We start from the raw sequence: 60,948 nt of genomic DNA, 5'->3' as shown, positions 1-60,948 counted from the left end.
AGGAGACCAAGAGGCACTGGAAGGATGTGGCCCACCCATCCCTGTGTTGGGGAACCATCGGAGAGGCCACCGGCGCAGGGCCCAGCTCTGAAGGCTCATGGGGCAGCTCGTGCACCCACAGCCAAGGACAATGGACAGAGGTACTTTCATGCAAAATGTTTATTTGGAATACGTGTTCTACTGAGCGGGCCACCCATCCGGAACTAGCAAGTCTTTACATTGTGCAGAGAAACGAGAGCTGCCCGGAGACATTCATCTGGGCTCTGCCGGCATCATGACTTCTCCTCACCCACCTCCACCTCCCGTCACCTTAAGGCCTCTGGTGCTGCCTGATCCGGGGGCGGGGAGCCACAGCTGGTGACTGGACGTGACCCTTCGTTGTGTCTTTTCCTGGGATCCTCTCTACCTGCCTCCTTCTGTCTTCGTGGTGCCCAGAGAAACGATGGGCACGTACAGAGCTTCTGTGAGGTTCCAGGCCTTCGTGTTCACCACACTTGGGAAGGGATTTTTGGTTCTGTTTTGTTTTTTTTTTAGTTCGAGATGCCTCTGTTTAGCTTTCCTGACAGGGCTGAGCGTGAGGGCTCAAATTTCAGCTGACCCAAGTGGAGAGTAACTCGTTGATTTTTATAATCTGTAGGTTCCCATTTTTCTCCCTGGCTAGGACATATGGTTTTCATTTCTAATTTCTGCCATATGCTTCTCAACTTGAACTTGCTTTTGTCTCTCTCTTGCTCCGTGACAGTGAGTGTCACACGTGTGGGCCCTGCCACAGGGTGGGGTGAAGGAGAGACGTCTCGCCCCGCTGGCGGAGCTGCAGCCCCCGCAGGCCGGGCTTCTGTATGGAGAAGGGGACGGATCACCTTATGGGGTGTTCTTCCTCCTCACCCCACCCCACCCCCATCAAGGCAATGGGATGAACGGTTGGACAGTCTGGACTGGCCTTTGGGTTCAAGTTTCAGTCACTGAGCTGAGGCCACGGAACAAGGACCTCCCTGTCTTCTGTAATAAACACAACTGCGACAGGGGCTCTCGAAAGTCAAAGCCAGGAATCTGCAGGCACTCTGCCCGCCTCTCCGCACTGCTCATGAACCCAAGGACTGTTTCAATGGGCAGCTGGCTAGACCATATTGACCTTTTGAAGAGGCCTCAATCTGGACTGTAGCCTTCCTTGATTTTTTTTTTTTTTTTAATAAAGTGTGAAGGCTGGAGACCTATTCTCTCTTTAACCTTCTTTTACCATCCCCCTCCTTTTTCACTTGGTGGGTCCCAGAGTGGGCCACCCCACGCTCCTGGAACAGGACCTCCCACCATGCAGACTCTTAAAGGTCACTTGGAATCTGTCTCTTAAATCCTGTCCTGAGTAGCAACTCTCCTCCCACAGACAGATGTACAGAATCTGCAGTTACAAACAAAAGAAAAAACCAATGCGAAAATCCCCTAGGCGTGCAAGGCCGCAGCCGGAGACTCATCCCGTCCCTCGAGCACAGACGGATCTGGCAGAAAGTGGCCCAGACACGGCGGTAACTGGTCGTGAGAACTCAGGAAACCAGGAGGGTTGCTCTGAGCCCAGCTCTTTAGAGAGTGGGAGCTTGGCTGTACTGGTCACTTTCCAAGAGCTGCTAACCTGACACTTAATTGTGTCCTACTTCATCAAACAAAACAAACAAAGCAAAACAGCCAAGACACACAAACACAGTCTTTGCAGCGAGGGCCACAGATGAAATGGGGGCTTCATCCTATTCTCCATCAGTCCTTTCTGCTGAGAGCTGGGAAGTAGCCGTGTCAGCAGCGAGTCGTCTGTACCCTTCCTCCTCCGAAGCCCGAAGCCAAGCCGCCACCAGGGTCTGTCATCCTGCTGCTGCAAAACGCAGTCAGGGTCGGGTTCCAGAGTCATCGGAGTTCACACACTAGAACTTCCATTAACCACCACACTTCAACCAACAGTCAAATAGAAAAGGTTCGACTTAGAAATTGCACTCAGATCAAGACCTTCACCTATGATTCTAGTAAGGAAACCAGGATCTCAGAGAGCAGATAGGTTTTCAGGGACTTTTAAAGAATTCCAATGCACAAGAGAGCTTGTGCTCTCTCACTCAAATAAATAATAGCATTAAAAAAAAAAAAAGAATTCCATGTGACAAGCGACATGGTCAAGTGTTCTGCAGATGTACGCAGGAGCGGTGCCCCTTGCGCGGGCAGTTTTCTGCGGCCCGCAGAGACCTAAGGTTGCAAATGGTATAATGAAGATACTTGGTTTTTGGTAATTTCAAAATTTCCTTCAAAGCAAGCCAGTTAGAGCTCTATTACCAACCTGTTTTCCCTTCTCTTGTAAATCAAAAATTACAAATACATTTCATGTGCAATTCCTCATGTAATGTTGAGTCCAAATGGCCAAAGGTAGAATTTTAATTATAGTGAGCCCCAAATTAGGAAACACCAACAGTTAGCATACGTAGGAGAAAAACAATGACAAACACAAAATACGAGAACATTTTTTTTTTTTCCGGCCACAAATAATAATGGAGAGTTATATAAGCATGAGAAGTAGTAATAATAAAAGAATAATTAGCATTAAGTTCAAAACTTCTTGGGAAAGCTATTTTGGATTAGAGAATGTATTATTTACCTCAGAGTGTGCAGGCTTAAAAGTCAAATTGTCAAAGTTATCCCCCACCACACACACACCACAAGATGTATATACAGGCTGGAATCCAGAAATTAAGGTTCAAAGTATAAATATTGATAATTTCAACTGAATTCAGAATGGTTTCAGAAAGATGGTACAATTTAGGATAGAAACGGAAAGGGTACCCTATTTTGCTTTGTGATATACCTAGGTCACCCTATTTTTTCTCTTCAGGATCCTTTTCTTTCTCCTGAGGAATAAGCTAAAATTTAGTTATTTTCATTAAAAGAACTTCCTAGCTGCGATCAACAAACTATAGAGGAAGTCAGGACAGAGTTCACAGATATGTATATGTGCATGTGTCTCCGTGTGTAGGCCCGTCTACAAATACCTTCTCCCATTTGCAGCTGAAGGAGGGAGGCACGCCCCACGAAGACCTCCAGGTCGCCACCCTCATTTGATTCTACAGATGACTTGAGTGATTCACCAACTATAACAGACTGACCTCTTCCCCGTTAAATGTTTCTCGGGAAAAAGTTCCCGCCATTCCAAATGCTGAAACTTGGCCCACCTTATTTGCTGGGAAAGCAAGAGCCTGCTACAGCTTTTCACAAGAGCCAAAATCTGGAAAGAACTAAGAGTAAGAACCAAGAGTGCAGATAAGTGTATTTGAAACGATTGTTCAGTATGACTTCGATTCTGTGTGGTTTATTACAGTCCAAAGACATGAAGTTCTTATGAAATAAAGTCATATGGTACAAATAAACACAGGCCAGTCAGAGTTGTTTTGCGGGCCAAACTGCAGACCACCCAACAGTTCACATTTTAGGAATTTGAAACGTCTAAAAATAGATAAGGTGGTTTCTCAAAGAAAAAGAGAGAGAAAGAAACAGGGAGAGAGAATATGAGGGAAGGAAAGAAAAGCGAGGGAAGGAGGAAGGAAAGCGACAAGAAACCGTTCAGGAAGCGTTAGCTAACAAGACACCTTACTTGGAAAGAAGGGGCAAACGCATAAAAATGCGTCCTTTGTGCAGGTTACGGCAACAGTAAACACAGTTGAATACATAGGCCTCGTAGTAATTTTGTATTGGCATATATATAATGTCTCTGGCGCTTTTAAAAAATAGGCAGAGACTAATAATTAAGGATCATTCTAGACAAAAATACAATATATGGTAACGGGGCAGGGGGTGGGGGGAGGAGGAAAGTCTGGTCTCAGGGGAGAGCCCCACAGACATTCCGAGATGAAGCTATGTTTTTTGGTAATTCTAGTGGATATGGCAGCAAAAATAGTTGTAAGGGTGTTGGCTGGTTTTGAGCAAGTTATTTTCAAATATCACCTTACATCTACATTTGCAAAAGCATCTTTGTGAAAAGTTCATTTTGTTAACCCTGTAAAATGTCTACATGGACATCTCTTTCTAAGACAAAAGCAAAGGAGCAGGGCAGTGAAGGGGTAAGGGATGTGTGCTTTAAAACAGACATGAACCCCTTCTGGGCTCCTCTCACACAAAGGGATACAGACTCTTAAATAAAATAATACTTCCTTAAAAATCTGCCACCTCACAATTGTTTACATCATAGAAAAATAGCATTTTTTTGTAAAAAGAAATATAGTTACTTTGTTAAAATGGTCTATTTTAAACCAGCAATTATTTTTCATATAAAGATTTCCAAACATCCATACAGAACATAAAAATAGATAATACTGAGGGCAAAGCAGACGATGGCATGTTTGCGAATGATCAAAGTATTTCATCGCCAGATAAATAATACTCTGAGTACATTATGGTACAAGTTTTAATCTTTTAGGAACTTAAAAAGATATTGCTTTTATTCTCTGATGGCAAGTTACTTATAAATAGAGTTACTTGCAGCAGGAGAAGGCCAGACTGATTAGAAACGGGTCGTATATATTCATCCATTTCCCCTCAACTCAAAGTGCTGGAACGCCAGGCAGCTGGCCCAAGTCCCAAACTCCTTAGCGCGAGCAGGGATGACAGGCCGTGGAGATGCAGAGGGGAATTTATGACATTCACAGTCCTTTCAAAAGCATTCACGTCTGAATTTTCACATAGAACCAGATTAACACCAAACTATTTACCAGCTTGGCTAAGTCCATCATTACGGAGAGTTTGTGTGGCTCCTTTCTAAATATAGGTATTTAACTCTTCATATTATGAAAACAGATGGTTTCAACGGACTACTGCTTTATTTCCACAAAGTGACTCTGGAGGGATGAGGAGTTTCTTGGTGGCAGTGGGAGAGGCTGTGACCGCATACTATAGGCCAGCAGGCTCCAGCCGACACGAGGGCGAGCCGGGCCGGCAGGCCAGACGACAACCCGTGAGGAGACTCTAGCAATCTCGGGCTTCACTGGCAGTTCCTCACACCCTCTCCACTCTGCTAGGGTCATAGGAATCTGAAAAAGCAAAAGCAAGAAAAAAAAAAAAAGGCAAAAAAAAATTAGTGGTATATTCAATTAATGTGTTTTCTGTTTAATCCTCAGACCACAAATAAGTATGTTGAGGGAACAAAAAATCCAGAAGTGTAAAGAGAATGCTTAGATATTTCAACAACATTGATTTCGCTGAGAAGTAAGAAACTATCATTAAAAGACTATTTTAAAAGGACATGTGTGATCATTACCTAATTACAGATGGAAACATGGGAGTTGCTTAATTTTTGAAAGTCCTTTCCTGTTGTCCACAGTGGAACAGGAGGACATCGGGAACTTGAAACACAACACTGGTAAACCTGCAGGGCTACGTCTGGCTGACACTCAGGAGTTTTTTCTTTTTCTTTCTTTCTTTTCTTTCTCTCTCTTTGTAAATTACAACTCTAATGAAATCTTGCTTTAAAAAAATGCATCCTTGTGGGGCGCCAGGGTGGCTCAGTTGGTAAAGCGTCTGCCTTCAGCTCAGGTCATGATCCCAGGGTTGCTGGATGGAGACCCACATCGGGTTCCCTGCTCTGCCAGGAGTCTGCTTCTTCCTTTCCATCTACCCCTCCCCCCACTGCTTGTGCACGCGCTCTCTCTCTCTCTCACTCTCTCTCAAATAAAAATCTAAAAAATAAAATAAAATATTTTATTTATATTTATAAAATATATTTTATATATATTTATATTTATATTATAATAATATATTTATAAAATAAAATCTAAAAAAAAAAAGCATCTTTCTAATCAAATGCAAGCTTGGGGACCCTGAAATCCTGACTGCCTGGCCGACAGCAAGAAGCCTCCTATCCGGGACCACCACCAGCCAGCAGACAGGCCTGGGATGGACTCCTGATTGGTAACACCCTCTTCTAGGCCTTCCTACATACCCAGGTGTACGAGCCTGGGCCACCACACTGACCCATGCCACAGCCCACACTGGAAAATCCCAACCTGGGCCCAAGTGAGCGGGGTTTCCAAAACGGGACCCATACACAAGGTCATGCGGTGGGAGGGCTACAGCCTCCTCAATCTGACCCCTTCCGGACTCACAGATCTCAGGGACCCGGGTCAGCCTTGAGCTCACCTGTGGGCCTCCTATAGACAGAATTTCCCGCCACAGCAGATCAAAGGTGTCCTGACTGTTTAAGAGAAGACAAGTAACGAAATCTAGAGGGATGGGCAGAACTTGGCAGTTACAAACACTACTACAAAACGGTCTCTGCTCTGATCTGTCTGGGCCACTGTCCCTGATGAAAGCCATCGAGATCCTTCCCAATTTTTCCAGCAGCCAGACACTACGCCGCGTCTCCTCACACCGTCTCAACTCCGCCACAACCGGGCTACGATCCCTCTGTGACCTGACAACGAAGACCGTGCGGATTGCCCGGAGTCGGGCGGGAGAACCCAGACGGACGCGGTGCGGGAAGCCGCCCGCTCCGCCTCCAACATCCCATGCTGCGCCCGGAGCTCGCGCAGCCACAAGCAGGTGGGGTTCGGGCCGGTCTGCTCCTTCACGTCTGACTCTTGGCCACGTGGCATGTGACGACACAGGCTGCGGACAGCTGGGCCCCCATCTCTGTGCTCAGTCAGCCTCCTGGGTGCGGATTCCGAGGGTGACCCACTTGGAGCAAAAACCTCTTTTTCTCCCGGAAAATGGGGTTGGCGGTCCCAACGGATGACGCGGTGGGTGGGGCGCATTTTCGGAGGCCAGAGGCAGAGAAGGGGTTGAGCATCTGGCAAACGTCTGGGTCTGTACATAGGGCACGGGGCGCCCCACTTCCACCGGGCAGACGGAGACACCGCCCCACAACAGGCCTGCACCCCAGAGCCCCGCTGCCGAAGCTCGCCGCCGGAAAGGACCACCTTTAAATTGCAATAAAGGTACTTTATGATACAATGGGTACGACGACACCACACAGATCACGAAGTTCTACATGGGCGCATGTGTGTACGCTGGGCAGGGGAATATCACAGACATCCGTGACATAAACTTTTTTAAAATTCCAGAACAGGGGCGCCTGGGTGGCTCAATGGGTTAAGTCTCTGCCTTCAGCTCAGGTCATGATCTCAGAGTCCTGGGATTGAGCCCCGCATCGGGCTCTCTCCTCAGCAGGGAGTCTGCTTCCTCCTCTCTCTCTGCCTGCCTCTCTGCCTACTTGTGATCTCTGTCTGCCAAATACATAAATTAAAAAAATCTTTAAAGTTCCAGAACAAACTCTGAATCTAAGTGGGCTGTGAATTCGGGCGCAGTGAAGGGGCTCCTGCCCACTGGGATGGTGGGAACAGGGGTGGGAGGGGCACTGAGATGATGATTCCTGTGTGTAGAACGATAAAATATACCAAGAGGAAAACAAAACCCGAGTTTATCAGCAAAAAAAAAAAAAAAGCAATGAGACTTTATATAAACTTGTGAAGCAACAATGAGGGGGAAAGTTAACATATCTCCAAGTTTGACCATCTTGATTATATGATCACCTTCCTCTCAGAATGAGTTTGAACAGGCCTGGTGACTGTCACGTGAGGGGCCGTGGAGGTTCACCTGAGCCCCGGCACATGGACGAAACCTCATGGGGTCCTGCTATGTAATTATTTAATCATGCCAGAGCGAGCTGTGTGGCATCCCGGGAGCTCTCTGCCTTTAGATCTGGGGTCCTTTTATTTCGTACTAAGAAATGCATCAGATGGAGAGGGAAAAAAATTCTGGTGATTGTCAGTAACTATTGTTTAAAAAAAAAAAAAAAAGGTCTCACAGAGCTGTTTCTAAGGGCTGGCCAACATAAAAACTGGCATTATCTACATGTTTTCAGATACCTGTCCCACCCGCATTCACATTCGCATGCCAAATGATCAAGCTGAAACGGGAGGGAGTGCCTCACTGAACTAGCTGTTTTGTGTTGTAAAATCCTCCCTGAAATATGTGGGCCACGTAGGAGACACAGAAACCTGGACAAACTGGTGTTTATTATTGTAACACGATTTGTCTTGTTTTAAAATCGTTACAGTTCTTGGGATGAGGCAGGACTAAGGGAGAAACTCATTTTAAATCACACTTAAAAGCACGTGGGCATATTTCGGGTGGGGAAGGAGGGAGCAGGAGAGGAATTAGGCTGAAGCCTGATAAATCCCAACAACTCAAAAAATGGGCCACGTAACACCTTCTCCCATCACTGGGGCAAGAGTTGCTCATCCTTACTGTTGTCTTTCTTGGCAAAGACCAAACTGGTCCAGTTGGATGACCCAAGAGGGCCCCGACAAACGGGTTACTTCCAACATGTATTCTGTAGAAGCAACCGACCAACACTCAATAACGGTCCTAACAATCACACTGCATTTGTGGGAAAATGTAAAAAGTGCCACGGGCAGGTTTTGTGGAAGAAAAATTCTGGACATTTCTAGCTGAAACAAGGAATCCTGTTTAAATCCTCGGATTTCAAAGTAGGAAAGAGAGAGGGGAGGGGGTAGGGGCCCAGGCCCACAGTGAGAGACCAGAGGGCCTGGCTCAGGACAGGGGCCCGGGGCCCTGGGTCAGTGAGGTCACACACACAAGGGCACAGTCTCCCCTTACTGTAAAAAGGTCTGCATGAATGAGTCAAGGTCCCTTCCTGTCTACAGGTTACAATCAGGTCTTTTGACATGTCCCTCCACTCTTCTTTCTCATGATTTCTAGAATACATCGTTGCTGATTCCCCGGCCTCTGAAGAAAATGCTAGAAACAGAGATGCCTGTTTGTGGCAGCACGGAGAGGGTGAGACTATGTTTGGGGGAAATCCCGGTTGCTTCCACCAGGAACCGTCTTGTGCTTTGACCTGGAGCAGCTCTGAAGGCGTTAAGGTGACAGAAGGGAGAGGCCCAAACGCCAAAACCCTCAATCCTGGGCTTTAGCACTCCGACCTTAGGGGGCCTCCTGGGACAGAGCTGGTGGGTGAACCTTTTAGGGGTTGAGTGTTGAGAAAGTGTAAACTGCTCCTTTTACCTACTAAACCTTTTTCAAGTTCAAAAAAGGTGCGGTAGCAAAAACAGATAAAACCGTGAGACAAAGGATTTTGGAAGGTGCTCGGGTCAGACCCGGCATCACAGGCTGCGTAGTTCCCGGCGTTATCTCGGTTATCAGGTGAATAAAGAGTGTGCGGGTGGTCTCGGTGACGGCTCATTTGGGGCGAGAGCACAGACTACCCACATGACGGCCTCCTAAAAGGTTCATCAAGGTCCGACCAAAGTGGGAACGCTTTACTGATTTCCCTCTCCACAGTAAGGGGCCCAAAATTTGTTTTTGTAGGTAACTGTCTATACTTGTTTGCATAGGTCATTTCCACAAAGATATAATCCTTCACAATATACCACAGGATCTTGACTTTTAAGCAAAGCTTCTGGATAATTCTTTGTAAAATAAAAGGAAGACTCTTTTGGTACAGTAATAACTGACAATCTTGGGATTTTCATCACCCACCAACCCGGGGTTTTCTGCACACCCGCCGGCTCGCCTGACCCCTCACCTGGGCACCAGAAGTCCTGCAGGACGTCCTTCTCCTCCCTCCGTGCCGACGGATGCCCATCTTCTTCCAGCGGGGAGCCGCCACTGGACACAGGGCGGGTGTTCCCGGCCTTCAGAGACACCGGGCCTCCGGGCGGCACCCTGGGGCCCCTCTCCGCCTTCAGGTCCTCGGCCTCGTCCACGGAGTCCGCGCTCCGCGAGCTCAGGAGTCTCATCCGAGACACGGAGTTCACCTCTTTCATCCTCATCAAGCGGTCAGGGTCTGCTCTCCTCGGCGGGGAGGCCAGTTTCTCTTGTAAACTTTCGATCACTTTGGAAGTGCTTCTGAGCCGCTTCTCAGAGCCCGGCACACTTGGGGTCCTTTCTATAAAATGGAACAGCGTGGACCTGAAGGGTGGTTTTGTCCCCACGTCCTTGTGATTGAAGGACTGGGACTCCTGGGGGCTGGGCTGAGGCTCGGGGCTGGGGGCCTCGCTGGGGACGGTCCCGTCCACACTAGAGTGCTCAGCAGCCAGGGGAGCCCAACGGGCACTGTCCCTCTCCCCGACAAAGAGAGGGCTTTTGGTCCAGCCGCACTTTCTCCTGCCATAAAAGGCGTCAGTGGACAGCGGCGGGTCATCTGGTGGGACTGAGCTGGGGTCATCCGGCGGGACTGAACTGGACACAGACTCCTCCCTGGGGGCCTCCGGCCCGAGGGCACTCCCGTCAGGCTCGGGATGCTGGTTCTGTCCCGTTCTCCTGCTGCCTGGTAGCAGGGACTCCACGGCCACCTCAATGCCCAGGATCCTTGCAGCCCTCGCTTGAAGGGACTCATTCGGGGGGATTTCTATTGCACTCGCTTCCCCTAAAAACCCATCTAATTTCTGGGAACTCCGCTCTCGTGTGGGCGGCAGCCCCACAGACCTCAAGTCCGGCGCCGAGAGTCCTCGGGGTTTGCTGGCAAGAGAGAGCTGCGGCGGCGGGCTCCTCTCCCCTCCGGCCCCCGCCTTCCGAGGGGGTGCTGCGCTCAGCCCTGCCGAGATGGAAACGGCCGGCAGCTCCTCACCTCCCTGGGGCGGCCGCAGTTCAGCGGGATCCGCGGGTGCTGGTTTTGTGTCACTTGACCTAGAAGATGTCCCTCTGTGCAGCGGGCCCGGGCTGTCCGCTAGCTTGTTCGCTCTGTGCTCAACCTCCTGGTGTCCCTCCTCCGCGCCCAGGCTTCTGTGCGCCCACAGCGAGGCTGCACCCCTGCCGCCGCCCACTGTCGTGGGGCCCGGGGACAGAGGCGGGGCCGGGGACCAGCTGGGCTTCTGCTCATCACTCCAGCTCTCAGATTTACTCTTCACTCTCCCCGGCTGGGCCCCGGGCTCATCCAGCACCGGCCTCCTTCGGGGCTCCTCAGCTCTCCAGGCCCGGCTGTCTTCACCGAAGCCCCAGTTCTTGCCCGGGACATCAGCGTGGACTTCACATGGCCACTCTGTGTCACTGTCCTCACTGCGACTGTCGCTGCTGCTCTGACCGCTGTCCTCCTCCTCCTGAAGCTCCTTGTTAAAACTTTCTAGCTGGCTGATCAAGTCCCAGGGGCGCCGGCTAACCGGCTTCAGGAGAAACTGCCCGAACGGCTGCTTGCTGTTGCAGGGGCCGGTGGTCTCCCCCTTCACCACCTCGCCCTGGGGCCTGGGGCTGGTGCTGCGGCCGCGGCCGTCCACACAGACCTGACCGGGCCCTGCTTTCAGAGCAGGTACCTGGTGTGTGCAGGACATAGTCCTCGAGAAAGCGCTGTTGCTGGAGGGGCTCAGGGACATCTGACCTTTGAGGGGAGGGGCCTTTGGCCCCTGGTTCTGGTCCCTGGAAGCTAACGCCACGGGCACGTGAGCGTCAGAGGCCATGGGGTCTGAAAATCTGGGAGTCAGCACGGCTTTGGGGGACCCTCCCGGCTTCTTGGCAGGGGGGTGCCAGGGGCTTTTGGAGTCCTCGGTGAAAGTGGTTTGTGTTTGCTGATCTCGGTACTGGTGTCCTGGCCACGAGCCAGAATACTTGAGCTCTCTGTGTTTTGCAGGGGGAATGAATCTGAGGTCATCTGTTTGTTTGCCTTCTTCTGGTTCCCCCAGATCTTGTTTCTGGAACTCTGTTCTCCCAGCCATGCTTCCTGTGAGAGCCTGCAGCTCCAGGTCGGTGGAAGACAGGCTCAGCAGACTCTGTTCTTGCAAAGCCGCGCTCTTATCAAGCCCATTCTTTTTATCGGTGCTCTGTTTTAAGTCATTGTTGTTCGTATCTATATCTGGCAGATGTGATTCGGATTTAACTGGGATGGAAACCAAACAAAATATCGTCTCGTTCATTTTTTTCTTTGAACTTTTCTTGGTCTGAATCCCAGTTTCAAACTTCTTGAGCTTGGTTCGAGCTTCCCAGGTACTCTCGCCCTGTGGGCTTGGGGAGGAGGCTGGGCCTTCTGTGTGTCCATGCTGGCCACGGCGCACAGCAGGCCACTGTCCTCTTGTGGTGCCGTGGTCTCTGTGGTCAGGAAAGCCGCCGTTCTCCACATCCCTGGGGAGCTGGCCCCACGGCCACTGGGGACTGGGCTCGGCGGTGACGGAGCTGCTCACGCTGCCTGGCAGGGTCGTCACCATCTGTGAGCTCAGGATGGCACCATCGTGCTGACTGCGTCCGGGCGCAGGTGTGGGGACCGTGCTGGGACTGGAGTTGTAGGACTTCTCCTCAACCTTTGTTTCCTGACAGAAACCCTGGGGGTGGGCGAGTTTAAAATGTCGGATCCGCGGGTCATCAAAGGGAATATACAGAACAGAGCTGTCGTAAGCGGTGGTGGGCCGGGGCTGCCGAGGGGAGCTGCGAGGCAAGCGCGGGCTCACCCCATACGTGCTCCCGGCTCGTGGGGGGCTGGGAGGAACCTGACAACCAGAGCCGACCAGCTCCATCGGGGCCAGCTGCTGACGGGGACCACCACACACGGGCCGGGGGGCTGCATCGTCCCCGTAAGGGTTGGAGATGTGCTGGGGTGGTGACGGGTACGACGGCGGAGGCACGTACACGGGCGGCTCCAAGCCGGAGTCGGATGCACACGGCTCCAGTCGGGGCTCGTGAGTCCTGCTCAAGTAGGAGATGCACAGTCCTGCCTGCTGACTGTCCGGAGAGTCGCTCTTCTCCACTGCCACCCGGGTGTGCTGGTGAGTGTCGTAAGATGGGGGCTTGAGGGGTCGCCCGAACTTAGGCCGGGGTAAAGGGGCCGAGGAGGCGGTCTTCTCGGGGTTCCTTGTGGATTCCAAATTTGGTGCACAATTTGGGGGATAAAATGGCATTTTAGGAACACCTGGAAAATGTCCATCGTTTAACGGAATGGGAATGTCCATGCAACTCAGGCTCTCGGGCGAAAGAACCCTGGGCAAGGACTGGGATTTCCCTTTGCTTTGGGAATTCAGTGCTCGCTCTCCTTGCATGAATGGGTACAGATCTTGAAACAATTTCTCCCCGTCACCATCAGACATCTGCCGCCCTAATTTCCTTGGCTGATTCCAGCTCTCAAGGCTGATATTCTGCCACTTGGCAGGTCCCGCCATTCTCAGCTCTTCTTCCCAAACTGCCTTCTTCATCACATTCTCTGTCCTTCCTCCAACTTCCCATGGACTCTCCCTCATGTGGACGGGCAGACTGTGCGCCTGGGCCATTCCTCTGTCCTCCAGATCTTCTTGGTCCCTTGGCCCCAGCACGCCACTGACCTCCTCTCCTCTTCTTCTCCGGTAGGTGTGCTTAGGAGCAGGCTGGGGCTGAGAGGACCACCTCAGCACAGGCTGATGATAAAACCTACAAAACAAAGAGGCACGGAAGTTATACCCCGGGAGGAACCACACAGAAGGAACATGTCCTTCTCTGCTTCTGTGACTGGTGTTCCAAGTCAAACTCAGGTCAGTACTTCTGCAAAATATCTTCCCAACCAGAGTTCTTACGGACTTTAAGGAGAACACGGCCCACTAATTATGGCCGGAAGGCAGCCAAGAGTTTTGCCACCAAGGGCCTAGGAGTGGCAGCAACAGGCTGCCCACAAGAACGTCAGGACATTGGTGGTGCTTGAGAGGTCAAGGCTCTTAGAACTCGGAGGTGCCTAAGGGAACAAGGGTCAGCTGGAGAGCAGTATTCCTCCAAGTGTGCTCATGGGCCACTGGGAGTGCCCTCCCCACTGCATCCTGACCACTGAGCTCTCCTGGGAGTCCGTCTGGGAACCTACTTCTCAGAACCCTACCCTAGGGCAGTGGTTCTTAACTACAGCGTGGGCAGGAATCATGAGAAAGGGTTGCTCAGGCACAGACTGCCGGGTCCCATTCCCAGTTTCTGATTCAGCAGTTCCGGGCGGGACTCTGCAGAACTGTAATTCTAACGCGTTGCCAAGCGATGGGGTCCCAGGCACCCCACTCTGACAACCATCACAGCCAGTCGCTGTGAACCATGACTGCACATTAGAATCCAGAGGGACTTCCCAAGCTCCGTTCCATCATGTCAGAGTCCAAGAGGCGGGAGGCAGACCCGGCAGTGGGGTCTCTCCAGGCACCCCACACTCCCAGTGTGCAGCAGAGAGAGAACCATGGCTTCGACAGAGTTCCCGTCACTTCCTTGATGGCAGGAAGCCCTGAGTGGTCTCGGTAAACACACGTTACCAAGTCTCTCATGTAAAAGTTCACATTTGGGAGGTCTGTGTCAGGGTCAGGTGCTCAGAGGTGATGTGGGAAACACTGCTCAGGCAACTTGGAGATGCACCAGGAGAAGGGGGGCTCTGTCCGTGGGGCAGGAGCCCCGGGCAGGTAGGAGATGGTAGCAGCCGGTGCTAGCCTGCTACCAGCTCGCGCCCCATCACCTGGCTGCACGGCAGAGTTTCCTTGGGAGCCTCCCGTCTGGCCAGCAGGACGATATTGCAGCATTTCCTCACGTGGTTCAGCACACACTGGAGTTCGGAATCACTGCTCTAATGCAGCTGAAGAAGAGATCTGCACAGCACCGTGGCCTGGCACAGAGACGGTCGCCGGCTGCTACGAGTGACCAGGGGCTGCGAGGCTCGCTTCTCCGAAACATGGAGAAACCATCAACCTGAAGGCAGCATGGCCCGCGCAACTGCTCTGATTAACAGACAATGGTCTGACTCCAAAACTACTGTTCGTTTTTGAAATTATAAAAGCAACATGCATTTGTTGTCAAAATTTTGGAAAAACAGAGGAAAGTACAAAAGACAAAAATTGCGTGTCATCCTTCCACCCGGCGAGAGTTATTTTGATATATACCACCGAGTCTTGGTATGGATGAGGATGTGGATTTTCGAAGAGCCCTGGTCCCTGCTAGGGATCTGGTTTATGCGGACACTTCCCTGCACGCACAGTGCAGACAGCCGCGGACACCTGCGTGGCTGTCACCGTGTGCTCAGTCCACGCCACTGCCTTCTGTCCATTAACGCACCAGCACCCCGAGACAGGAACCGCTGCCCTTCCCACTGGACAGAGGAGGAAACGGAGGCACAGAAGGTAAGTAACTGAACAGTAACATGCACTCAGGCACTTGTGCTGTGTCAGGCACTGTGCAAAAGATGCCGAACGAACTATATTTCCACTGTTCTCTCTCCCTTTTACAGGTAAGGAAACTGAGGCACAGAGAGGTTTGACATCTCTCCCAAGTTGCACAGCTTGTAAGGAGTAGGGACAGCTTCGAAGACAGTTAAGTGTGACCCAAACAAAGCCCATTCAGGTAGCCACTCCGTTTCACTTCTTCCAACGTAATGCAAAATTCCTCAAGTGCATAATTTTAGCAGATGAACAGTATTGTATCAGATCCCTTTAACCACTGTTGGGCCTCTCTAGAGGACATTCTGAAATGCTCTGAGGAACGCAGTTGTTCGCAAAAACTCATCAGGTCTCAGCTTAGAATAAATCCTGAGAAAAGGAATCAGCAGACTGGGGGCATTATGTTATCTATATCGTCAAATCTGCCCTTACAGCCACGGTTCCAGCTGACTCTCCCCTCCGTGGTGCCAGGAGAGCCTATCCTGCTGAACCTTTCCCATCTCTGGTCGTTAAAATTAAATTGTTTCCTTATTTGATATGTGGAAATAACTTCTGATTGACTTTAATTTGCATTTCATTGGTTACTAGTGAGGTTAGCTGTCCCCCCACCCCCACACCCACATGCTCAGGTGTCATTTGTGGTTTTGAAGGCTTCCTACAACACAGCCTACTTTTCGGCTGACAGTGGCGTGAGGATAGTGGGAATGGGGGGGGGGGAGCTCTGGGGCCGCTGGTTCTGGGCAAGAGCAGGTGAAGGCCTGGGGGTGTGTGGGGGAGCAGCTGCCAGGGACGGGCTGAAGGGGGACCATTCCCAAAGCACGGGCAGAGGCTGCTGTTCGGCGGGGGCCCGGACGGTGAATGGCTAATACACACCTACGAGCATCATCATCGTTAACACAGACATACCTCGCTTTACTGTGCTTTGCAGACTTGCTTACACACTGAGCGTTCAAGATTTCAGGGGAAGCAGTCGTGCAGATAGAGCGGCAACAGCAAGAGAACAAGAATTAGGAGCGGAGCCTGGAGATAGGACTGTATCACTGCCATCTTGTGAGAACACATGAACAGGTGAGGCGTCGCTTTTTATGGATGAACAAAGAAAGCGGTTTCTTGAGGTGGAGCCCACTCCTGGTGAAGACGCCGTGGAGACTGGTGCAAGGACAACAGAGGACTTGGAACACTACAGACGCTGAGCTGAGAGGCACAGGCCTTGAGAGGGTTCAGTCCAAGAGTGGAAGAAGTCCTGCAGGGGGTCCCATGCTGTCGGAGAGCATCAGCTCTCACAGAGAAAGCGTTCGCGAAAGGGAGAGGCGACCGGTGTGGCCAACGTCACTGCTGTCTCTTATTTTAAGAAATGGCCACAGCCATCCCACTTCAGCAGGTACCAACCTTCAGGCAAGATCCTTCTCCAGCAAAAGGATCATTTTGCTGAAACCTCAGATGGTGGTTAGCATTTTTAGGAATATTTTAATTTTTTAATTTTCTATTTTGTTAGGTAATCTCTACACCCCACATGGGGCTCAAACTCATGACCCTGAGAGCAAAAGTCGCATGTCCCACCAAAGGAGCCAGCCAGGTGCCCCCATTTAGCAATATTTTCAATTAAGTTACATGCTCTGCTTGTTTAGACGGAACACTATTGCGCACGTAAGAGACCATGGTGTGGGGTGCGCGTGACTTTAATACGTGTTGGGAAACCCTAGGACCCCTGAGGGAACCCACACTGTCCCCGGGCACGCGTCAGCAGTGCGGGAGCAGGAACGGTACTTCGGAATTACTTCTTTTAACTCAAGTCCTACTCCCACCCCCATTCCAGATAACTTCTCAAGCAGCCGCTTAAAGCAAAACTGAGCTACGGGTTGAAGAAGTAGAAAATACGCAAAATCAATTCGAGGTAAAGCATTTGCCACCGAGCAGCCCGAGTGCTTCTGCATTGACTCTTCACATGGAGTGGCGGCTGTCCTGACACTGCGCCTGGCAGAAGGCCGGCTTCTTTGTCTGCTTTTGTTGCTACTGAAATCTTGTTCTGAGCCCTTAGGATTTGAACGCTTAGCAGAACCCTTCTTGGGGGAGGCTCCACAGGGACCTGGCAGGGTGGAAGCCATAGCCTCCGCCCTCCTTTCGTAGCCCTGCCGTGGGCGGGTGGGGGGCAAGTCGCCACCGTGAGCTCTGGAGGCCGCAGGCCCCTCCCTCAGGAAGTCCTCTGTGACTGCCCGTGCATCACAGCTGTCCTGAGAAACAGCAGAAGACGAACGGGCTCTGGGGTCTCAGATTCTATGCACAGCCCAAGGGCAAGACTTAAACTCAGTAAGAAGTGACAATTGTCACAGGCCCAATTAAGAGAGAGTGAAGAATTTCTCTTGCCCCCGTTCTTCAGCAGCTGGTGAGTGGGCTTTGTAACCACACGGCTTTAATAAGCACCGCGCTTACTCCTTCCAGTCCTGTGACCATTTTCCTGGGGCACCTGACTTTATGAAAAAGCCACATTGTGTGGCTTTCGCTCATTTTCTCAATGGATAATCTGGCTTCTCAGTAAAAGTGTGGGGTGCTTAAGTGCCAAGAGGTAGCCGGGACCCCAAGGTGCTATCTGCCTATGGACGTACCATGCGCACGACCAGAAGACAAATAAAGGATGACATAAATAGGGCAAGAACACAGATCATAATTACCTCCATGAGTTATGTAGTCCCTTTTCTACCCCACCTAAAAAGGTGATGTTGTATCACCCTAACTTTGTCAAAACTGCCCTATCTAACCAATCAAAATGGCTAAGCATTCCGGATCAGCTTTTTTCTATTTGTACAAGACACCCAAATCCCAACTGAAGGTAAATACAGGTCATCTGGGAAATATTAATAATATATATAATAGAAAATGCTAAAGAGCCTATTTAACAAACATCTGCCCTATACCCAAGATAAGCCTGACTCTGACAGGTTCAAGTGAACCCCACCCAGGGGCAGTTCTGGTCAGTTTCTCCCTCAGACAACTTATCAAGCACAGGTATCTACGGGCTTTGATATCTGATGTCCATTCTCTGCATGGCTTCAGGGCCAAGAACAGATTTTCTCATAACTTTGAGGAAATGAGATGAGATCAAATTTTTCTTTTTAAAAAAATGAGAGCTAATAATTTACATCTTAAAAAAGCTAACAATGGGACGTTTTACAAAAACAAGCTGAACACATTAATACAGGGTGGGAAAAAAGATAAGAAAAACAAAGTGGAATGTGAGAACTCAAATAAGTTGTGTGGCCAAGTTCAAAGAGACAAGCAGGGTCTTTCTACGGAGCCCCTGGGAAAGCAGGACAGAGGTGAGACAGACGTTACACCTGCTAACAGCCCCACACCTTATCACAGGGAAGAGACCTGACGTCAGCCAAACAACGGATAAAAACTGTTCGGAAAGTATCTGAAAGGTGAACACGTGAGAAACAGCATGTCCAAAGGGAAAGAGGCGAGCGCGTTCACTTCATATATAAAAGCTAATGATAAAAAAAGTTAGGAGGCATTTCTGTTAGTACCCTCATGACTCATTTTCAACCACAACAGAAAATACCGTCCTCCTTTAAAAAAAAGAGCGAGCCTACTCGGAACGGCAGTATGGGACGCAACTTCGAACCACGGTTTCACACGCTCCGGGACCGTCTTCTCCGTGGACTCAGGTCCTCAGGAGCCGTACCCACTCATCATCCAGGCCCACGAGAGCCCAGCTCTGTGTCAATACTGTCGGTACTCCTCCACTCACAAGATCCTGAACCTGGTTCCCCAGGGGGCAGCCCCCCGGGTCTGGCCAACTGTGCTTCCTGCTGGAGGTCCAGGTGGAGGGTGGCAGGTTCCACCGACGCAGACTCCGGGTCCCGTGAGTTCTTGCAGTTGGCAAGCCTGCCAGTCTAGCAGATGCAGGTGCTGCCGATCGCCTTCCCACCCTACCGGTCACATCCCACAGGACGTGGGGGACAGTCGTGGCGCTCGGCCAATGCTATCCCTTCGGAAGCCACTCCCTATTCCACCTGGGCCCGTCTGACCCAGACGCACAGTCTGAGCATAAAGGTCACTTAAAGAGCCTCCCACTCCTCGAAGGGAAAGCTCTCTCCATCCAGATTGGCAGAGGCGTCGGGCCATCCCTTCAGAATGACTCAGACTCACCAGTCCCCGTGCGAGATGTCTGACATGTCTCTGTGATCAGTCAGCCATCTACTGCTATGGAATTTGCTCTCGATGCCCTCCGGGCCTGGAAGCCTGCAGTTTTATTTCTCAGTGTGCCTCCGTATACTCAATGCGCTATACTGTGGAAACAACCCACCGACCCAGGGTAATAAAGAGGGGATTTTGGAAACGGGGAAACATGAGGTCAAGAGAAGATTAAGACTCACATATGGACGGCAGCATACAGATCGGAGAAGATAAGGCGACTCTGGAAACATTAGGGATCAGTATCACTGTTGAGCAAAAATTCAATCTGAACAAGAATTTTACTTGTACTTACTACCGGTTACTTGTCGCCATCTGATCAATTTCCGAGCTTCGGGAAGACGACAGAGCAGAGGGCAAAGAGGAGCTGGTGGCTTCGGTCAGGCCAGAAGGAGCCCAGCGAACCTGGATGCGCCCCCCGCCTACAGGGAGCATGGCTGGCTTTGGGCTTCTCCGTGCACCAGCAGGGAGGGTGTGCCAATGCCCTGAGGGGAGCCCGAGCACCTGGTCAGGATGCTGGGCTTCCCCGCCTGTGCCTTCCGTGATGTCACTTCCCTTCGCTTGGTCTCTGATTCTTCATTTCTACTCAAGGGATGGGAACAGTTCCTTCCTCTCTACGTTTCCTGGGAGGGCTTAATGAGAAAATACACCTAAACTGTTTGGTGAAGCGTCTAACACAATAAACCCTCGGTTTTTTTTAAACAAGTATTACTATTATTAACCCAATTAAAATAAATTCTCCGCAGCGACGATCATTTTGAAAATTCTTTTCCTCACGTCGTCCGAGGAAGGTGGTAAGTGGCACAAAGGAAAGAGAGAACTGACTGCTTGTCTTATGTGATGATTATTTTAGATCGGTATTGTCTTTTTTGAAGTCCTAATCAATGGGCCTTCACAATAACAGGAAATGATGATAAAGCTGACTGTCATAACAAGACTCCGCCCCTCCGGGATGGCTGGTCTCTAAGGAAGAAGCTACACCCGTTTCCACAATGATCAGGGAGAACAACCAATATTTAGTTCATTAAAACAAAGCAGGAAGAGCAAGCTCTGATCCATTTTTTTGCATGTAACACCAACAGGTGAGGCAGATACTGAATTTTCATGTTTTCTCTTTAATAAAGACATAGCTCTACCGTGAAAACGTCTTCACTGGTGCAGTCTACACAATGTCACCATCAACAATGAGGAAAACCACCCCTAGTCTCTGGCTTCTCCCCCAAGATCCTGTCACCACGCACATGGACGTGCAAGGAGCACTCTCGATGCCTCAGAGGCTAAGCTTAGAGCAGTGCCAAGTGGGGGAGGCAGCCCCCGAGGAAAGTCAACCTGAGCCAGAAGGGGCTCGAAGGAACGAGTCTGCTCTCTGCGTAGACAGACGAGGACACTGCCCTCCGTCAAGTACAACAAGTACACGTCAGTGCATCCACTTCACTCTGGTCTCAGGCTCTTTGACCCTCCTCAAGAACTCAGAGGTATCATCATCTCGGAAACAAAGGGAGCCAGAACTGAAGACGTGCTCAAGGCTCTGTTTTGGACCCGTGTTTCATCTGCTCACCACCCAGTGCCTCTCACCTGGGTATCTGCTGGCTTTCCTCACCGACCCAGTTCTGTGGTGGAAGAGGGAACTCAACTCAATTCTCCTCCTGACAAGGGCCCAGATACCCAGGTCGGCGAAGCTCTAGGCTGTGCTGTTGGAATCTCCCCATTAGCTCTAGGGGCACCTCCTCATCCTCATGGCTGATCTTCCAGAAGTCTCACATTCAAAGGATCTAACCTGCATCTTGTCGGATAGCCCTGGTAACAGGAAAGCCACGTGAGAGGGTGTGCAGTGGGGGACCGGCTGCAGGCGTGTCTGATGGTGGCTGTGCTTAACAGCCAGACCAAGGCACCTCGCGAGAAGGGTTTACCGGGAAGACAATGGGAAACACAGGGGGTCAGAATCTTCCGTGTGTGCCCACGAGCTCCTCGGCTCAAACAATTCGGACTTTCCTCTGTGAAGAGGTCAGCATACCACCACCCAATAATTAGGACATAAAGCAAGCAACTCAAAGACAAATAATGTCTGTGGAAATACAATTTTATGAAGAAAAAGAGATACATGGAAACAGATGTTAAACTTGAAGCCTTCCTTTTTGGAAAACCATTATGAGCAGGCGATGTCTTGAGAGAAGCCTGAAAGGCCTCTGAGAAGTGACTGTTTACCACACCCATTAGCCCTATCGAGAACGGATGCCGGCTGATCAAATGGAAACCTCCTCAGATGAGGCCCGACCACATCAGAGCCCCGTCTAGATGGTGCGCCTCTCCTGAGCGAGCCTGCCGCTGATGACAAGATGTAATTGCTAGTTATTCTCGTGGTTAGCTAACAAACAGCTTTACCAGAATTCCTGGGGCCACGCAGAGAAGAACCTACTATGGTATGACTTTCAGATCCAAACTCCTGCTATGTTAAGTTATTTTACAGCTTCCTCTGATTATGGTCTTTCAGCGTAAACACAGTAAGGAAACCGGGAATGCCTGATAACGGCCTTTTACATATTTTAAAGGTAGCTAAGTAGTATTCAGTAACTGCGACTTACATCTTAAGCATGCAGTTTCCTCCACGTATAGATAACAGCTCGCTCTTGCCCTGTGCCCGCTTCCTCTGTTCTCTCCTTAATCTCGCTGCGTGCACGTGCTGACAAGCCAGCCTCGGAACAACACAGGACGTGCACCAGGAGCTCAACTTCGTGCACACTGATGAACTAAACAGTACTTCTCATTATAATCTTTGAACACAGATGCAACCGTGAACTTTCAGAAGCATCCCTTCCATACTGCCGGGGGGAGGACACAGGCCCCTCACACGATGCACTTGAGAAGTATCTGTTGTTGGTTATATGGCAAAAATGAGGACATGTGAAAAATCTAGCACCAACTCATTTAGTATACAGAATGCTATCTGGAGTTTTACGACACCCACGGTCCTCCAGCTATGAACGTGTCAATCCTGCAGCGACATCTGACGGGGCCCACGAGGTTTTCCCTGTGCCGTGTGAGCGGCTTTGGTGCAAAGCCTGCAGCTGGCTCCATCTCACCATCTGCTAAGCCTGCTGAGCGAGACCACTCAGGAGTGGTTAGCCTCGAGGTAAGCGCTGGGAGTATCTGACTTAAGGGGGAAATGCCAAGTATGCAGAGTTACTTAACGGACAACCTGTGAAGAGAGCACGTTTTGGGATGCATGCTCGGCACCCCTCTCCCTCATCCACAGCGCCTTTATGGAGGGTGGGTAAAGATCACATAGCCACACCCGGTCACCCCTCCTCCCTGTCCACCTTCCCTTCCCTACCCAGCCCCTGCGCCCTGTCACCGCTGATGGGATAGGGCTGAGACGTGCTAACCAAAGCCCAAGCCCAACCACTGAGTCCTTCTCTCAAAAATTGAAGAGGCACGGGCACGAGTCATGAGTGGCGTCTGCAGCTAAAGCACCACGTAGAAGCAACAGCAGAAGTCAGTCACCGTGAGTCAAAGTTCCTGGCGAGTAGGGGCTGCCGGTGACAGGAATCAGCTCCCCTGCAGAGGAGGGAGCAGAAGCACGGGGAGATGCAAGCCTCGCGACAACGGGGGACAGAGAGCGAAGAGTCCCCCAGGGGAACAACTCACAACCCCGAGGGAGGTCGACTGACTACCAATCGTGGGTCCCAGGTGTCTCATGCCCACATCAGTGAGGCCCCGCTCATCTTTGTTCCTCCCCGGGGGCGCTCCCGAGACTCCCCACGATAGCCGTACAGCAGCCCGACCCTCACCACCGAAGTGGGCTGGGGTCTTGCACCTGCAGAATCTACAAAGGAAGGAAACATTCCCCGCCAAGGCTATTCAGCCTCGTCGGAGTTGTGCTGCGTCCGTGTCTGTTCCTTCCTTTCCCTTCCTCCCTTTTTGTCCCCCAGGAGGTAGTTGTGTGGACAAAGCCATAGAAACTGCCATCTCGGCCGCTCAGCCTGGAAAGTCAGTGCCCCTTCTTTCCACAATGGAACCTTCCCAAGCCAGCCCCGCCCAGATCCTCTCACTAGGAAAAACCTTCTCCCCTTCCCATCCCGTCTTATCCCAATGTTCCGAAACACTCAGCATTTCCACAACCGCCTTGGCACGGAAGTACTAGGTTTCATCGGATTTATTTAAAAATTTTTCTTGAGTGTTAATAAATACAAAATTCCTTAATAGCAGTCAGCAAAACCAGAGATGAATTTGCAATGGTGTCAGCTTTTGGGAAGCGGACAGTCCTGGGGACTAGAAGACAGTGCTGGCAGAACACCTCAGGGGGAGCTGCAGAAGTCCTCAAACTGATAGGAGGGGCTGCTGGTGGGAGCTAGGGAGGGGGGCTCTGGGTGTACCCAGGCAGGGCTTGGTGCACTGGGAGCACACGGCGGTGTGCCCAGGAGAGGGCAAGGGTCTGGGGCTTGGAGGAGGAGGCCTGTGGGCAGCTCCAGAGCTGGGGGATGATGTGACAGACAAAAGAGACCAAGGAAGGGACTTCAAAGCTCACACCAGCCCTGACACGCACAGAATACACCCAATGGAGATTTGGGAAGCCGTCGCTGTCTTCTCACTGATCCGGATACCTGTGTAGAAGGAAGAAGTGACTCGGTCCTGTCTCCATCCCCAGCACAAGAGTTTCTGGGCGAGCCAGCGGGTCCCTCCCCGCCCCACACAACACAGCTGCCAGTCTCCTCTCATCCTGGGAGCGAGGTATCACCTGATCTGGGAACAGTGCCAGCTGGGAGTGCAGCCCCTCCGGCGCACTGGGAAACACGCACACCGCATGTTGGAAAATCGAGTCAAGACTCCAGATGTGAGGGCTGTGTTTGTTTTGTTTTGTTTTGTTTTTTTCTTAATTGAACTGGATCTAAGCAGCCCTTACCTAAGGAACTCTGCTGGAAGGCAAGGTTAATTCCTGAAGAAAGACCGAAGTGCCAGCGCGCCCACCACCGATCTTGATGTTCCCGGCGCGCCCCCGACGCCCGACGCCAGCGCCCTTACCAGGCACCCGGGGCGGCAGCACTGCGCACACACATCTCCTCTGCGTGCCACCACGTGTGCTCCTCGGGCAGCCCCCTGGACAGGAAAGGGACACGGCTGTGCTCGGAGAGCCACCGCACATCCCCGCATGCCGGGGGGGGGGGGGGCAGAGGACGAGGAAGCGAGTGAGGACAGCCCACCCCCAGGGCAGCTTTGACAGGAGCGCACAGAATCCCGCGCCCCTCCCGGATGGGGGCAGGCCTCATGTGGGCAGCGCCTGTCCCGGCCCCACGCTGCTAACCACGCGGCCGCCTCCAGCCTGCCTGGCAGCCCAGAGCCTGGGGACTGAGCCGGGCATCAACTGCTGTGGCACCAAGCGGCCCTTACGGAGTCACCAACATGCACTGGCCTTCGTGTCCTTTGGCTATAAAATAAGGACACTGCTAACCTGCCATCCTGCCAGAATAAAACAAACGCGCCTTCTTCTGGCCCCTGTGGCCTTTCCAACCACTCTGACCACCCCCTTCTCCAGGGAGGCCCTAGGGTCCGGAGGACTGGCCTGTGGTGTGGGGACACACTCTAGGGCAAACCTCACCCCACTCGAGAGAGGCACCGCCAGAAGAGGAGGCCCTCCTGAGGCTTCCTGGTCTGCTGGCTTGGGGTTGGGGCCCCCACTGGCCCCTCCATGCCGGGAGACCAGCCCCGCAGCATCACTGTGTGGGACAGGCGCGCAGCAAGGCCTCAGCTGCACCGGTCCAGACCAAAGGCTGGGACTTGGCAGAGAACCATTCATTCATCCAGATTCAGAATTCACATAAGCCAAAGTATTGTTGGGTTTTCTTTTTCTTCAACTTCCAGGCTTTAACTGCTAGCACCTATTTATTTCCTCTCGAGGCACTATTTTTTTTGTTGTTGTTTCCTGAAAAGGAATTCTCCTGCCTGCCTTTCTGTTCACTTCTCTGTTTGCCTCCTGTTTCCAGCTCTGTATAAGCTACTAAATAAAGAAAACACCTTTCAATTCAACCCAGGAAGCCTTGCAGCTGGTCTCCGAGCTCTGGGCACTGGCATGGAGTTTTGCAAACATGTATGCATATTCTCTTTTTACCCTACAAGGCAAACTTCCATCTGAAAGCTACCCTACATCTCATAAGTTCATCAGTCAACCTCAGAAATGGGCAGAAATGGCCAGATCTGTTGAGAACTGGATGTCAAGGCATCCAGTGCTACCAAAAGCTACCCATCTGAGCACTTTACTCAGGACAGAAGGAAAGGCTGCCTATGGGTCCCATTATGCCTACCTACCTGGAGGCTGGGCTGTGAGCGCTGGTGGCCCTCAATAGCCTGTCAGCACAGAGGGACGAGGAAGTCCTGAGGAGGTTGTGGACGAGGCTGGGAGACACACAGCCCACCCAGAATTCTAGAGGGGATTTTACTGACCCGTACTCTGATCTCCAAGACAGAGGGAGACCCACGCAGCCAACCAGGCCCCTCTGCAGGGATTCCACCGCCTGGAATTGTTACAGTTGTTACGATGGAGGAAGAAAGAACTGAATCCGTGAGCACACATAAAACACACTACATATGCAGTACTGCAACAAGCTCTCTGCAAGATACACAGGAAGGGGCAGACAAGGTGGAGAGCCTCAGTGCCCTGAAATCCCAGGTAGAAGGTACAGACACATTCAGCACAAAGCTAGAAGACAGAAAGCAGGACAGAATCTGGCACAAGTCTGCATAGTGGTAACTAAGGCTGCCCTGTCTCCGCCAACTCATCCGTAAGCAGCCTCTCCCCAAATCCAGGGTGGGCAGGTTTTTCTGGGCATGGGGCTGAAAGGAGACTGAAGCCCAAGACAGTAGTGGACACAAGTGTGAGTCTGAAGGGCAAGGTTAAAAAAAACATCTTCAGGTCCCTTTCCATCCCGGTTTCCTCCTGAACCGGCCACATCAGCGGTCATAGACACAGCGCTCACGTGGCAGCATCAGGCCGCTTGGGCCACCCTGGGCACCAGAAGGGCAACTGATCGCCTTTGCTTTCACTCGAGAACCAAGGTGCCGAATGCTCTACATTTTAAAAAAATATTTTATTTATTTATTTGACAGAGAGAGAAGGATCACAAGTAGGCAGAGAGGCAGGTGGGGCGGGGGGTAGGGGGGGAAGCAGGCTCCCCACTGATCAGAGAGCCGGATGCAGGGCTTGATCCCAGGACCCTGAGATCATGACCTGAGCTGAAGGCAGAGGCTCAACCCACTGAGCCACCCAGGCGCCCCTGGAATGCTCTATATTTTAAGAATAAAATCCCTCCTGTTTTCACGATCCCTTCTGTGAAAAGGTGACTTTGAACCATGGAAGGCAGGTTCATTGTCTTAGACGGAATACACTCCACTTTTTGTCTGCTTGGTGTTTTGTTTGTTTGTTTCCCTTGAAGACCGGCCTCTGCTTCCATTTGTGTCCCCGGTTATGCACAATGACAGGACACGCTCCGCCCCCGCAGAGCCCTCCTCCCCCAGGCTGAGCCTGGTCCCAACACAGCACTGAAGACAAACACACTTTTATGAAGTGATGACACGGGTTTCCTCTCAGTTGAAACTGTGTGCGTGGGGGTCGCAGGGCTCCTCTCCCATGCTGGCTCTGTGGCCAGCTGCCCGGAGTCCCTCTTTTTTAGCCCCCCTTCCCCCCGCCAACCCGCCTTCTTTTTAGCCGTAAGAAACACCCACAGATCCAGCTGTGTTCAGATGGGACACCCACACTGGGGCCAGTGTACGCGAGGGAAATGGGTCAGAAGCCAGTGGAATTATATGAATATACAAGAAGAAAGGTTTTCTTCTTCACACACAGAGGGGAAGACACACCTCTTTCAACTCTGCGATGTACGCAGGATTGAAACCTATTAGTAAGGAAGCCTAATGGATTGGGAATGTGCGCCCGACAGGAACTAGCTTTTATGGAGTTTTGACATGATTCGTAGCTGAGGCAATCCGAGGGGCTTCCAAGGGAAAACGGAGGGGGGATTAGAATGCTGTGTGTCTCATGTAATAGAATTCATTTACTCACCACTATTTACTGCAGGCCTGTGGCCAGGCCCCGCGCTCCGTGCTGCGGGAAAAGCGCACATACTCCAGTGGAAGGAAGTGTTTTTGTCTCTCACCCTCTCCCTCCCTGGCTCCTGCCAAACACACGGCGTTCAGGGACCCGACTTCTGCACCCACTGCCAGATCCCCGAGACAAAAGGACATGGTGGGTTCGCGCTGACTCTTACCCCAGCTCAGGAGCTCTGGGAGCCGAAGTGCTCTGGGGCTCTCCATGGGCTCTGGGAGTGCGGTGGCTGTTCTCTGAGGTGCTTGCGTGGCCCTTCCCATGGGACGGCTTGCTGCGTGGGAGGGCGGCCCGGCCGTCGTCGCACCCGTTGGGCAGGTCCTGGCCAGCTCTGGCGCGGCTCCTGGCTTGCCGGCGGCCCTCGCGCTCATCCCCGGGGGGCACAGGGATGCTCCGTGACACCTTGTACCCGTGAGAAATCAGGAGGTCTTCTACGCTGTACATAATGCACCCGCTTCATCAAAGCCCAGCCCCTGGGACTGTCGCGCTGGCAGGACCCACACTGGAGGGAAGACAGAGAAAGGGTTTGTGAGGAGTCACCGGGGGTCCCTGGAACGCGCCTGACACCTCCCGCTCCCTTTACTCCGACCCAAACCAGAGCCCGGTTATGCACACGGCACAGTGGCCGCCCCGCGGGAAGCACAGAGGGCTCCACCTGAAGTCAGTGTCCGTCCCACGGAGCCGGAGAGGGCGGACGTGGCGGGAGACCTGGAGGCCCCACCGGCTGCCAGGGGCCTCTTGTAGCAGAGTCTGGACCAGTGTTTAGGCAACGAGATGATTAACAGTGTCCACCACTCCCTCGCCCCCGTTCTCTGAAAACACTGGGCATAAGCAGCCAAGACAAAATAAACATGGGATCGGAAGCTGCAGTTTCGACCGGCAGTTTCTAAAAAGAGCGGGGACCAGTGCTGGCTTTACCTCCTGACACTTCACGCTGCCATCCTGAGCCCTACCTCTGGCTTCCCGGGGCGGGCCCTGTCATCAGCACGGAGCCCTGAGCCAGGAAGGGCGGCTGGGGAAGCCTCTGGATGGCACCACAGCGGGGACCCCACACGTCTCCCTTCACCTGGGAAATCTGCAAGAATCACATTTCTCCCCCAAGAAGTCTTGGGGCAGCTTTCCTGTCTCTCTGAGCCTGGGGTGGCCACATCCCAGCTCCCAGCAGGGTACATGAATTCCACTGCGCCTCCTTCCCTGGGGCCACGGTCCTAAGGCTCCAGCGCTGCTGAGAACAAAAGGAACAAGGAACTTGGGAGCCTGGTGTAAAAACAGGTGGGGCTGCCATGTTTATTTTTACACGAGGGAATCTTCTTTCCTGTGTCTTCCGGTGGTTCTGGGGATGGGCTGCGGGGCCCGGGCGGGGAGCACGCAAAGGTCCGGCCTGGAGGAGCTGCAGGAGCGGGCCCCGCGCCAGCCCCAGGCCGCCGGTGGGCGGAAAGCGCGCGGTGGCAGTCCCCGCGAACAATGGCCAGGAAATGCCTGCTGGCCGGGGTGCAGGTGAAAGGCAGACACATGTGCTTCCTGTCGCTGCACATTTTGACTGGGGCCCACCGCCATTCTGCTGACCAGGCACGTCCTCGCTCTTCATCACGTGCTGGATGACGGGGGGCCAAAAAGCCCCGGCCGTCAGCACAGGGAGCATCGGACTTTGGAAGCGGTCGATTTCCCATTAGGTCCCCCCATTTCGTGGAAGGCTGACGAGCCCGGGCAGCTACCGCACAGTCCTGCCCTCCTGACGCTCCTGCCTCAGGCCTCGCAGAGGTTGGGCCACTTGGGTGGTTCACATAGAAATGGAAGGACCAGAGAGGCGAGCATTTGCTCTCTGATTCAACTGAGCATGTCACTGGACTAGAGTCTGCAGCAGAACGTGATCCCACGACGAACACAGGGCTAGGGGAGCACCGAGGCCAGGCCACGAGGCCAGGGTCCTCGTTTGGTTCAGGGCTACCCCCCTCCCTGGCATCCAGCACACGGTAGGCTCTCTCAGATAAGAGAACGCACAGATAAGAGAAAGGGATATCTGAGCTAGGTTTTGGAGAGTGACAAGGAGCTCACTCTATCAACTGCATGCCTCGGTGTACGAGAGGGAATATAGACGTGGGGAACGATTATCTCAGAAGTAAAGAAATGACATGCCAGCAAAATCCTGGTGGCCTACACCAGCGAGGGTCCCCACACTGACTGGCTCAATGTCACACGTCCAGGTGGCACCAGAGTTAACAAGGGAAGTTGGGCCTCACTACACTCAGCTTCTCTCTCTCATACTAGGTCAGCCTCTTTCTAAGCCAATCGTGCTGTCCTCCAAGTGGCCGCACCACGCTCGGAGGAGTGGACAGCGTCCACCGCAGAGCCCACGGGGCTGCAGTCCGCCGCCGGGGGGAAGGAGCAAAGGCCGCACAAAGCATGCATGTGTGGCATCGTCCTCCTGAGGCAGGAGTCGGTCCCGCTGGTCCAGTCTGGCCACGTCAGCATGCTTATTCTGCTTCGCAAGCCCTCGAGGGGCATGACAACCCAGCCAAGCCATCGTCCGAAAAATATTCAAAGTCTAAGAGCCATAACTTGACCTTACAGGTCTGAGGTCAAAGTGTACCGATTACTGGAAATGTGAAACTTGTTCTGTCTCACAGAGACCAGCAGCCCGTGGGGAGCAGGAGTACGAAGCACAACAGCTTGGGCGCGCCCGGAGCCGTGCGGGTAGGCCGAGACGAGAGGGATGACCCACGAGCCCCACGACCCAAATGAGAGTTCCCAGCCGCCATCCCGTCCACAAGGACTTCTCTCCCTTCGGCCGACTCTCTGCACCTTCTGATCCCAACTCAGAGCCGGGGTTTCTCCTCATTTCCACACCCCGGCTCAGCATTGCCACGCCCCTGGAGCCGATTTCTGAACAGCTACGTGGTTCTTCCTGGTCCCGATTAGATTCGGCTTACTTTCTTCAGCATCTTTATCTACTGAACACTTAATGGGCTGCCTCGAGAGGTAGCAAGCGCCCCGTCGTGGACACATCGGTCCCAGCGGCCACCAGGAGAAGACGGTGACGTGCTGAGGAGACAGGCCTCCAGTGAACTGCTGGGCAAAAAGCTGTCCCTTTTAGAGTTTCTTTCTGACCCTGAGATACCAGCATTCATTCTAAATCAACAGTATTTAATCTGATTGCCCACCCACCAACTCAAGGCACTGCTGGAAAGACAAACACAAAGGAAAATCCGGCATAAATGTCAGTTATTATAACAGTAGATTAAACGGCTTGGAAAGGTATACGTACAGTTAAAGTGTGCGGTATCACGTGTGATGCTGACACTCGCCGCAGTATCACGTGTGATGCCGACACCCGCCCCAGCTGGGACCCCTGCCGGCAGCGGCTAACTGTGCCAGACCGCAGTTTTCTGATCCGCAGAATGGCATTGCTACTCTCTTCATCCCACCAGGCTGTTCTGAGGACCGAATAAGATCTTGTGACAGTGTAAGTCACCACGCAGACACAAGACAGTGGATTTAGCATGCTACAGTGGCCCTAGTTTTTCTCTAAAGAGTTACGTGCCTTATGAAAAGACTTCACATTTGTTATTAATTTTCACTTTGAAATTCAGACCATTTCCCAATTCCTCTTGTATCACTTAGGATGTAACTTTTGATTTCCAAGGTCATACCTGCTTTATATCACCCATATGTCTTGTCTTTTGCAAATGGACACTTCGACCTCCTTCCAAGTCACTTAGAACAGTGTTATCTTACACAGTCTGAAACACTAAGACACAGTTCCTGAGCGCCTATAATGCACGAGGCCCTGCAACGATAATAATGAATAAGACACATTCTTTGTCCTTGAGAATCTTACTGTCTCGCTGTACAGACTGCAGGAAAATAGGCAGAAGGGACCCTAACTTGATCTCAAGGGGTCGAAGAAGCTTCTGGAAGATTACTTCTAAGCTAAACTAATCCTCCACATCAAGGTAGACCTACACTGTAAGTATGATTTTCCAGGCAGTTCATCTAAGAAAATTTTCCTTTGCTACTTCTGTTTCCTTGTAGCAAATACTCATGGTGGAACATCTCTGAAGAGTGGTCACAACAGTGCAGGTGTCCAGATACAATCTCAGCTACGGGGGGCGGGGGGGGGGGGGCTTCTAGCATGGGCTGGACCCGAACACAACAAGAGATGAATGAACCCACTTTAAATATCTTTTTCATTCCATGAATACCTAAATACCATTCATACAGAGGAAACATTTAACATAAGAACAAACTTTATTTCATTATATGCCCTCAGCAAACTTCTAAGGTAGCCATGAATGTCTCCATTTTACAGACAAGAAAATTGAGGCTGAGGGCCTGAGCTTGGAAGCACAAATCTGAGGTTCAAACCAAGGTCTGTTTAGCTTCAAAGCCCTTGCTACTTGCTACTATTTTAGGCTCACCCATCTAAAGTTCCTTCCTATCAAACAATAGAAGTTTCTTAATTTACTAAATAATGCATAAAAGTAAACAAGAAAAGATGAAGTCATGGCGGCATTAAAATGGAAACTGTATTTAAAAGGAAAAAAAATCTCCTTTGTTCCACTGGATTAGGATGGCTCTTCTACAGGATTCCTTCCTTATGCACACCAGGCACACACAGGCCATGCACACACATGTACATACATACATGCACACCTGTATGCACATAAGCATACACATGCACAGGGCCCGTTGCCTCACTTGACTGCGGTATTTTGATGGCAGGGCTTGTATTAATTTTAAATGCTCAGTAATAGGATTCATTCACAAATAGACCGTATCATTGCTTCATGACCTTCAGCGGGCCTCAGATCATTTTTGGTTTCAGGCTCCTACAGAGCTATCGTAAAACTGGTTGGGTGACTGTGAGAAGCAGACAAACTACATCCATGATAAATTGGAAAGGAGTGAGTAACTTTTAGAAAAAAAAAACAAAACTAAATTCTAAAAAAAAAATGATCGATATAGAAAGTCACTCTACATACAAGACAGATAGAGTCTGCACCTCGTGAGAGCAGGCACTGGGAAACCACAGGAGTGGGCGAACGGGAAAGACTGCCCGACAGTCAGTATGGTGGGGAGGTGGAGGATGAAAGTGGTTAGAGCAAGGACAGATGTGGGGACAAGTAGTTACAAGTCTCTTTACTGAACGTGCACAGGTGGTAACAGGGGATGGGGAAGAAGGAGTTCAAGTACAATGGATTCTAGTCTTTGGTGACTAAGCTAATGGTCATTTCATTGAGGAGAAATAAATCACAAATAACCAAAGCTATTGGTTGGAGGAGATGACAGGTAATTTGATTTTAATTTAACCAACCCAGTCCCATAAGATTTTCTTTTTCCCAAATCACTTTCAAGTGGATTTTCATCTGATTATTTGTCTCGTCCAAAAAATGAGAATGAGATCACTTCCAGTAATCTTATTTTGTGGTAGATTTCTACGTCCTTTAAATATCAGCCCGGAGTGTTTAGGCGCAGGGTTGCCCACCCCTTCGCTGTGGGGAGAGATTCAGCCACTCCTCGTGCCTCAGTACTATCTGTTCTAGTGAACTGAGCCTGAGACACTGTGCCAAGGACGGAAGCTCCTTGGGCTTCAGTTTTCCCCAGAAGAAGTAAAATAAAGTTGAACTAGAGGTTCTTCGGGGTCCTTCTAGCTCTAGCCATCTGTCCCTCTCCTAAGCCTGTTCACCCTTGTGATGAGCAGCATGCCTTTCTAAGTCAGCTGGCCACAGTAACAAGGATACAGCCTGTGGCCATGACATAGAACAAAGCTAAGTGAATAAAGAACCTCTGGCCTTGGCCCCATTACCACCCAGAAAGGCTAACCAAGAGAGCTAAGCTATATGGCTACACGGGGAGAAGAGGCAGTGGCGGGGGTGGGTGCGGAGGCCATAGGGTACAGCAGCTAGCAACTCTCCATCCAGAGGTCCCAGAGCACAATATTGGACACGTCTTCCAACTTATGTTACTCAGGACACTTGTTTTACACTGAACGTGCCAGGCACGGGGCTCTGGGTTGGAGATCAGAAAGACAAGCCCCGTCCACGCCCTCCCTTGCAGACGCTATGGTCTACTTTGCGGTGTGTCCATTATGCGCATGTTCATCATCAGAGGTGGAGACTGGCAAATGAATGTTACTTTGTAACATGTACCGTTTCCTCCTCCCTTTACATTTATAAAAATAAAAAGTTTTTATTCTCATATTTACAGTTATAAGGCTCCCTACGGCAGTGAAATAAAACTATTAAAAAGCGCCTTAGATCAACCAAAACTCTCCTTCCTTTTTAAAAATTGCCAAAAACATGAACTGAAAATTAATAAAGAGACAAATACCCAATTAAAAATGTAAAACAGATGTTTACTCTCACTAGTAATCAAAGATATGTAAATTAAACCAAAATGCTATTATTCACTGATCAAATTACTGAAGCTTTTAGAAGGCAGTATTTGTTGTAGGTGAGGACATGATGGGCTCTCCTATTTGTGGGTGTATGACTGTGTTGGTGGGGGGGGGTCTGTTGTAAATGGGTATATCCTTTCTTAAAAGTGATTGATATGCTATAAAATCTTTAAAAATCTGAGACTCTGTGGGCTAATTATCTTTTATCTTGGAATCCATCCTACAGAAATAATCAGAAATACCCACAAAGTCATCTATAAACATACTTACTCAAGTCTTAATTATGATAAATAAAAAATTAGACCAAATAAATGTCCATTTAAGATATGATTTAAAAAATCCTAATACGTCCATATGGTAGACTTGGATATGTATATGTATGTATAAAATTATGTTTCCGGATATACAATGGCACAGGAAAATGCTTATGGTATACCATATTAAATGGTAAAGACAGGATACAAAACCTTATGTTAAGTACAATAGTAATTTCACACACACACACAGGAGAAAAAAACACCAAAGAAAACATATCAAATTATCAAAGGTGGTACTGCATTCTGGTTGTTTCTTTTTTTTAATGTCCTTATTTATACTTCACTATATTTTATGATGTCCTGTCATGAAATATATTTGGTAGAACCATATAAAGTTGCCATGTTGCAGGGAAAAAATGGTCAGATGTTGGCACTTTCATGTACTTTAACCTGATATGATTTCACCATCAGAAGAAAATTTAGGGGCGCCTGGCTGGCTCAGTCAGTAGAACAGGCAACTCTTGATCTTGGGGTTGTGAGTTCAAGCCCGACATTGGGGGTTGGGTTTACTTTAAAAATAAATATTAAAAAAAAATTTAAGAACAGTTTCTTAAGTAGGATTAGGAAAATGTATGTTTGAAAATTGGAAGACTTCATGAAAATTAAAGAAACACTGAAGAATAAATGAACAGTGAATTATGTAAGGTTCTACGTGTCTAGTATATGGTACATGTGATGTATCTGCTACAGAGATTCTTAACCTGTTTCCAGTGAGCCAAAAGTTACATGTTCTGCTAATAAAATCTAATACAAGATTACAAACAGCATTCCAAGGGTCTTGATTAGACATTGTTACTCTTCTTGAAAACCTAAAACTTCTGTTATATTCACTGACATTCCATACTTAAGATGTAATTAGTCCCTCAAATTGTTGGCAGTTCACTGTAAATACTTCTTCAACTGACAACTTCTCAGTCTAATGTTATGATTAATATATAACAAAGTACTTTCTTTAAACAAGAGGTAAATAGCTAAGACCTAAAACAAAGCAGAATGGGACTCATTGCTAACTGATAAATGGACATTAATGCTTTCTGTGGGTTTCTTTTTTTTAATCGTAGAACCATGTATTTTATTATGAGCAACAGGATTGCCATTTCTCTTCCCAGTCTTAATAATTCAGTAGAGAACTCCACAGTCCCAGCTGAAGTTCTGGGCCAGTAAGTGCTCACACACCACTGTTACCATCGCACAGCAGTGTGATGGCCAGCTCTTGCCAGAGCCCTCAAGTTGTTAGAGTCTCCTAAACATAAAAAGCGTCTTGAATCTGTGAAGTAATAATTTTAGTAGAGCAAACATCACTCAGTTAAGTTTCTTTAAGGTGACAAAAAAAAAAAAAAGGGGGAGGTGGAAAACTTGGGTCTGAGATCAAAAGGATCCTGGAATGCTAGTCTTGCTGGGTTGGGTCAGTATTAAGGCATTGATTCCAAAACACAGAGAAAGAGAAGGAAAGTACCAAATGTTATGCACTTTATTTTTTTCATAAATATTATCTCTTCTAATTTTTTGCCTTTTCTCCCAAGACTTGTGTGAACACACCCAGAAGCGCATATATACCCATGCACTCCTCATCTTTTACACCTCTAAATTCTGCCATTATTGCTTTGGCGACCTCACGCTCTTCTTATGAGACCCTAAGTACCTCAGTAACATCTCTGGAAGATTAGCAGTCATTAAGAAAAGGAGTGAAATTGGATAATATTTTTTCAATCTTCTGGAATTTTTGGCTATTTGTAAAAATAACTGTAAAACTTAGATTAGAATGTAATCCCACTACCCTCATGTAAATCAAACTCCATGTGTTAAGATTCCTGATATGGTCTATTTAACTTAAAACACACTAGTTTTCTTTTAAAATATCTTTAGGATAAAAGAACCAAGGTCTTATAATGTTAAAGTTTAAATGATTTCATATAACTTGTACATTATTTTCTAATTGCAAAAGTCATGTAAAGTTATACTAGCAGTAAACACTGCAAAATTCAGTGTTTCAATAAAAAGTAAAAGCCCCCAGTAACCACACTTTGCCAAGCAACAGTCTGGTTTCCATTTCTCCTACTACTCTTTGTATATACCTACACTTGCTTTCTGCCTCTTCCCCCCCTTTTTTTCCTCCTTTGAAATATACCTTGGTGTCTCTTCATAATAAACTATTTCATTTACGTACAAAAGAAACAAACTTAGAGGTAAGCTATAGAAGATCACCAAGAAGCAGCAAATTACAAGGATATTTTGGGGTCTGATAATTCATCTTCGCCAGCTTGGCCTGACTGTTCCCAACTATGTTACCTACAGAAAGTTTTTGGAAAAAATATTTAAAGAAAGCAAAGGTAACAATCCAAATTTTATTTGACAGACAAAGATCATAAGCAGACAGAGAGGCAGAGAGAGGGGTGGGGGTGGGGGGGAAGCAGGCTCCCCGCTGAGCAGAGAACCCGATGCGATGCGGGGCTCAATACCAGGACCCTGAGATCATGACCCAGACCCAAAGGCAGAAGCTTAACCCACTGAGCCACCCAGGCGCCCTACAATCCAAATTTTAAACAAGATATCATCAATTTAAATCAAGATAATTGAGATTTTAGTATCAGGGTGGTTCCTATAGTTTTTCAATGACTTTTAGCATTTTAAAGGCTATATCAAAGTACTGGAGACTGACCTCGCCTCCCCTGGGCCCGCAGGCCCCAGCAAGTGATTGTCCCTCAGCATTCCTTAACTCCACAGGCTCTTGAAACAAAGCACAATAGCAAGGTTTTAATGAGTGAGATAACCCCTGCCATCCGATAAAAGGTGAAAAACAACATCTGTTAAAAAAAACAAATAAAGCGCAGTAATGGGTTCAGCATAGGCCTGAAATAGGATTTCAGGGAGATAGTCTTCGCTTATCAAAATCAAAACCACAACAGAACAATTGTTTCAAATCCAACGCTCTGTGTTCTAAACTCTTCCTAGATTAATTAGTGTGAAGTCCCGCCAAGCTCATTAAAAGACAAACTCTAGACTCCTGCAGCAGGGTTGGTGTTTACTGTCCTCCCAGACTAGAGGACTCTCCAGCGAGGACAATGAGAACTTGGCGGAACCACAGACTTCTGGGCTTTCTTTACTGATAGCATTTCTAGTTTATTTTTAAACTGCACTTAAAAAAAATTACACTCCAAGGATCCTTTCTGATTTGTTTTTTTTTTTTTCAAACTGAAAAACTGGTCCTTATTTATTCTCCTTATGTACCTCCAATCTCTAGTTGCATTTTATAGCTATTGATCGATAGGCCATAAGCTTCTAGAGTCTGTGACTACTCAGATGGGTCATTAGATAACTCTGATTAGATTGTCAAGCCTCCAGAGCATGTGAACACTCCGGCACTTTTAAGTTATATTCCAAGGAGGTAGAAAGACAAAATTCTCTCTCTCTCTCTTTTTTTTTCTGGCACAGACTTTCTCCATCCACCCAATCCCCTTAAATCTCTTGGGCCTGCCAAGGGCCCGACCTTCCATTCTCTGTAGCACAGGAGTAAAGTTTGCCAGGAGGAAGGCCCAGCAGATTAAGGCCTCCTTCAACAAATATTTGCTCACCCACTCTTGGGGAAGTGAAACTGCTACATGCTGTCTGCCCAGAGTAATAGTTAGGGACCTTCAGGACCGCTGTTCAGCGGGTAGCCAAGATTAAGACACTTAATATCAAGGTAAATACATTATGTTCAAAGCCACACAACAGTATGAGAAACCAAATGAATTTACTGAATTTTCAATTTCACACGCAAACCATCACAACTCCCCTGAACTAGAATTTGCATAGGATTTCTAAAACAACGAGACACACTTGCCTTGCTACATGGTCTTAATCCAGTCATCTTAAATTCTAAAACTGCCTGGCATCAGGCACTGTTTTCCTGAAGTTTAGCCTGTGACCACTCAGGTTTGAATACTGAGTCTGCCATTTTTGTCTAAGTATTTCTGGCCGTCTGAATCCTATGTCCCTCTACTCCCAGGAATCCTCTCCTCGCCTCCCTCCACACACCCATCTTCCAACCTTCATCTCAAATCAAATTTCTTTGCAGACCTAAAAAAACAAGCAAGAGACTGAAGACACGAAGATGTAGGGAAAACCTCGAAGCTGTATGGTCCACACGACTTCATCCCTCTCCCCAAGACAGGCCAGGCAAGTAGACGGAGGGAGGGACAGGCGAGCATGGGGGTAGGGGGAGGAGAGGCAGAGGATGGGGGTGGAGGGGAGGGTGTTTTGCCTAAGCGAATTGCCCAAAGTCCTCTGCTTCTACAGAGTACGGATCATCAAGGAACGGGGCATGACCAGGCTGCGCTGGCGTAGAGTTCTCGTTTTTTAAAATTTTTTCCTCCAGTAGTGAAATCACAGCTTCTTTTTCAAACCCCCAGAAGAATCCGAGGCGCTGGGCACTACCTCCAGTGACAGGGAGCAAGAAGGGAGCTTTCGGCTGTAGGTGCTGAACCCCACTGTGGCCAGGGCATCTAGGCAAACCCTGGCATTCTAGGGTGATCTGATGGCGATTGGGAGGTGGCGGGGGAACGAGGGTGCTCAGAAAATCGGAGTGCGGAGACCTGGGCGGGCAGCCGGGCAGGCAGACAGGCAGGCAGGCAGGCTCCAGATCCCATAAACGAGCTGATTAAGGAGATTTACAGCACTCTCAGGCGGGGCTCTTTCCTTTCTCCCACCCCTTTCTCTCTCTCTCTCTCTCTTTCTTTTTCTTCTTCTTCTTCTTCTTCTTTTTTTTCTTTTCTTTTCTTTTTTTCTTTTTTTTTTTTTTTGGCTTAACCACCAGCTGCCCGGGGCCGGGCCGCCCCAGGCACTTGCTAGGAAGCAGCGGCGATTAGCACCCTAATCCCCGGTCCTGACCCCGCAGAGCGGGGCGCGCAAGGCCCGGCAGAGACCCAAGCAGGGAGCGAGGGGCGCGGCGGCGAGCTCTCAACGTCCCGCGGGCCGGTCCGGACTGCGCGCGGGGTGGAGTGGGGGAAGGGGGGGAGGTGGCCACTGTGGGAACCGGGGACCGCTGGGACTCTGAACAGTGGCTGTCAGTTCCTGGGGTGATGTCCGCGAAGTCGGGGCGCGCAAGCGAAAGAGGGGATTGGTTGGAGCCGGGCTGGCGGGCAGGACGCCGAGAGGGAAGCCCGCGACCCCCGCCGTCCCGGGCCCTCCCTGAGCAAGGGGCCAAGCAAGCGCTAATGCCGGCCGCGGCCCTTGGCGCCGGACCCTGGAGTCCCGCACCCCGGCTGGGCACCTGAGGGACGGGGCCGCCCCCTCCCCGCAAAGCGGGCGCTCCCTCACCCCGAGGCGGCGGGCAGGGGGCTCGCGGCGGCCGGGCCGGGCACCGTGCGGGACGCCCGGGGCGGGTGTGCGGACATCCCCTAAAGCTGAGGGAGGCTCAGACCCGAGCAACGTCCGGGCTGGAGAAGTTGGGGGCGAGCGCGGGAGGCTGGGGGCGAGGCCCACGTAGCGCCGTGGCTGCGGGCCAAATGGACGGTGGGAGTCAGGAGGGGCGAGAGACGCCGGGACTTACCGAGCGGCTCCCTCATGCTGCCCCGCGCCGCCGCCGCCGCTCCGGCCGGCCGGGGACCAGCGCGACCCGCCCCGCTCGCTGCCGCCACCGCCGAGCATGCCCGGAGCCGCCGCCGCCCGCCCCACCCACCCTCGGCCTCGCCCCACCCACCCTCGGCCTCACCCCACCCACCCTCGGCCTCACCCCGCCCGGATCCCCGCCCTCCGCCCCGCCCCGCCCTCCGCCCCGCCCCGCCCGTTAGGCGGTCTCCAGGCTCCGACTCTCTCCGCGGGGGGGCGGCACCTGGGTGGGGAACCTAGCTCCCCCGCCTCGGGCGGGCCCTGCCTGGGTGGGTCGTCCCAAAGGCACAGGTGAGCTGTACAGCTTTCTCTCTTCCTGTCACCTGGGTTCGGACGGCTTTGACCCTGTGCTAATGTACACACACACACACACACCCCCAAATATTCACATACAGATGCACCCACATTCATGTATAATCACACAGATGCACACCAACACACCCGTATGCAGTCACATACAAACTCGCACACGCATAGACACACATAATACACACACGCACACACAAAGACACTCGCATAAAACACACAAACACCCGTACACACCGTTTCACAAAAACACAATCACGGAAGTCGTGAAGAGCAGAAAACAGTGCTGGTGACAACAGCTTAGTGCTTGGGATTTCCTTGTTTAAAAAAAGACCTCTAAGAGTCTTAGCTACAGGGCTCCAGGAGACTTTAGAGGTCAGTCTATCCTCTCCTGTGACAGATGGGGAAACTAAGGCTGGGAGTGGGATCTGCCTAAAGGCAAGAATAGGAGGAGGTCAGTGGGAGAGTTCAGGCTGGAATGAACAGTTACCTCCTAGCCCACTCTATGTTTCCCTGGCAGCAGTGATTAGACTGCTACCAGGTCCGTTTAAGGGCAAAAGCCTTGTACTCTGGAGGGTGGAGAAAAGACATAAAGTGTTCAATTTTGCTGATGAGTTGGGGAGAGGCAGAGGGTGTCAGCTAAGTCGAGTCCCCAGGGCTGAACATGGATGGCAGAGCAGACAGGAATCCCTGCAGAACGAATTTTTAGAAAACCTCTCAGAGTTAGGGTTGTGCTCACTGTAATAACACCAGTAATACATAAAGTTGTTTGGCCTCTCACTGTGGACGACCCCAGTCTGAGCCCTTCATATGCATTATTCTCTGGTAATCCTCACCACAGTCCTATTGTGGAAGGGGGGGAGGGTGCATGGGACACTGGGGCTCCAGGAGGCACACAGATAGAAGTTGCAGAATCTGGCCAAAGACCTTTGCTCTGAACACTAGCCACAAGGAGCATATAAGCTAAGAGAGAAAAAAAAAAAAAAAAAAAGCCAAACACACTAGTGCTGGAGAAGAAAAACAGTATGATCCAGTGCTGTGTGTGGCATTATCTACAGGGCTTCTGAGTAAATCCCATCAGGGAGGTGGGGCAGACAGGACAGCATGATCAGGTGCTTGAGAAAGGCACAGATCCCAATTTGGGGTGCTTCTGTCACTTTCTAGACATGTTACTTGACTTCTGTCCTTCTCAATCTCCTCTCAGACAAAATGGGGATAAGGATATAGTGCTCAGGATATAGTCCTAGGAAAGCCGTAGTACTGTCACAGAGTGAACGTGCAGAAACTGACAGCTCCTACCATGGGTGCTTGTACTAAAAGTGTTCTGTGGGCTGGAGCCACCGGGGAAGGCTTTGTGGGGGGCCTGGAAGGACAGCTGCATTGTGTCTAGGCAGAGGCGAAGGGTATCATCTCCAGACTGAGGGAGTAAGATGAGAAAAAGAGAAAATGAATCGCAGAGGCTTTTGTGGAAAATCATAGTCCTAGGCGGTGGTGCTATTACTTCTTGCCATAAACATGTCTTTCAGGGACAGAGTGTTTCAATGACATACAATTCCCATTTGTCCTGAATTTGTCAACTCAATGAAATAACTTTTCCTTCTTGTGGAACACCTATACGTGTCCAGCCCTCTGCAGACCCATATGGAGTCAAATGTTCCTGCGAGATCATTTATAAGCCAGCAAACTGATTAGAACAATATGATGTTGTTGGGTTTCTGGGTCAACCCTGCAGAAGTTGTACAATGTAACTGAAATGCTGTACGGTTGCAGTAGGGGAAAAAAAAAATTGAAGCGATGCTAGAAACTAAGCTAAACCCACCCAAATAAAGTTTAATGAGAAATTGTGTTTCAGCGGCAAGTTTGGTAAGGGCAGATTTAATTAGAAGAAGCTAATGAGATTGAGCCGCTGTGGGTTCGGAAGATGACTCTGCGATTTTGAAGATTTCTGTGGTCGCTGGTTCTTTATCACAACAACCTCGTTTCAAACTGTTTGGCTTCCCCCTTTCTCCAGCGCTGATACATCCCTAGCCCTGCTCTGCTGATTCTCAGCCATGACTAAGGCCATTTGAGATGAACAAGCAGAATGAAAACAGGACAGAATGTGGTAGAGGAGCTGGGGAGTAAGGAGGAAGGTGGGAGATTTTTTTCTGAAGATTTGAGAATAGAATAATGATGAAGGAAGTTAAGGTTGAAAAGATACAAGAGTATCAGAGGGTTGGGTTGTCTGAATTACAATGTGAGAAGACAGAGGCACAGGGGAGGGCGGTGCTTCCCCAAAGGAGGATAAAAGTTGGTAAGGTCAGTCCTTTGGGCCAATTTGCCCCACTGGTGAGCTGTACACAGCCACGAGGCCATGGACATGGCACGTGAGAAACCAGCTCCACAGCCGTGCATAGTCTCATGTCGTCTATACATGCATGTATGCGTATGTTGGTTGTTATGTTTTTAGGAAAAAAAGGACTTTTCTTTCATAAGTCAGGACTCTCTAATTCAGAAACCACCTGCGTCAGTTTCGTTTTCACCGTAGGAAGAATCACAGTCCTTCTCCTCATCACCGCCCACCCTACTTTCCTGCAACTTCAGTCCCTTCCTCCTACCTACTTGATTTGGGGAGGTTTAAACACAGGGGAGAATATCTATCTGCTGCTTCTGTGATATGTGATCTAAATTATGATTTAAACCAACTTTGAGCATGATGCCCTTAGAAACCCAGCACTGGTCCAGGGAACGTGTGTCAGGACCAGCCCTGGGTGCTCGAATGTCCCCGCCTTCCTCTGAGTCCAAGAGAAGGGATTTCACAGACTCAGGAAGGAACTCGGATTATTGAGTCATCAGGGCAGATGTGCGATGACCAGAGAAAGAATGCTTAATGGCCGCTTAAGAAAAAAGAAAGAAAAAAAAAAAAGACAAAACCGCTGTTTCTTTAATTCCCTGCCTTTTCAAGGACCTAAAATAACCCTTCTCCCTCCTTGCTTTGGGGCTGTTTTTGTGATGACCTACTATAAGGTTTCCTTTAGTTGACTTAGATATTCTTTGATGTTTTTCTTTGTCTGAAAAACACTACCAGTCCTCATTTTTTTTTAAAGATTAATGTCCTTGATAAAACCTTGAAGTCCTTCTTGTTGACTCGTTCTAATAGTCAGACAATAATAATTATACAAACACTGGAACAGGTGCCAATAAACCTAATTTTTTAGGTAGTGCCATGCTATATATTAATTCAGAGAGTAGTCTACATAATTACTTTTAACCACGAACTAGAACTCTGTTTCTCAAAGTGCGTTCCATGGACCACCTCCTTTAGGATTAACTGGGGGTTTGATGGATAGCCAGGTGCCTGGGCCTGATCCATATCCGGCACAATCAGAATTTCTAATTACTACAGTTGAGACCCAGCAATCTACACTTTACGTAAATGTCCAGTAAGTGTCCAGATGATTCTTACACACAGGAAAGTTTGAGAAGCAGGGATAGAGCACAAGAAATAGAAATTGTGTGTCAAAAGCCTAACAGAATGATTAGCCCATGATAAACATTCAAGAAAGACCAGAGCAATGTCCTCGGGAATAAAATTCAGGAGGTGTCTGTTAACCATTGACTTAGACAGCAATGGTTAGGGCTGTCAGGGCATCAGCCCAGACAGAAAGCTTCTAATCCTGGGAATTAAGAGAAGAATAACAAATATTTTTTAACCCTATACCTTCATTCTAAGGAAAGTGAATCTGCAGAGTTATTGCATGAGAAAAATCATTTTTGATTATTTGCTACCTCTTTGTCAGCTTTTTCCTCTCTGAGGCTACGCATTAATGGGAAACAGCCTCTCTGCCTCTCTCCCAAGCCCTGTCACCACCCTAGGGAAGGGTGGCTGTTTACTAGTGGTTGACAGAACATTCCAAGCATCCCCCTGCCTGCAGTCTGCGATTCTTGGCCAGATTCCTTAGGAAAATCCTGTTTTCCTATCCTCCCGGGAATGACAGTGGCTGGCTGGGATCCCACTGGTACAAGGGAGACACACATGTGGCCTCAAGAAGACAATGGTGTGGCTGGCACCAGAGTCGTCCAGACACGGGCACCCCCGAGCTGCCTCTCTTTTCATCACACACAGGCTGATCAGGAACCAACAAAAAGAACTCTAGCATTTTCTTTAACCCTGTGTGACTTCTCATTTAAAAAAAATGGGAACTATGTGAACAACAACAAAACAAGTTGTTTACCAACATTAATGCAAGAAAAAAAGAAAGAAAAAAAAAGCTTCCATTTGGGGCGAGAATGACATATTGGCCTTTTAGTAAGATGGTGATGGCTAGCCACACAGAAATGACACCACATTGTGCCAGACAAGAGGGAACTACCTTTTATTTAATGTTTCTTCTATGCCAGAAGGCTGACTAGGCCTTGATCTGCATCCTTCCACGTCTATAAGGGCAACATCCATTACCAGAGTGGGATGCCTGCGAAGAAGTGAGGCCAGCTGAGCGTTGAAGAGAATGGAAATGTCCCACACAAGAAAGCTTTCTATGACTTGGCACGTTTGCTTCCGTGAGACCCCTACAGCATTCTGCTTAAGCTTCGAGGATAGATCACGGCCTACACTGCATTTGAGCTCCTAGATTCTGAGTTCCCAGGGGAAAGGATCGGTCACCCCCCTCCCAAACGTGTTTTCCTCCGTTCTGCATTTGTCTGTTTGGCCTCCATGACGGTGCAGGGCCCACCTACCAGCCACAGCTGTTGCCAACCCCCCTGTGATGCAAAGCCCATTCTCTAGACCACCTCCATACCAAACTGTCACACTCCAAGCCAGTATGTCCCCTGGCTTGGGGCCGCCCCTACCACCCCGAAGCCTATTAGAATTCTTCAGACCAGCCGATCCTCAGCTTTTTCCCTAACCCTGCCTTGCCTTTTACACAGAGACCCCAATAAAGGCCGTGGTCTGTGCTTTCCCCGCGCTCCTTTCTGTCTCCTGGTGGACACTGGTGCCCCCCACCCCGCCTGTGGCCCCCGCATGGCGTGCCACGCCTCGTGTATCTAGGGGAACTGTGAGTTACTTCACACTTGGCTTTCAGTGGCACCGACCTCTCCACGCTGTCACTCGGTCACCTTTGTTAAATCAAGACCCAGGTACAAATGAGTCCCTCTGTTTGCCCCAACCTAGCCCCATATCCTTGGCAGCTGGATGAAACAGCTGCCCATCGAACTGAATTGGTGACTATCTCTGAAGCGGAAAATGGTCACGGAAACTCACACCGTACAAGTCCTGAGCGCTAAATCCTCACCATGCGAATGGGGCCAAAACATTCAGCTGAGGGTCAGAGTTTACCAGAGGAAAACTGGCCAGCACTTCTAAGAAAATGACCAGTTTCCTTGAATGATTTATTTGCCTGTTGTGAATCTTTTTTTTTTGAGTGTTACTTTTGTTTTTTCCGCGTTCTGCCTTAAAAATTTTACTGTCCTCAAACTCTGCTTACTGACCTCTTAAGTACCTGGGTGATACATATGCCAATCAGAAGTCACGCTAGTTGTCTCTTTGGTTTAATCCACCAGAAATTAAATTTTCTAAGAGCAAACTGTATGAAGCATGCAAAAAAGAGAGGCCAAAGGGAGTAATTAGTAGTTTGCAGGAAGGCAACCAATAAATACAAAACATAATTCAGAGAAAGAAAACAAATCATTAGTGAAAGTCAGCTTTTCATCAGCAATGGTTAAAAAGTAACAATAAAAGTCTGAACCCAGTGTCTCATTCGGCTAGAAAGATGGTGAGTAAGTTCGATAGCGGCTGCAATGTTTCTTTTGTCACCCACCCTCCCCTGATAACTGGGTTCATTCGTCCCCAGGCTTTGCCGATAAGACCCAGCAAGACTCCACATTCCAGCAAGTGCCATCACTAGAGCCTCAGTCCTGCCTGGGAACCTAGAGTGAAATTCTGCCGTCGGAGGCTGAACGGAGCACAGTTCTGAAGTCAGCTGCAACTGCACGTACTTGCGAGTTTTGTCAAACTAGTGAATGTCTTCGTTCTTTGTCTAAACATTTTTACCGTCTTCCCTACAGTTCTGGATGCCAGGAATGTGCATCAGACCTTTTGCTCAAACCACCAAATACCTGAAGGTTACCATGACTAACCAGTCACAGAAGGAGTACGAAACCCGCTCTGCTTCCCCCTCTCTCTACAGCATACACTGGAGCTATGATACTATACATTCTTGGAACAGGTGATACTCATGAACACATCTAATATGCTTTCCAGAGAACCTGCCTTATTCGTGGTCAAGGGCCACCTGTTTATCAGTAGGCAAACCTTTATATAAGGTAATAGTGGATTTTACATGTTGAAGGATTAATTTAAAATGTAGAAGAATATTTCCTAGGTCGCCTGGGTGGCTCAGTTGGTTACGTGTCTGCCTTTGACTCAGGTCATGATCCTAGGGTCCTGGATTGAGTCCCACCGGCATAAGGCTCCCAGCTGCTTCTCTCTCTTCCTCTGCTCCTTCTCCCTGCTGGTGCGCATGGGCATACACACACACGGATGTCTGTGTGTGTGCACACACACGCACATTCTCAAATAAATAAATTTTTTTTAAAAAGAGTGTTTCATAGTTATAAATTCTCTGCTGCTACCTCATAACAGATCATTTCATTATTATTATTATTATTATTATTAACTTTTCCCAGATTTCCTAATGAACTGTAGTGTGAACAGGGCACGAGCACATGGGGAAGGGAAATCCTGACAGAGTTAGGAACATGGGGACCAAAGTTAGGAACGTGGGGACCATTTGCAGGATGGCAAATCTCATTTTCAGCCATTTGATGAAAAATTTTAAGGTCTTAATAACTATGTTTAAAGGAATATATTTAAAAGTTAAAAAGGCAGGGGAGCCTGGGTGCCTCAGTCAGTTAAGCAACCGACTCTTGATTTCGGCTCAGGTCATGATCTCAGGGTCCTGAGATCAGATCTAGCCGAGGGTCAGTCTCTGCACAGAGTCTGTTTCAGACTCTCTCTCTCTCCCTCTCCCTCTGCCCTTCCCCCCACTCACGCTCTCTAAATAAATAAATAAATAAATAAATAAATAAATAAATAAAATCTTTAAAAGCTAAAAGATTTTCTCCGACGTGTATTTGAAATGCCAATATAAAGATACCAAGAAGGACCCCCACAGACACCAACGCTTGGGGAAGACCAAATCCTCGCCCCTCCCTCATAAAGGCAGGTGCCATGAACCATCTTTAGTTCATAACATAACTCCCACTGCTGAGGTAAGTCTATTTATTGAACATTCCCACTTATTAGTCTACTAATATCTCAAAATAAGCGCCTGCCTTCCTGCTGCACGGCTATGTGCCCAAAGGCCTCCTTCATCCCGCCAGACTGGGAGTTCCTTCGGGGCAAGAGAGCTGAGGACAGCTGCCCTTCACAACAGAAACCATGAGGACGAGAAGCGACACGGTCCGAATCTAGCGCAGTATGAACCCGCAGAGCTGCGGGCCCTTTGCGGAAGGATGAGTGGTGCGCTGTCATTGGCCAGGAACCTAGGGGTGGGGCCCGGGAACCTACCTTTTAAGCAAGTTCCCGGATTCTAATGAGCCCCGAAGGTTGAGAGGGGCAGCTCGTGACCTATCCTAATATTAACTTGCCCCTACCGGCAGGTTGTCCTGGTCCCCCCTCTCTGCTGGCTCCGCAGGTCTCGTTAACCGCCAGGCAACCAGCCGCCAGGCAACCAGCTGCCCCGCTGGGGGAGCTCAGTGCGTTGACAGTAACGTGCCTCCCAGTTCCCCTGCTTGTCAGGAGGTGACATAACCTGAAGGAAGAAATACTTAGGCTCCGGGGTCAGGCAGATTTGGCTTGGAGCTCCGTGGTGCTGTTTAAGAATTGGACGTCTCCAGTTCTCTGAGCCTCAGTTTATACGATGACAAGCCACAATCCGGTTTTGAGGATTAAATGAGATACTTTGTGGACGTCTTCAGCACGGAGTCAGCATTCCATAAATGTAGGCTGTTCTTTCGCTGCCCTCTTCATCGGGTTCATGTGAGAATGAATGAGGGAAATGCAGGGCACCTGGCACGTCATAGCCCTCTGCAAACACGAGCTATTAGTATCTTCAGTTTCGAGCAACTAAATATAACTTCTGAGCACAGTGCCTTCATTTGTGGAGAACCAAGGGAGGAAACTATTTCTATATTCATTTGCTTTTTATAGGGAAAAATGTTACAGAGATACTAGACGATTAACAAATTTTAAGAAAGACTGTTCCACTTAGCCTTTTAGATGGAAAGCAAGATTGGCATTTCCTTCCCTCCTTTCTTCCTTCCAGACAAGGGAACTGTATCGCAGAGAGCATGTGCATTCTCAGGTTAAAACAAAGTGTTAGAACTCCTTAAAGGTACTGAAATAAAGAGTTTAGTCCAGATACTATGTGAAGCAGGGTATTTAGAAATAGCTCCATTTTTTCCAGGGAGCCCAGGTATCACAAGATTCCAAGAGAACATTTTAGTAAGAGGACTCTCATTGGGGCGCCTGGGTGGCTCAGTTGGTTGAGTGTCCAACTCTCGATCTCAGCTCCGGTCTTGATCACAGGGTCCTGAGTTCAAGCCCCATGTTGGGCTCCATTAAAAAAAATTAAAAAAAAAATAAAAGGACTCTTATTTAATGTGAAATGTGAATTCTCAGAGCTTAATCGGAGCATATGGCTCTGTGTGTGTATGCGTGGAGGGCAGTAAAAGAACTAGCTTTCAGGATTTAGAAGACCAGTTTTGGCCCAGTGACGAGAGGATGAATAAATGTGTTAGAAATCTTGACAAAAATACTGTGGACAAAATAGCCATCTGATACTAAGCCAAGCATATACTTTGAAGCATATATGAGCAGGATAAATTTACATGACTCTTCTTCTAGATATTAACACCTACTGTACCTGTGGCTAGCCTCTTACCGCACCGCCTTTCACCCCTTCCTTCCAAATGTAATGGAAGGATGCCAAGTAGGCAGCTGACCAAGGTGAAAGGAACGCAACCAGATTATAAACCTACTGAAAGTTTCAGTGATTTCAAGATTAAGTACTCTAATGTATCTTGGGCCAAATTCTCTGGCCTAAACATCCAGAAGAGTCAGCCTGGCTATCTGAGCCTGGCTTCCAAACATTCCCAGGCGGGCAACATCTCACCTCGTGTATGAGTGGGTCATGGCAGGGGTAGTGTTGATGCATACAACTCAGCAACGGTTTTCAGGGAAAGGCAAGATCTGCAGCTGTGTGCTTACCCCCAGCTGCCAGGGATCCCCCGTGGAGGAGGAATCCAAAAAGGCTCTGAGCAGGGTTGTGGGAGAGGAAGGTCACGGAGTGTACATCACCCATGGCGTGCCCACCCTTCCCCTCCCTGTATCCATCACATCCCAATAAAGGATGCTTCTCCTACATGAAACAAAACCTGCTTATTTTAGAAGGCAGACCCCCTCCTTAGCGTTTCTCACCTCAGACTAGCTTTTAGAAGCTTTAATTATTTTATTTAAATTCTGGTCACACAAACAGGAAATCTATATAGACTCTTAGGAAGCATCTTATTCTTTCATGGGGAAAAAGGTCTTGGAATCCATAATGGAACAGGTCAGGGTTGTCCTAACCTCTAAAGGAAAGAAATGTGCTTTGAAAATGAAGGCTCTAACACAAGCACAGTTCCCCTCCGCTCCCAGGAAAAAGCCCATATAACAGATTCTGTCGCATGTTGCTTTCAATACGTTTTCAGTAGGATTCCTGAGGAACAACATGCTCTTCTCATTAGACCTGTTAGTCTGATGTCATCTGACACAGCTTTCTCCCAGTTCCACAGAACGGCTTCATAGATTTAACATTCCTGTCAGGACCCATGACCCTGGGTAACTGTCACATAATCATTGAGCTGAGGGCCCTCTAAGGAGATCCAGTGCCCAAGGTTTGCTCCGACTTTGTTGGACTTTGAAGCGAAGCTGTACCCCATAGCCACTCTAGGAACTTACAATTGTTCTGGATAAAAAGGCTTCCATACAAGGAAGCCAGTGTCATGTCAGAAATGCCAAGCACCAAACACTGGCAGATGCCAACCTGTCAGGTTCGTGTCATCAGATCATGGAGCAGCACAGTGGAAAAAAACTGAAGTGAGTAGGAAGGGGGGAAATGGCCTCGAAATTAGAGCAGTTTGTTTTTGCTTTACTAATATCTGCCAAAGGGGGAAGAAGTCCCCTGGAAGAATCAGGGTAAAATCAACAGAGCTGTCCTGCCTCTGGTCTGCTCTGTTCTCCACAGCCTGCCACGGCCGTCTCCTCATTATATTCTAACACTTATTCCCAAGCATTGTCATTTGTTCCCAATCTTCTTGACTGAGATGACAAATGGAGTTAGCCTGATGCTTCCTGGGGCGTACGTGTTTTCACTTCTAATTTATAAATATGGTTCAAACAGGACTCTTTGAGCATTTGGTGCCCACCCAGAACTGGGACAGTTTCTTCTTTCTAGAGATAGAATGCCAATGCTTTTCTTTTGTCGAAAGAGCGACACTGCCCAGGTGTTCGTTGATTGCAGAAACCACAGCTGGAGCTGAGTTACCAAGTGTGGTCCTCCAAGGCGGCGGGTCTCCCTCGGCCAGATGTAGGAACAGGGCTTCACGCTTCAGCGAGGGACGCATCCCAGAGCCGGCCCGTCGGCCCTGCTCGAGTTTTGTGGCACAGTCTCGATGCGCTCCCCGAGTGCGGTTAGGACAATACAAGGACACACGTGTAGTCCCCGGTAGCACGGCACTGCAGATCACGAGAGTCTATATTTGATGGGACCGACAGAAGGCCCGTTATCCTCAACTTCACAGGAATGAAAGTCAGCATGAGAGCAAAGCCATCATGCTTGTCAAGGGTGGAAGGAAACAAAAGACATCCTCTAAGCTGGTGAGAACCAGCTGGGAAGGCTGAATTGCTCAGGCCCATGTTTTATTCATTTTAAAAGGGTTTCTCAGGGAGAGGAGAAGGCACATTCCCCAGCAGAACTCGCTTGCCCGGAATGGCAGGCGAATACACGGGCATGTATGTGATTGAGCTTGGAAAAAATCTAAGCAGACATTTGGAATGGCAGAGAATATTAAGAGAGCTGCTGCAGGCCGGTCGGAGTGGTCCAGGAAAACCTGCCTTCCAGAGTCAGGGCTTGTAGTCTTCTGTGTGACAAGGGGACACATGGGGTGTGGCTTCTTTCCCAACCCCTGAGCAGAAGACAATATGCGGAATGGAGCTGCCTCTGCCCTCGGCAAGGAACTGAACAGGAGAAATGTACTTTTCCCTATATTTCTTCTTATGAGTTCAACCATCTTTAAGCGTACAATTCAGTAGCATCAAGTACATTCACGATGGTTACAGCCATGACCACTGTCCATGATCGGAGCTTTCTGATCACGCCTCATAGAAACCCCACAGCCATTAAACAGTAATTGCCCACTCATCCTTCCTTTCAGCCTTGGCCACCCTCTAGTCTATTTTCTCTTTAAATTTCCCTATTCTAGGTGCCCGAGTGGCTCAGTCTGTTAAGCATCTGTCTTTGGCTCAGGTCACGATCCTGGAGTCCCAGTACCAAGCCAGCATCGGGCTCCCTGCTCAGTGGGGAGTCTGTTTCTCCCTCTCCCTCTGGTCTCCCTTCCCCCTCATGCTGCTCGCTCTCTCTCACTCTCTCTCTCTGCCTTTCTCTTAAATAAATAATACGATCTTAAAAAAAAAAAAAAAACAGGGGCACCTGGGTGGCTCAGTGGGTTAAAGCCTCTGCCTTTGGCTCAGGTCATGATCCCAGGGTCCTGGGATGGAGCCCCACATTGGGCTCTCTGCTCAGCGGGGAGCCTGCTTCCCCTCTGCCCCCGCCTGCCTCTCTGCCTACTCGTGATCTCTGTCTCTCTCTCTGTCAAATAAATAAAATCTTTAAAAAAAAAAAAAAAAAGAAACTTCTCTCTTCTAGGTACCATGTAGGGATGGGATCTTATAATACGTTTCATGCTGTGACCGGCTCATCTCACTCAGCATAGGGTTTTCAAGGTTCCATGTTGGAACATGTGCCAGAATTGCAGTCCTTATTAAGGCTGAAAAACAGTCCATTGTGTGTAGATACCACATCTTGCTTATCCGCTCCCCTATGGATGGGCGCGGGTTGTGCCACCTTTTAGCAATTGCGAGTAAGGCTGCTGTGAACAGTGGTGCGGAAATGGCTGTTTGAGTCTCTGCCTCCAGTGGTTTTCAGCAGTGAGCGGGGCTGCGGATAATAGGGTTACTCTACGTTTAACGTTCTCAGTCACTCCCTAACTGTCTTCCACACTGGCCAAGCCATTTCCCAGTCCCACCCCAATAAATGGGGTCCTAATATCCCCACACCTTTGCCAACACTTGTAACTTTTTTTTTTTCTTTTTAAAAATAGCCACCCGGATGGGTGCAAAGTGGTATCTCATTATGGTTTTGATTTGCGTTCCACGCTCTTAATAACCGAGTCACTAAAAACAGGAATGGCTTTTCCGTTGAAATATCAGTGGCTCGCCCTGGTCGGCCAAACAGGGCGCGTGGGAAGCCTATTTCCTGACAAATCTCAGAGCCACTCTGCGGGGATTTCATCTTGTAACTGTCACAACCACATAGTGCATGGGGACTGATTGCAATTGTAGAAAGGCAAACATCTGAATCAAGAAAGACACTTTGCACTCCCAGCGGGCCGGATGAAGGGTTTCCTTTTTTAATGTGGCAGCATCCGAGACCCGCCGCTTAGTGCAAACCCAGGCAAATCACCCATCAGGCCCGGGAAGATAGTTGAAATAGATTCTTTCATGGCTGAAAAGCTAGACAGAAGGTGACCATGGCCAGGGGTTCTGCTTTTGAGGGAAAGGCTGATTGCTCTGACCCGACAGCAAGGCCAGTAAATTATACCTGTGATATTTGGAAAGAACTGTCTGTGGAAGGATCCATCAGAGAAGTTGCCTCTCGGGTGATCGGCCGATGGCAGCAGGCCCCTTTATACTCCTACATAAAAAGGCTGCAGGACAAGCGTGCGTTCCTCTTTTGAACTAGGTATATCAGAGCTTTTCTCCCTGGTGACACTTTGGAGGATGGCGGTCCTGATGCGGGGACGGATGCTGGCCACACTCTGGACAGAAGGCGTCTTAAATCCACCGTGGCAATGGATGGTGAGATGGCATGGTCATCTTTGCCTGCCCCTGAAGCAGCCAACCGTATCTGAGGCTGTGGACATGGCCGTGGGAGCTCCACAAATCCGGCTCCCGCCTCCAGCTATCAGACGCTGGTGAGGCTCTTCCGGTCAGCACCGGGGGAGTTACCCGTGATCCTGGTCTAGGGATCTGACTCACTTCCTGAGGAGGTCAAGTAATTATAGGAGCTGCTGGCTAATGGGCAGCAGAGTACAGAAAGGTACGAGTGAACTTTAGACTGATGGAGACATTACTGTTCCGGACGGGGTTCTTTGAGTTGCTAAGGAAGGAAATTTCTAAGAGAAAGAAACTGGTTAGCTTACTATCATCTCCTGTGCAGAAACGTCTCCCCAGGTTTCCAGCCACAGATTGGCTGACCCGTGTCAGCTCCCCGACCAGGTTCCCATGGGCGTGGCTTGGGGGGCTGGGTCACCTGACGTGCTTCCCTTCAGATACTAACGGTCAGTGGGCAAGAGGGTTTCTGGAGGGTCACACCTGTAGTTGATGGTTCTCATACACTCATCATTAACTCTTAACTCACAACAACCAGACACTAGGACTTCACATTTGTCTCCCTTGCTTAAAACTCAGAAGGATTTCCATGGACTATGAGAATATGTTAGAAGAAGGATTCAGGTCAGGTCTTACGTCCACGGTTATTCCCGGTTATTATTCATCATTTGTTCAGTTTTTCAAACAACACCCCCCTCCTGAAGAAAGAACAAGAATGAAAATAATATCCACATAAAAGTCTTGGCAGAAAAAAAAAAAATCTCTAAGCAGGTTTCCCTAATGAGTTACCTGAGTTGAGTAACTGTGATGTCTCCTACAGTGAGCCCAGATGGAATCGATCCTCTCACTGTCCAGTGATTTGATCTAATGGTCACTGAGTGGGAAAAAAAATTGTTCTTTTCGGAATTCTCGTCTCAGAAGAACCACTAGGTCTCAAAGTATCACTTGCACCTTTCTGCTTACAGAGTAGGTGTTTCCCTTCGTCCCCTTCCCTGTTCCTGTCTTCAAAGCGCTGCATGAACGGTGCCCTCCTCTCCGTTCCTGGGCTCTCTGCTCAGAATCAGTTGCAGAAACTCCTTCCCCGCACATCTCTTTCCCTAACAGAAGGTCATCGCTCTGCGTCCTTCTAGCTCATCCCTTCCAAGCTATTGCTGCAGTTCTGGTGACAGTGTCCTGTCTGGGGCTCTGCCCTTGGCCTTCCTCTACTGCTGCAGATTTCCCGCACAACGCCTGGAGAACAATCTGGCATAACCTCCATGCGGATCACCCTACTCCTCTGTTGGCAGACCTTTGGTAGAGCCTCTGCTGAGTTCAAATCCTATGTTGCACGCTTCCTACATTAAATTCCTGCTTGTGTGCTTCGTGGATTACCAGCCCTCCCTCCTACGTCCGACCACTCTTCCGTCCACTGTGCTAGGCCTGCTCCCCTCTCAGCCTTCCGACAGGCCGTGGCTGCCTCTGGAATGGTCCCCATACTCATCACCCTCCGGGCCCCCTTGGCTCCCAGTCCCAGCAGCAATCCCCAGGATTATAGCACAGGCCTGCCCCTACGGAGGCCTTTCTTGAACGGCTTTCCTCCAGCTCAGCCTGTGTCTCCTCGTCTGTGGCCCCTCCTGCCCAGCGGGCTCTGGAGCTCCTTTCCCACCTGAGACCAGGAGTCTACGAAGACTTGTTCTCCGCTTATGGAAAGAGGAAAACAAGCTCTTTTCACCAGGGTGATGCTGGCTTAAGGCTGTACCAGGTACTGTTCATACTCCAGACTCACGGAAGAACAATAGAACATCTTCCCGTGGCCAAAACCCCCTTCCTGCCGACGGTCAGGAGTTCCCCAGGGGAAGACAAATGCTTCCTGAGGTCAAGTTTAGGAGGCATCTATGTTGTTTGGGAGAAATAAGACCTTACTGGCCCCGGGCGAACTCATACCGTGGACTAGTTTCCCAAGTTAGCTAGAGAGTAGGGAATAAACTAGAACAGAGGGCCACTCTATTTTGATATTTTATACATCAGTCAGGAATTATTCGCTGAAAATGGCCAAAATGCAGTGTGAACCAGCGTATGGCAGATCAGAGAGAACGCCGGCTCCCGGGGCCGAAGAAAGGGTCAGACACACACATGGAGTAGGTAAACGCATGGGGTTGAATCAGAAGCCGGAATTCAAATGCCAGCAGGTAGCACGCCGGTGCGGGCGTGTCTTGGACTAGAAGGGAGCCCGGTGTAGCGGGACACGCCTCTGGGAAGACGGCACCCGGCTGCCACGCAGCCGCTCCCGGAGCTAGTGGACTCGTGCTTGGAAGCCGTCACTCCTACTCTGACCTCTGGCACTGCCTGCCAACCTGGATCAAGCATAAAATGTTCTGGGCGTCTTCAGCGGTATCAAGTGCGTGTGGAACTAGGAGTTGCAGGTGTATTTGTTTAAATATTGCCTCCTTGAAGCCTAAGTGTAATTGTGTTTTTGCCTTTTTCTTAGAAATGCATAATTATGAATATATATTTATACATCGCCTACATAACGGTGATGAGAGAAACCTTTAAACGTGCCGTGGAGCAGATGGTAGTTTTAGAACAAAACAGATCCATTAGCTGTCAAATGCGGCTTCCCAAAGGATGAAAAATAGAGTCGGTTCTCAGGTAGTGCTAAGAAAAGCTCTCACTTATTCTAATCCCTTAGGATATGGAGTCCTTTGTAAAAATTTTGCTATGGGAAGGCTATGACAACTTGTTATTAAGGATTGTCACCGAATGTAAAAAAAAAAAAAAAAGGCTTCTGACCAAATGGTCTGAAACTTAATTCCAAATATGTTTTAAGAGGTGATGCAGTTAATTCCTGACCAATTCCAGGTACACATTTCCAGGGTTTTCCAGAAATGTATACTATTCCTGTCCTCATCTGTAGAAATGTTTTATCTCTTACATTAAGCATAAGGAGGAGGAAAAAAATCTATTTTACGAAAGTTAGAGTTTTCTAGAACTGGAGAAACCTCAGAAGTCATTACAGATGAAGCAAATTACTTCTTTAGGGCCAGACCGTGGTTTAGAAACAGAGCAGTTGCTGGAAACCAAGCGTTCTCTCCCGTGCCTTCCTACCACCTCCACCCAATGCTTAGCGGGCATTTTCTAAAGGACCATTTCTATAAATGGTCACTTATATTAGATTTTCTGCCTATGTGCATTTATGCGGATCTATGGAATGATTTGATAAAAGATTCTTAAACAACATTTTACATGACTGCAAAGAGTTTTCAAGATTTCAAATATTTTTATTTATGGGTGTCTCGCTTTACTCTATAGAAACAGCAGAGTTCTTCGTGCACACCGGACTACAGAGCTACAGACGGCCAGGAGAGTTTTAATTTAATAGTTAAACCTCAAATGCCTATCTGCTAAGTCATCCCATCTGTGTTTAAACAACTCAATCCATCATTTTACACAGGCATCAAATGAAACTTCTATTGGCCCTTACAGAAGTCAGTCCTGAATCACAACAGAAATGCAGCCTTTTAGACCATAAGAAAAAACGTGCAATTGGACAAAACAGTTTTAAAGAATCTGAGAATGTCTCTTATCCATGAGGTGGGAGAGGGAAATTAAATTAACTTAATATAAAATCATTTACACTCTGGAAATCATCACAGTCACCCAGTCCATGATTGTTCTGTTTTCTGCCTTCGTATGGTCTTTAGACTGGCTTGTCCTCGTCTCTTCCCCCACAAAAGTCAAGTCACAATCCTGGTACTAGTCCCGGCAGTACACTCGGATCCTGACACTAGAAATGCGAAAGGCAGGTGTTCTGCTCTTCACGGCTGTCTTTTCGTCCAGTCATATAAACTGTTTTTTTTTTGTTTTTTGGGGTTTTTTTGGTTAATTAATCCTTTGGTTTCTTTGTGAACTCAAGGTCAATTCTACATTTTCACTCTTTCAAGAGGAGTAATTTGATTGTCTTTTGGTCTGACCTAGACACTTGGTGTTAAAGTCAGTGCCTCAAACTGTGAAGTCAGGCAAGGCTTAACTAAAATGATCCACTATAAAACGAGCACATTGTGGCCCAGTTCGGTGTGGACCATCTGCTTTATCTGCCACTATTTTCATGTGACTTTGTATCGGTCTTTACTCTTCAGTTGTGTGACTACATATGCCCCTTTGCCTTTACTGTAAGAGTCCTTCTAGCTCAAAAATTCTGTAATAAATAAAAGTCATTGATTCCAATAAATTTACCATGAAGTTAGAGAGAAGATGTGTTGGATTGCAATATAGGACACAGGCTTTGCAGAAACTCAGAGAAGACAGAGGCCAGTGAGAGCCACGCGATCACAAAGGGTGACTTGAAGGGAACGAAATGCCCTTACAGGATGGGAGGAAGGAAGGGCTGCCAAGTGCGGGACCGTGTGAGTTGTGAGCCAAAGAAATGAGAATAAGTTTCAAGAACCAAGGTCATACGTTGGAAACGGTATGTGTGAGTTGGAAGTGATGGGTTGACATTGACGATTCCCTCCGTCACTGCACCTAGGCCAGGAGCCCAATCTGTGGTATCACTGAAGACTCAGTTTACCTATCTAAGAGTTTATTCTATCTAAGAGTGCCCATGGATCTAAGGGGATGGTGCCCAATCCATGGGCTTCTAAGCGCCACCCTGCTCACCTGCACATCAGTCTATGGCAGCAGAGAGAATTAGTTAAACTATAACCCCAATCTAGTCTTCCCTCTAGTTTGTATAAAGGAACTCCTCTGAAAGGTTAAGAATTGGAAGGATATGGCAAATTGGGTGGGATTGTAGGACAAAACGTGTAAAACTCTGTATCTCTGCCAACTCTTGAAAAATGGAAAGCTCAGACTCTTTCTTAGCATCAAACTGTCACCAGAAAAATAAACCAGTGCACTTAATTTTTTTCATAAAATAAATTTTCCTCCAGGAAAAATGAACTTGTATAAAGTACACAAAAGATGAACTGCCCAGCAAAACAATTAGAAACAAAGTCTACTTATTATCTGCCTCTTTGGGGACACGGGACTTCTCCCCTCCACAAAGGACTGAGCTGTCCTTTGGCAGGCAAATCCGAGTAAGCGATGTGTCAGCTGTGTGGGCCGTTAACCCAAAGGGGACATTTTACTGACAGGGCAGATGATAGAGTCTAGTACTGAGTTCGAAATGAGCTGCGTTAGATAAATCAATCAAGAGCTCACTTCTCTTGGTTTGCCTGCAGGATGAGGCCAGCAGGCCCAGGGTGGGAAGCTCAGATATCCTCGCTTTGATTTTCAGCAGTGACTTCTGCAAGCCGAGAGTCACATCCCAAGGCTGTATCGTTCAGCACTTCCTCGCCTGGGTGTAAATCCAGTCCCACTATTGAAAAGAGCCGTTCGGTGCTTTTTCTTCCAACTGACAAAAGGCGTCCTAACTTTTTGACCACGGTCCTTCCCGTAGCTCATACGTTGGGTGGAGAGAGGGGGGACATCCACCTAGCTTTTTCCAACCAGTAAACCTGAAGTCTTTCCAATGTGAGGCATCTGATTTTAAAATGTTCAATGCTTCTTATAAACAAAGAAATTCAATCGATCCGAGAAGTCAGAAATAGCTTTCTAAAAGGCATATTGCTAGATCTCTCTCTCTCTCTCTTTTTTTTTTTAAAGATAGAGTAAATTTCTTAGTTTTGGTAGATTTTTATGTCTCACTTAAAGAACTCTGCTGTCACCTGTTAAGAGAGTAGGGTAGGAATAATGGACTGAACCCCAGACTCTAGACTCCTGGCTCTTCTGACGTAGGAACACCAATAAGACGGAGGAAGCCCTAATCCCCGTTTGTGACACAGTCAGACTCCAGGCTCTCCACCCCACTGCGCACAAGGCACTCCAAGCAGCAGACAAAATGGCATCACACTATCAAGTCTGGGAGGAACTCAACACAGCTCAGCGCCTTCTTTCTTCCTCCCCCTGAGCCTCCCTGTCGGCACACACACCGTGAGTTGGTCCTCCAGGCGCATGGTCGTGGTTGTTCAGCAGCAACATTGTCTACAGCTGAGAGCGGGTCTAATTTAGGGACGTGGTACTGAGCCCGCTTGGCCAGTAGACTGAAACCACGTTCTCCAGTATCATTTTATCGGTAACACAATTGCCTGTCTCGACTGGTTCCAAATGTGGCAAGGGAAAAGTCAGGGCTGTTTTTCCTTCATCCCTCTTCAAAAAAGAACCAGTATGGTGCCAGGAACCTCCTTGAACATGAGTAAATTTTTGCTTAAATTTAATGAAGATAGAGCGGAGCTGGTGGGAAAAAGCAAAGTCGTCGAGTATGAACAGTATAAATAAGCAGTTTGAAGCTGTGGATCCAAGTTTAGGCCCCCAAAGAGAGATCATTGGTATTAGCATAGAAAAAAATGGCAGTATTTCTCCCTACGGGACGTTCAGATAGAAAGGGCCCCTTAGACGTGCTAGAACACAACCCTGTGTAGTCTGCTGGTCCCAGCCCAAGCTGGAGGAGTCCTCACCGCAGGCCTCCTGGTTCCTCTGTTTACTCAGAGCAAGTGGACAGATCTGGCAGCTCAGAGTTCGGGCTTTAAATCAAATAGTTTGGAAGATAGTAAGATAAAGGCTCTAATTCAGTTTCTTTCTCTTTAAAAACCAAACCAAACAAAAAAAGCTGATCAGGTTCAAAAACACAGTGATTCAAAAACAGGAACTAGACAAAGTCCATTTGGTTCCAAGCCCTTGATCTCCATCCCAAGGAGGGAGGGGATGTATAAACAATAAAGCTCGTGAACCAAAATCAAGAAGCCCCCCCCCCCACCCCGCCTTTAGGACAAACTTTAGAAGCCATGGACAGCAGAAGGCCTTCGGTTCCTCAAGCCCTGCTTCGCCTCTGTGATAGACACAGCGCCCTGGGTGTGAGAGCCTGACCACTGGAACGGGAGTCGAGAGACTGGAATTTTCCTGAATCACTCCATGTCCTTGATAAGTCACTTTGCCCGTCTGCATCAAGGTCTCCCCACCTGTGAAATGAAGGCCTGGGTGGCTTTCTTCCTTTGGTGGTGAGGGTGGGCCTCCTGCCTCCAGCTGCCTCTGTCTGGCGAGCGGAGCGGAACCGCCGTGGCACGGGTGAGCGGCTACCTGCGAGAAAGCAGGAGGAGTATCCGGCTCTCGGCATCGTGAATAGCACCCCTTCTCTCCCTGCCTCGTCTGGCTGCCCTATTTGGCAGCCACTCGCGAAACTACTGCTGTGTTTCCATCTGTCGGATCTCAGCGGAACATCGGGGAGAACGGGTGTGAAATGGGAATGCTCCTTCCTTTTTTTTTTTTAGTTGCTGCTAATGGCTATCCAGGGACAGGGACAGCAATGTTGGAAGACCTTTGTGGAAGTCCCTTCCGAAATGCATCAAAATATCTAGAGGTCCCCGGGTAATCGTTTCATAGAATATAGGCCGGCCACCACCGTATTTGTAGCCAGGGACGCTGTCTGATTTATCAAAAGAGAAGTCACTGTAGATGAGTTAATCACTTGGAATAGGACAGCAGGTGCTAGCTGTCTAGCAGACAGCAAGACTTTTCTGTATTTGGGGACTCTTAAAGTACACACACACACATCAACTCCACTGTATAAATGTTATTTGCAATATATGAAAACACAATTGTTTCCAGATAAATTCAAAACGACTAGTTTGCTTCATTCCCCGTTATGTTTATGAAAATGGTCAGAAGAATGTCTGGGTCCCGGTAGTGAACATCTAGGGTCCACAACCCGGTTAACTTTTACAAACAACTGGAGAATTTGTTATTTTCCT

The 60,948-nt window shown here is 49.1% G+C and overlaps 1 protein-coding gene across 1 annotated transcript; it reads right to left on the bottom strand.

The window, feature by feature from the left end:
- Positions 1-3,311: 3,311 nt before the first annotated feature.
- Positions 3,312-39,746, bottom strand: JCAD (junctional cadherin 5 associated). Its single transcript, XM_080811573.1, has 4 exons — positions 39,629-39,746; positions 27,548-27,886; positions 9,563-13,359; positions 3,312-5,048 (listed from the first exon to the last, which is right to left on the bottom strand). Exons 2-4 carry the CDS (start codon positions 27,826-27,828, stop codon positions 5,014-5,016), a joined length of 4,113 nt encoding a protein of 1,370 aa, XP_080667699.1. The 5' UTR covers positions 27,829-27,886; positions 39,629-39,746; the 3' UTR covers positions 3,312-5,013.
- Positions 39,747-60,948: the final 21,202 nt, after the last annotated feature.

Source organism: Martes martes, assembly GCF_963455335.1.
Source record: "Martes martes genome assembly, chromosome: 8".
Lineage (NCBI taxonomy): Eukaryota > Metazoa > Chordata > Mammalia > Carnivora > Mustelidae > Martes > Martes martes.
This window is presented reverse-complemented; position numbering and strand designations above follow the sequence as displayed.

Bases quoted from the DNA above. Each gene is read 5' to 3' on its own strand.
- JCAD (XM_080811573.1), bottom strand. From the start codon at position 27,828: ATGTACAGCGTAGAAGACCTCCTGATTTCTCACGGGTACAAGGTGTCA. The intron at 13,360-27,547 runs GTAAGAGTCAGC...TTTGTTTTGTAG, and splicing joins CCCAGAGCTCCTGAGCTGGG to GTTTTATCATCAGCCTGTGC. The intron at 5,049-9,562 runs GTGAGGGGTCAG...TTGCTTTTTCAG, and splicing joins GCAGGACTTCTGGTGCCCAG to ATTCCTATGACCCTAGCAGA.